The following is a 71,608-nucleotide window of genomic DNA, read 5'->3' as shown; positions in this document are numbered from 1 at the left end:
CTGAGGTTTGTTTTGGGAAAATAAATTGTGTTTCTCAAAACCGACAAGCGAGAAACTTTCCGCTCGTCACATCATCGAATCCCTACGGCTGTAAAAACTAAAAAAATTCAAATCACCACATCGGGCCTAAACATCACTTTGAGCTGATGGCACGGTGAGCAGGCGTTGGTTCTGTGTATTGCGTTGTGAATACGAAGTGGGATATCATTTCAATCTGTAGAGACTCACACAGAGAGAGAAACGGCAGTTAGACAATTTTATTGGACTGAGAATTTGGCGCTCGGACACCGGCGGAAGACGTGCGTGCTGAGAATCGCAGCGAGCTTGAATGATCGGCTCGAATGAAGCTCAGGTAGGTCTTCCCCCGGGCCTGGAGGCGTCTGTGAGGCTGGTGGTGGGTTGAAACACAGCTGAAGCGGGTGGATCCGTGGTGCTTCGCCTTTTTGAAGGAGCTCTTGCCAGTTGATTGGATCGAGGTAGAGAGGTGGTGCGTCCTGATTGGCTGGGGTGAAGGCGTGGTGATAGGTGATGCCGGAAGAGTCTTACAGGTTGAATTTTCGCCTAGGGCTTCATTTCGCCATGTTCTCAGATGAGGGGGAGATTCTTCTTCTACGGGGTCGAGTGAATCTTTCCGATAACTGGCATCCACTGAATCACGGTTACTACGGCTGTGTCAGGTTTTGACCCAAACGCAGCCGTGAACTTAGAACTGGACAGAAACTTGGGTTTGAACGGAGAAAACAGAACGTGAAGCATGAGCAGAGCAGCAAAGAACTGTAGCCCAGTGATAAACTGAGGTTATGGTAGTTACTATTTGTTAAGGTTAATTTTACATAGTTCAAAATAAGATACAAGTATATTAAAAGTAAATTATTGTTTATTCAAACATACATTGGTGAACAACTAAGTGTTTAGTATTCTTCTTTCTGAAAGAAATACATTGGTATTTTCCTTCACCTTAATAGTTGAATAATATAAAGGTCACTATTGAGTAATTACCTTATTTGATGATTAAAACTATTGTTTGTTAGTGAGCTATTGTGTAAATATTGTAACTGAAAGAAGCAGTGTGACGTAAGCTGCACTGCGCATTCTCTGATCTCACCATTTTCATTGGCAGTGGGGACAGTTTGTCCGGTGCGGGACTGGGGATTGGTGGAGAGGAGGAGAAGGCGGGAGCAAGGGGGAGAGTGGTAAGGGTGGAGAACGGAGGCGGACGAGGAGAGAAGAAAAGAGGAATAAATAAGAAAGGAAAAAAGACAGACGAAAAGGAGAGACAAAGGGACAACAGGACGAAAGGGCACGGAAGTCGGGAGAAGTTGAAGGAGTTCAGTTGACGCTGGAGGGACGAGCCAAGAGGGGACCGGAGCAAGTGGTCGCGACGGACTTCGGGCTAAGCTAAGTGGGCTAACGCTTTAGCGCCACGATCCTGCGGCAGCCGTTGAGCCCCTGCGAAGTTGAGAGGAGGGAGGCATCTCAGCGTTTCCTATGTTTACCCCGAATTGCACCGCTCTCAAATTGTTTCTTTCCTTCGTCCTCCCTCTGGGATTTCAACACCTACGCCTCGTTGGTCACAGGCCTGCAACGTTGGGTTTTCTCCGGGTTTTTCCCATTTTTCCACCACCATTTGAAGGTCGTGAGTAGAACTGACTGTTCAGGACGATATACTAACTTGGACATTGCTTGTGAACATTAATTGTTTAGTTGGCCTGCCTTATGTGCTGCCTTATGTGAAAAGTATATGTTGTTTTTTGTTTTTTGTTTTGTTTTCCCTAAATCTTAAAAGTGTTCACAGCTTACAGTTCAACTGGTGATTAACAGTGAGGGTTCCCTGTCACCTTAGTTAATAAAGTGAAGCTGAGTAATTTTGCCTGAATTTCCATTTCTCTGGGTCATATTTGTTACAAACCAGGTCAGTGGTACTGCCTACATAATGGTGTACCTCATTGATGTCGAACCCAAGCACCCACCATTTTAGTTTCTGTCTCATAGAGTGGTTAAAGGTGCTACAGAACAATGAAAACCTGTGAGCTTACCTATAAGGTTGAAAGCAGAGAATGACATTGAATGCTGGTGAGTCAGTCATGGGATTGGGAACAGCTGTAGAAGACGACAAACAGGCAAACTGAGGAAAGGTGAATACATTACAGAAACGAAGTTGGAATGGATACAACAAAATTGTAAAAGAGTGACTAAAACTGATAAAAGAGAAATAAATCAAGAGGCATAAAGAGAAAACTAGAAAGGAATACACGTTTCTACTAATAATGAACATAAAAAAATGAAAGGAATACAGCAAGACCTTTGAAGAAATAAAAAACTCGGAAGAGATCAAATGAAAAACAAAACACACAAGGATCATAATAAGTTAATTCCTGGTATGACTGAGGGCCGTCCAGGTACCACCACTGGTTCTTGTACCACTGTTTCAGAACCACAGCCGTAAAGGTTAGAGATAACATTGTTTCTAATTGTTTCCCTGTAAGTATGAATGTGGATCTATGAATTACACTCAACAGACTTTATTTCTGTTTTACGCAGAAAACACAATCACATTTGGTAACTGCTTGCAATGCTGGCAAAATTATGGATTTTCCCCATTTTGAATAGTGAAATTTTACACAACAGTTGCTGTACAGTAGCCCACTGTGTGCAACATATTTAATAGAATACAGAGCCTCAAAGGTACACAGAAAAAATGGTTTGAAGCCAGCATTATGTTTTATTTGCAACGCAGCCTTGCATCGGACCTCTGACTTGTGGAGGGAGAACTCCACCTGTTGCCCACTGACTGCTGGCGAAAGGCACCCGTCAAGGATACGCATGTGGCTCTCGGAGAAAATGGCAGCAATTTCGAAAGATGTTATCAATCTTTTTTCCCCTGGCTTTAATGTAATAATCCAGTGTTTCATCTGAATGCTTATAAGTCTGACCTTGGGGAGAGTTTGTGGGAAAAACAGCTGTCTGTATGTAATGTCTGTCACTTCAGGATACATTTTCCCATAATAGAATGACTCAGGCATTATTTTTAGTTTGCTTTAAAATTCTGTTGTATCCCTATCAAAATTATTAGTCGGCAATTTATTTATTTTTTTAGTTTGCTTTCAGTGCCAACAATTTGCTCAGCATGAATAAAACGTCTAAGACATTAAATTGGGAAAATTTCTGCTTTCTAGACATAAGTACTTTAAATCAAAGCATATTCCTCTTTTAAATTGCTTGCTGTAAATCTAATTGAAAAATGATGGTCAAACTTGAAAACTGCAAGTTCTCCATCCAATTAATTTGCCATTGAGGCGTTTCGCAGAGTAGAACATGCAATAAACTTAGTAAATGAACAAAGTTTGGTGGAGATATTTTCCTTAAGTCTCGCAGCTCTAACTGCAATTAAAGTTAGAGCTGCTTCTACAAAGTATTGATACCAAGTGGGGGCTGAATACAAGTGCATTCCATATTTTGGGGATTTTTATATATAAAGGAAATGAAAACATTGGGTTTTTTTTTATTCAGCTTCGTATTTATGCACTATACTTTGTGATGAACTAACGCACAAAATTTCAACATACATTGCAATTTGTATCTATTAACGAAATCAGACCAATGCTGAGTCTGGTGAAAGATAATTTAATCAATAAAACCAAATATTCGCTCTATCTAGACTCACACAGCAACTAGCTTTTCACCAGTTTTATTCCTCATACTGTTTTAATTCAAATATTAATATGTCTCGTTTCAAAGATGTTGAGTTGTTGCTTCTGCCTGACTAAGTTTCATCCATGAGTCTGTGGATCTTTACATGGATGTTTCCTGGAAGCCCTTTTCAAATGCAATGAAAGCAACGGATTTCATGTTTTCTCATAGCTCTGACTTTTATCTGGCTGCTGCACTTGTCAGTTTGTCTGCAAGCAGAGAGGGGGGGAAAAGGGGCTGAGATGAAACTAATTTTATGGGTTTTGAAACCCGCTGGGGGACCAAGATACCCTGTAAAGATTTATTTATCAGCTGGAAAGCAACCAAAGGAAAGTGGATTCAGAAAAAGGGAAATCTTATGTTTATGAGATTGCACAGAGGAATTTGTGAATATACGGCTTTTAAAAGTTGGTCTGTGGCAGCAGCTGCTGAGAGGCAGAAATACTCCTTTGGAAGATAAGGTAAAAAGCACATCAGTTATCACTGTGAATAGCAGATATGAACTAGAAAATTTCTGAAGAAATTAAACGGGGCCTGCCAAAGTGTGCCCTCCGGTTGGAACCCGGCATTCTGATGCTAAAAATTAGCATCAATGCTAAAGTAAGCTGCAGTGTATTCAATAGCATGTAAAGAGTCACAAGCATGTTGAGTAACATGGACTTACTCCATTCAGTATGTTGAAATTTGTTTACAAGCTAAAATTAAATACTAATGCTAATGTTAGCCTAAATTCTCTCAGTAGCATGTGGGGTATAACTAGCATGTTGTCTTACACTGATTTCCTCCATTCAGTGTGATAAACATGGCTAATAAATTAACAAAACAGCTTAAAAGCATATTTTAGGGAAAAGGATACTGCTAATGTGGGCAGTGCATTGCCCACATTAGCACAGACATTAGCAATGCACTGCTAATGTCTGTCCTAATGTTAATGCACTGCCTTCTGATTTTTACTTTGCAAAAGTAAAAATCAGACGTTTACTTTGTGGCACTTGGTTACCAGAAAACGTGCTCATCTCTTAGCAACAGACTAACAACAAATATTTTTATTGTTACAAAAACATAAGATTTCTTCTGCTCTTTTGAAATACTTCTTATCGTATACTAAAGAACTGTGCAGTTGGTGAATTTTTCAAAGCAGTGAAAAAGTTTGGTTTTTTTTGTCTTCTTATTAATTTTCTCTTAATTTATGTTAAAAAAAATGGATCTGTTTATTCATCAAAAAACAAAATCGGTTTGTTTGAAATCCATCTATCTGTCTGTTCGTCTGTCAGTCAGGTCACAGATGAAGTAGAGAGGCCCAGATTTCCTCCTCCTGATGAAATAATAAAAATATAATAAAACATTGTAGATAACATTGTTATAGCTTCCATATAGCCAAGAATACACTGTTGAAATTAAAGTTACAAAACCTTGTAACATTTGTTACAATGTGGCAACAATGTTGTGATGTAACAACATCACCACCTCACCTTCAGATGAGGGTATTCATCTGACTTTAACACCTGGTAATGAACTGACATTTTGTCCTTTATTATGTTCTGATATATAAAGCTTTCCGACTGAAAAGCGGGAATGTTTACATTTTATTACGACTGTAAACCGTGCACCCTCGCTTTGTTCGGGTGACAGTAAGCCATGGACGTGCTGCAAGGGATACATGCAGACATTAGCATTGTAATGTGATGCATATTTAAAATAAAACAGATTCGCATTCTAACAACCGAGAAATAAATATTAACACAGTCTTTTAAATTCACTGCCTCGAGCTTCCATTCCTGTGTAAGCAGCCTCTGTTGTTGTGTTTAGTTTTTTCTGCCCGATAGATATTTATGCTCCCAGCGCAGGCATAGCTGTCTGTGAATTTCTGTTTTGTCTTTAGGACAAAGAGACAGAAGTTGTGGATAATGTGAATAAAATACATGGTTATGGGTGCCTTGTGTGACACATTGTAGTCTTTGAGAACTTGGCTCAAGGTCCAGCTTTCGTCCACTCATAAACAAAAAAAAAGACGATAGAGTTGGTCTCTTGCATAATTAAAGATTTTAATAATAAAAGATTCTAAAAACCTTTTAGTCTCCTAAACATTTTTTAAAAAAAAAAAGGTGCTCACAGAAGGTAAATGGGTTTGTTAGTATTACAGAGGCATAGCCAGAGCAAAGTAGCGGTTCACCAGCAGTTCGCCTAAGGCTATGCTATGCTATGCCAAGGGGGAAGAATAGCATTCATTGTTTTTAAGACTAAATAGAGGCAATTTACACAGTTTATTTAGTATTTTGATGTCTACAAGGCAAATATGCAGAATTTTCTATGGCCTATGCAAAAAGATTATGCAAAAATGAAGGGATTATGTGACATTTGGCAACTGCAAATGCTTGTATTGATACTTAAATTCATGAAATTAGCACCTTTATGTTGATTTAGAATATTTATTCAACCAGGTAGGTCTAAATAAGATCCAATGTCTCTTTTACGAGGGAAACCAACATACATGCACTTCAGTTGAGATCATATTAAGAGTGAATTATTGAAAGCGCCATAGCATGAAAGTAGACATTACCTGAAACTGAATTTGCTTTTTTTATTTGTTTTAAAACCATTAACTGTTTCTACTCATGCTGCTCATATCTTGCTCTTGCTGACCACATTGATGAAGTGCTAGGCAAATATTAGCATGTTCGTTATCTGTTTTGATGATGCATTGATTTTAAGGCCTTATCATTTAGAAGTTATATATACAGAAAACATCGTTTTGAGGGCATTTTCTACTTTGAGCATATTTCTGAGCAGGTTGCATGAACTGAACAAAGGAGCTGCAGCAGCAAGAATAGTTTCCACTTCCGTGTGACTGTAACGGTTAAAAGCGACATTACATTTTGTCAAAGAAATACCCAGATTCATTAGATTAGCAAAACACACACACACACACAGCTTTATGGTGCAGAAGCCTCATACATGCTAATAGGAACTGGCCTTTAAAATGTTTAGTGTTAAATGTGGCTACATGTTTCATGTGGACTACAAGAAGAACAGCAGAGCTGCAACTTTTGTGTGGATATCCAGGGGTTTTGATGGGCTAAGTATTAAGAAAAAAAGAGGGATGTTCCTTATTGTACCAATTTATTTATTTATTTTATTTTTTTTTGAAAAAACAGAACATAAGTTTTTGCTAAGACTTTGTCATGAAAACAACTGAACAACATGGATTGTCAATGTTGCGTAGTTTACTTTACCACTAATTCCATTTCTAATGTGTAGGTTTTGTTAATTTGCTCTCTATCGCTGGAAGTCAGTCATCTGTAAAGTGATATGAACAGTCCAAATACCACTGAGTCAAAATGTTTTCCCTATGGTAAGTAAGATTTAACCGGGCAGCTTGTGAGAAAGACAGGAAAAGCTTGAGTGTCACTCCTAAAGAGAGAGTTGATAACTCTAGAGTTTGAATTTAGTAATTTGTGCATCCATAGAAGTATATGAAAAAATAATAATTAACTAAAAAATACCTGCCATATTATAGTTGCACTTTTTCTCCTGAGAGTGGAATTTAGTCAACAAATGCAAGCTCGAATCAAAGAACAAAACGGAGAACATTTTCCTTGATTTTTTTTTTTTTTTTTTTTTTTTTGGATAGCCATAAAATGCGCCTAAATGTTAAGCGTAATGACATGCGACGTTTCGGTGCAATAAATCTGTCTACCGATTTTAGCTCCAGCCCGATAGCTGTCACATTAACGATTCAGCATTTGAGATGGATGACATTTGAACCGCCTTGTCTTCAGGGTGGTCCTGCTCGGCTGAGGTAACACCACCTCAGTGGGCCTTTTATTATGGCTTCTCTCAGCAGACTGGATACGTTCGCCACAGTGCGGTGCAGACAACATTAAACAGAAGCGGTGACTCTTTGAACGATGCCGGTGCCTCCTACACACTTGCTACTGTCATTATCTTTAACAGTACACCTGCCTCATCCCCTGCAGCTGTCATTCACAACTTCTCCAGTTCATAGTTTGTTTGTTTTTTTGCTTCCAACTTTAGTCATTCGTAACTTTTACGAGTTCACTGTCTCAGCCTCTGCTCTCTGGCACTCATATTTACTTTTGTTTTAATATGGAAGTGCATGACTACACCTATAATCCCCCCTGATTATGTTTCTCAACAAACAAGGAATTTGTTTGCAGGAGGCTCAACCTTGCATCCACCTCTATTATCTGGAATCCACAGTCAAATTAAGAGTCCACCAACCTGCCTGCCTGCTTGGCCCTATGATTCGCATCTTTGTTCATCCACTAAACACTTCAGGTCCCAAGTTACACACGAGATTAAGCACTTTACTGCACTGTTTGAAAAAGCTCAAACCTGGCTGCAGAGCCTCTCTGCTGCAGGTTTGTTTGAATAGTTTGTTGCAGATGAAACAGAAAAGTGACACGTTGAACTTGTTCTGCAAAGAACAGTCTTTTTAGTGCAGGAGAGGGGTGTTTGGGTTTTCCTCTCTGAGCTTTTACCACAGATAAGTTGAAAACAATGTAATTGATGTGTCCAAGCAGTGATTTACAAGTCTTACCACACCACAGATTCACAGTTAAATTTATGTGTTAACTTTGACTAGACCATTCTGACACATGGATTTGCTTTTTATCTAAGCCAGGTCACTCTTGTGGGTCTTTCAAAGAAAGTTTAAGAAAATAAATAAAACATGTTTTGTTTTTTTTCCAATAAACACATGGTCAGTTGCTCTGGTTGAATGACTGACTGTAATGTAAATTGCTTTGAAGTCCTCAGACTTGATAAAGTCATTTGTATTTTAGCTATGGTTGCAGACGTTTTAGTTTTATTGTCATGTCACTGTGACATGTTACTTGGTGTTGTTCTATTATATAAAGTCAATATAAAAACATGAAAAAGTGTTGCTGAAAAACATGTGAGGAAGTTCAACGGGTATAAATAGCTGAACTGGAGAGTACTTTAAGAGGAAACCTGAGACGTTTCCACCTTTGAGGAAAATAAATGTGTGAGTGAAAGAACTCCCCTTCTCTCTGGTGGATACTTTCCACATCAAAACCATTTAGTCGATTGCTTTTAGACCAAGCTGGAGCAGTCGTTTTGCAAGTATGTTTGTAGAGAGGGAGCGAGATAAAGCCATCGGCACGGTAAATAATATCACAGCGAGTGGCACCAGGCAGCATGAGAGACAGCCTGAAGAGCAGGATATTTAGGAGTGAATCATGTCTGGGAGAGAAACAGAGACACAGTGAAAGGAGAATAAAGACAAGGCCAGAGCAGCCGAAGCTGTTTGACAGACAGGCAGTGATTTACTGCCTTCCCGCTGACTCCTATGTTGTTGTCTCTGTCGCTAATTGACAGTCAATTATCTCTTGATGTCAGCACCATCCAGTGGCGAGTCAGTCTGCGTGAAGACTTTGTTGACATCCCCTGGGAACGGACAAGTTTACAAGACTCTGGTGACGAAACAATCACGCTTGTTGACATCCTTCCTTTCTCCTCTGAGAACCTGGAGGGGGGTGGGGGGGGGATGCCTATTGTGCAAAGAAACTCAGCTCATTCTGCGAGGAGGAAGAAATAGATCTCAACAATGAGTCAGAGGAACAGCAAAGTAAGGGATCCGACTTATTTAGCATTTTAAAAGGGAATGAATAATCAGACTGACATGGAGGAAAAGAACAGATCCAGGCTAAAAAATGTTATCTCTTCCTAAAGCAGACGGCAAACCCTGCAGCCAGCTCAAGTTACAAAGAGTTCTTTATTCGTCTGAAACTAGAATCTGGATCACACAAGCAACTTGACTCTGTTCAAGGTGTCATTGTTTATCTGTCCTATTGGAGAGGCCTTCTGTTTTGCACACATTTTAGCCGAAACGCTACAGAAAGTTGTATTTTCGTTTTCAGGGACATAATGCCGTTCCAAATGTCGATTATTCCTGCATGAAATCCACATTGACGTTTTCTAAGAATCCAAAGTCAAATGATTATATAGAGAAAAAAATTTGAGTTTAAAATGTTGATTATTTTGTTGACGATAGCTTTCAAATAAAATGTGATTAATTTTGAGAAATTACTTTAATTTCATGCACTTAACTTGATTAAACCTTTTTGTAAAAAAATAAAATAAAATAAAACTATGAAAAATGAAAGTATTTTATAGCATGGGGTTTTGTGCAAACGACAACACAGCTAGCTGTGCTCAAGGTTGCCAATCCTGCAGTTTTTTTGTTTTTTATATATATATATATATATATATATATATATATATATATATATATATATATATATATATATATATATATATATATATATATATATATATATATACACGATGCAGACCTATTGACTGCTAATCAATTATTAATGATGTTTTGGGCAAAAGAATCCACCTGCAAGGCTTTAGTGCAGAAAAAACCCTTGTTGCAGGTCAAAAGGGTGGCTTTGCGTGGAGGCAGCGAAATCAATGTATTGTCATTACTGGAGTGGCAACAGCATCGCAGCACTGTGAAGCACGAGGATTTACTGGGAAAAAAAAAAAAAAAAAACTCTGAAGCGTTGAAACATATTGAAAGCTTGCGTGTTGGGGGTTGTGCAGCTCCCCTCTCTGCACGTGTTTTTTCAGGTCCCCCAAGGGTTCCGCTCATCCACAGCTGTTGTTGTAGATGGCTCCTTTTTTTATATGCAAGGTCTCATTTCCCATGCTTTTGACGGATGCAGAGAGATAAGGGTGTTTACTTGGCTCGGTAATGATACGATGTGCTGCGAGGCGAAGCGAGTGGTTGCGATCACCCGGCAACACCTGTCCAATCAGCCCTCAAGACGCCTTAAATGTTTTCAATCAGCGCTGCTGGTGTTTGGATGCTCCGAGCTCACGGGGAAGCGTTGGTAATTGGCTTCTGTTTGTCCTGCTCTTATCGGTGTGTTGCTCTCATGGATAACTCGGAACTAATTAATCGGCGTATGAAGGGAGGGCTGGGATTTGCCTTTTCTGTTTCGCTCCATTTCATTTTCTTTACAACAACAAGGTTTCCAGCGGTGTTCAGTGATCCCTTTTGTAACAGTGTGAATGCTGATATGAACCTTAGAAAGTTTTTGGAGATAATTGCCTTTTTCTTGTATTTAAGAGGCTTTGTATACACTTTTCTTAATCTCTCTCTCTCTCTCTCTCTCTCTCTCTCTCTCTCTCTCTCTCCCTCCCTCTCCAGTTTTGCTTTAATGTTTACGGCATGTTTCTGCCAGGAGCCCCGCAGCATCACGCACTTACATAAATGGGAAATAACGAGATTTCGTTCTAAAGAAATCGTGCTGTTTTCAAATAATTGCTTTGATATAATCCAAGGATTTCATCTGTTAAAGCCCCAGGAAGTTCTTTAATGGAGTCTTATTGAACAATTCTGCTGGATATTCGCTCTCAGAATCACTTTATTACACATAATAAAGGAACCACAGTGGAACATCAATATGCATGGCCTTTCCTTAAAAGACTCGTGATGCTGCTTTTTTTTTTTTTAATTACACACAAGTCTAAGAAAGCAGTATCACTCTTGTTTCCGGAAAGTTGTCTGTACGTTTTTGAAACAGGCTTTCAGGAAAATGTCCCACGTTTGTTGTGTTCTTCTTGTGCCTATGTTTTTTTGATTTTTTTGTGCCTCCTATTAGAGTGTGTGCTAATAAATATTAACGATCAACGAAAGAGAATTTTAATTTAACCACAGATCAATGCCTTCAGTCCAGGGAGAGCCGTTAAATAACAATGAACGTTTTAAAGGGCAAGAAAAAAGCAACATCAGGGGGTTACTGCTACTAAAAACAAATGAAAAATTTGCCATACTCTCTGCAGGATGAGATTATTTAACACAGTCCCCCCACGTCGCTCTATGGAGCCTTCACATAGCCAACTGTCGGTTCTATAGTTTGTTGCCAAGTTCCCCCGAGACACTGGGTTTATGCAGTTTGCACAGAAGATGTGTAGTTTTTAACTACAGTCTGAGTCAAAATGGTGAATTAGAAGGGCCTTAATGTGCCATATATGAATTAATCAGATGGCAACCAATCACAATGACAAAGTGTGCTGTTTTTTATTAAATATTGTTTAACCTTCTTGTCATATACTCATGTTAATAACTTCAGACAACAAAATTGTTTCATTTAGATTGTTAGACATTATGAGGTTTTCATTATTGCTGTTTTTATTTTATAATTTTCAATGCACTCGGGTTGGAAAAACAAAAGCTGTGACAATTTATGACCATACTCTCCACCAGATATGGAGTTTGGAGTTTCAGTCTTTGTCTGGCCTTTCAAACTGCATGGTGAAGACCTCATCTCTTGTCTATCAATCCTATAATATGCAGTTGAAACCAAATGTTTGTTTAGAAAAAGTAACATAACCCTTTATTTACTTTCTGACATTAATTAGACTAAACCTTTCCTGTTTTATGTGAGTCAGAGTCACTTGAATTTGTCATGGCTGGTTAGTTTGTGCATGGACTGAAATGCGCAAAGGAGCTGGGAGCATGGATCGTGTTGAATGTTAAATTTAATGAAAAGCAAAAACTTGCAACAAAAAGAACACAAGGAGCCATGAGCAGGACAAAAATAACAGGAATGACGAACAACAGGGAGGTAACATGATTAAACAGGAGGAACTAGAAAGGAGAAAGCTTTAAATCTTGTGAGGGTGAAACTGATAACCCAACCCTTTTTTGATAATCAGCCACATCTTGGTTGAGTCGAGTGAACACAACAATCCAGATTGGATGGTTCTTAGCCCAGCACTCTTTAGTCAGCAGGATTATTTGTTCACCTCATATAACAAATAATCTGACATAATTAATGAATTGTCGTATGTCGGAAACAAAATGTTATGCCTGTTAATCTGGAACAATTAGCTCTTCACGAAATGTTGGACGTGAGTTTCCCAGCACATTTTATTTTTAGCCACTGGTATATTAGCTTCTGTAGTGGAGCAAGCTAATTAAAATGAAACCCACTCTATCTTGGTCTTATTATCCTCTTTTTATTTCTTTCTTTCTTTTTTCTTCTTTTACTTTTTTCCAATAAATACAAGACATTGTATTAATTAACAGATCCTCCAATAAAAGCAAGTCAAAGTAGAATCTTAGCAGGAAAACAATATTTTTTCTTCTCCAAACACGGGTCTAAAAGTTTCCAGTCATGCAAAACTGTTTATTTGCTTTCTTGTTTGTTTATTTTGTTTCGCTTAGCTATAAGTTAAAACTAAAACTACATTTCTGGCATGTCACAGACATACCCAAAAGCATCTGGTGGTTTTTCCATCTACAGGCCTGTATACATAACACAACAACCTAATCTGTGAGATCAAATGTCCTGGATTAGTTTTACTGATCAGGAGAGGAAGTGGGAAATGAGCAGCCGTGAAGAGGGTGTGGGCTGATAATATCTTGAGAATTTCAAGAGGTTTATGCTCATTTTCCAACTTCAATTATACAAATGCTTCTGCATCTACTTCAGACGAAGTAGGGAGCAATTTGACAATCTGTTGGCAAGTCACACTCTAACTGCTAAAAGTAAAAAGAAAAAAAAAAAGCTAAACCAAAAAAACAAACAAAAAATGCAATTAGGATGCCAGTCACAGAGTCTCGGAGTGATTGGTTCTCAGTGATCTGTGTACACTTCAGTTTCTTTGTGCCTGTTTGCAATTTCCTGTGATTGGATGCATTGAGGTCTTGTCACAGACTGCTGCACTCCAGTTAAAATCCACTTGGCACAGCAGAGATCTGTTCTGTTGTTTGGAATCGAAGCGCTGGTCACACAGGTTCCCACATAAGAACAGCTTTGCAGATGCATTGTGTCTCTAAATTCAAAAATCCCCATTTTGTCTCGAGTTCATGCAAATAACCAGTGTTCAATGAGAGCAATAATCATATTAGGACGACACATTTGATGGATGTTTCCCCAACGTTGAGCGAGACTACGGCGGAGAGGTTTGTAGATGTAATTCCAAAATGCATGAAAACCACCGAGACTGTTGTCGTTCAGGAACATCCCATGCTACCCTGGCGTAATAAAATCTTTTGTCTCGTTTTAGTAATTGTTTTGTTCTACATCTCACTTAGCCACGTCTACAGGCAGCTTATGATTTGGAGGTAAGTATTGAATTTATTCCTGCTTAATCCCACCTTTTTGCTAATTCAGTACTTTGCTAAACGAAAGACATTTGACAGGAGAGAGGACAAAACGACCCTGTAAGTTGAAGAACTCTGAAACTCCAGCAGAACCTGGCTCAGGACCAGCAGTCATCTGCCACCACCGACTGGGGATTTGAAAACGGCAGAGCGGACAGACAAAAAAGAAACAGAAGAACTGATGTAGAAGTACTTTCTAAGCTAAACAAAAGTGAAAAGTTAATAGCAGGAGAGGGAAAAAGTTTAGCTGTTGGCAGCCTTAGCTGAGCCGACGCTCTCCTCCAGGACGGCACCACAGCCAAACAGAAAGCCAGACCAGATGTAGCTTTTAAGGAGATAAAAAAAAAACTGAAAGAAAATGAAAAGTTAATAGCTGAAATAACTGCAGAAAAATATAAATTGGAGGGTAGGAGAAGAAGAAAGTAGTAAAGTGGGGAAAAGTGGTCAGTTTATTCTCCAGTAGAGCCCATAGCAGTGTAACTACAGAGATAGATCAGAGAAGGAGACTCAATTTGGATCACCTGAAGGCCTTAAACTGCATTTTATGGACTTCCTGGTGGAAAACAACTACAGTAGTCCAGCCTCGAACTAGCAAACGTATGCTGAAGTCTCATTCCTGATCCTCAGAGATCTGTTCATTCCTCCCCTGGTCGAGTTGGCTTCTTCCTCCTGTGAAACTCTCCTTGAGCCTCCTTGCTGCTTCTCCGACAGACTTCCTGGAAGACACAACCCAAAGCCATCACCAGCTCCTTACTCCATTCACTCACATGCCTGTGCAGCCTCCAATACCTTCTACACCTTCATACCAACAGTCGGGTTTGGCGGTGGTAGTGTGACGGTCTGGCCTTCCTTGCTGAAATCGACTGAACCATAAATTCTACAAATTCACGAAGGGAAACGTCAATCCATCAGGACCTCACGCACAAACACACAAGGATTATGCAAAATGACAAAGATCCAAAACTCATCAGCAATTCCACCTCTGAATAGCGGAAGGTTTTGAAGTGGCATCATCAAAGTCCGCAGTAAAATCCAAATGAGACGCTGTGGCACAACGCTAAGCAGGACCCTTTTAGGCTCAAACCCACCAGGAGGGCAGAACTGAAAAGAATTATGTAAATAAAAATGGGAAAAACTGCAAAAAGCATTTGCCAGTTACTACCAAACCTTTACTCCAGTGGGTGGCAGACACTTCTTCACACAAAACAGCCGTCTTAGTGACACACACATGCAGTGTTTAGTATTCATTTATTTTTATTTAACTTTTCTTTAAAGAGGTGAGTTATTACAAAGAAATTCTTATTTACAGTGATGGCTTAGTTGGAAGGGAGGACAGAGTTAGAGTCATCACTAGACAGTTGATGCAAAGAATGGTTGAACAAGCGTTTAAATGTGTGACCGATTTGACTAGCAAAAGAAAATATAATAATAATCTGTCAGGAGAAAAAAAAAACTGAGATAATTCTTATTGGATGCCTTTTCCATGAGACCACTTAGAACCATTTAAAACATTTGTTCACAACACCGAGCCGACTAATGCCTTTTAGATGGATGGCTTATTAGACGTCATCATGCTGCTCACGACTGTATATCTGATCTTATTTCCATGCAACTGGGTTTGATTATTTATCAAAGCTCAGATATTAAGACGGAGTGTAAACCTTAAGTGGCCTACTGTCATTAAGTGAACAGCACGAGAATCTATCTGGGGATATAAAACACTTTGGCACCTCTCTTTGGTGTGAAATATATCCTCGTGCTTGTGCCTAGAATGAAGCACTCGCAGCACTCTCTCTACAAATCTATCATTTCAGCAGCAGCCCATGGGAAATCCATCTTGTCATTTTTCTCTCTCTCCCCTTCCTCCCTCCCCCCCCCCACCTTCTCGCCTCAGCCTGAGAGTGTGGGAGGAGTGCAGAGGAACCTTGCATTAATGCCTCTTGCTTTTCAAACGGGAGCCCATCGACTGGGGATATGTGTTCATTTCATTTGCTTTATATCTAACTCAGAAGGAGGATATGGGGAGTGCAGGGATTAGCAGACAGACACACGCTGTAAGGATGTCTGTCTGACTCTGTTGACTCTGTGGGATCCCAGTAGACTCTATGCACACTTGTACGAGGGCAGAAAGGGGAGAAACGAGGCAGCGGAAGATTTTTTTTTTTTTTTTTTTAAACACATAGTCTTATTCTCACCTGAATATACATTAAACATGCTTGTACCTGTGGTAATGCCTGCACACTTAAGCTCCCGACACAATAAATCCACATGATTTAAGAGGAAGCACAATGTGATAGTTTTCATCGCTGCCTTAATATTAAAGGGATTATAAAGAAGGCTTCAGAAAATTAGATGAAAATGCTGAGTAAAAAAAATTAAAAAATTCAAACTTCCAGGTAAAGCTGGAAATTCGGTCGTAAGACAAAGAGAAATATATCAAAATGTAACAGCAAGATGTTTATAGGTCAGCGTGTTCAGTTCAGTTCTCTGGTTCTGATCATTTTTGTGTTTTGCTTGCTCGCAAATGCACTTTGCATGACGGTGGTACAGATGTTTTCCATGCATAATTCAGTACATAAACACTAGTTTCAGGTAATCAGCGCAACAAAACAAGCAAAACAAAACAAAAAAAAATAATGAATGCAGAAAGGAAGACATTATGCAAAAATATGCAAAAAATATGCTTGCACCAAGATACATGGGTACACTCGGCTCTTTTTGGAGCCGAATGTACCCACGTTGTGCATAATGGCATGTTTCTATTAACGTGTAAGTGCAGGCTTTTTTTAAGTGAGATTTTGCAGAAACATGTAATTTCTCACTTTTGGTATAAGTGTCTTTACATCTTCATTTAGTGTAAGTCTAGGTTAGCTGGCTCTGTAAGTGAAAGCCACCAACTAGCTGAAGCAGAGCCAAGACCAAAGCGCTCTTGCATTTTCTTAAAACATTTCCGATCTCAAAAAAACATAACAGTTTGAATATATGATTTACAAATTGTTCCTGCACCTATCAAGAATAAACAGAGTGTTCTAAATGTTGCCTAAACATAGATTAATTAAGTATGTACTGAGCACTGACTCTAGCATCGGCCTTCTGCATCAACGTGGATTTATAATAGCAGAACATTTCAAAGAAAGTGTCTTACTGGAGATAAAAATGTGTTCAAATTTCTATACACTCGACTTTGTTTCACGTGTGTAAGTCTTGAATTTGAATGAGTGTGCGGAGCGCAGCTGTTCTGTCAGAGATCCATGTGGGTGCAGGTGGCAGATTCTGGACAGATTTTCCTCTGATATCCGTGAGGCTGAGCTCAGCTGCGATGCAGCAATGCACTCAGCGAAGGGTTCAGCTCGGCCTATTCATACATCACTCTCACAGTTGGACGATCCAGTCATTTGTAAGGATGCGCTCCGGTAACTAGCTCGTCTCCAGAGCCACTCCAGTGCCTTGTACGCCACTCGGCGCAACAACATCAATACGACGCCGGCGGGACTCGTTGGAGTCAAAAGTGGTGTGACAGTCTTCAGCAGCACCTTTTCGTGTATTTTTATCTCTGTAATTGGGTTTTATTTGCGCATTCATCTATCTTTTGAGCACGTGTGCGCGCATCGTGTGTTCGGGTGCGTGATGGTGTGAGTGTCTGTGCAGTCCGCGGTTGTGTGGGTGGGCTTTCGGGGGCTGAGATTAAAAGCTTTGGGATGAGAAGTACAAGCCCTCCTTTCTTTTTTTTCTTTTTCTTTTTTTTATTTTCTCTCAGAGATTTAGGTGCAATCTTCTGCTGGGGCTCAGCAGGACCTGGAAACGGAAGCCGGTAATCTCAACTATCGATTTGGGGCCTGAATCGAAAGGTCAACAACCTCTCTCCCAACATCTGATGAAGACCCCGAACCACCATTTTTTTTTTCAGGAAAGAGCCAGAGCATCTGGATATTGACAAGTGAGCTCTGATTTTGTTGCCTAATACAGTAAAATATAATGCAATCAAATGTCATCATTAATTTACACGCAAGCCTACAGCACTTATTATATACAAGTGAAAAGGGAGCAGAAAGGGAAGAAATAATAAAAATAGAAAATAAAATAACATTATTTTTGTCATTGTTATTATCATTATTATACAAACCTGCCTCTTTCTCAATAATTACAAAATAAATGTTCAGGACCACATGCTATACATTAACTATAAACCGTTCTCCTCATTACTAACTCAAGAGTTAACTTTTTTTTTGTAGTTTGTTGCATTGATTTACAATAGAGCATTTTTATCCAACTCCTCATTCAAACTTCCATAATTTCACTTCATGCACCAAAAAACACATTTGTTTTAAAGTATTACGCACAGTTTTTACTTTTGAAATCGTTCTTCCTTCTGTTGCTTCTGTCACTTGAGGTTAGCACAACTTTTTAAAATTTGTTGGCAATGGTCTCTTTATGGCAGGGGTCCCCAAACTACGCCCCGCGGGCCGGATCCGGCCCGCCACGTCATTTGGTCCGGCCCCCTGAACAATGCCGGATCTGGCCCGCCTCCTCATACCAGAGAGCATTCAGTGTTTTTTTTTTCATATATTGTATTTTCCGGTTTATATGTGGATTTTTCTTCAACCACCAGGGGGCTTTTGAGCAGATGTGAAACTAACTTTCCCTCAATGGAATACATACTAGTCAGTCCCAGTCACCGTTTCACTCACGGTTTTTTCCATTTGCATTCTGGGTAAAAATCTATCTAAAAGCGCGAATGTGTCGTCGCGTTCTCCCCCCCCCCCCCGCTCGACAGTTTCAAAGACAGAACAGCCTCCTACCCCGTAGACAAGAATTTTCTAAGGTTTCTTTCTACAAAACCTGAGACCGGCCCCCGACTAGAGAAAGGAACAGCTATGTGGCCCTCGCAGGAAAAAGTTTGGGGAACCCTGCTTTATGGCTTTAAACATTTCTAACAGCTTTTTAACCCCCTTACTTTCAAGACATCTGACTGAATAAACAGTTTATTAGTATGTTCTCTAGCATTCGCTTTATATGAAATTATCTATTTTGTGTTACAAAGGTTTAGTGTTGGTCTTACGAGACAACAAATGAATGGCATAATATCTGGAGTGTTGGTAAAAAAAAATGATTTAGAAGTCCAACACTTTTTGCGCGGTAAGCAGCAGCTTTTAATACAGCCATCTTTCACAAAGCAGCTCCTTTTCAGGGAGTCAACTTTGGGTGTGCAGCTGCTCTGTGCTGGACCCACCACAAAACTCCACATGCCATACATAAAACATTCTCCTTCAATATAGGCGGTCTGGTGAAGCTCCAAAATTCCTCCCCCGCTCTGCTTATCTATGCTGCCGCTGCTGCTACCTGCTCTGCATACTGCACACTCCTCCTCATCCACCCCAGCATCCACCCCGTACGGCTTCAAGGCCGGGATTTCTCAGCACTTCTTGCAAACTTGGAAAACATTTCAGCAGGAGTGAGGGGATAATACTTTTAAACACCCTAATAATGATTCTTATTTAACCGTAAAAGCAGAAATAACCAACAAGCTCAGGATGTGGCCCAACCTGAAGACACTGACAGTCCATCATGAGGTGAAGTCAACATATAAGTGGCTTAATCCTCATTATTGCCCACTGTGGTGGTTATTTTTCTATCTGGACTCAGAACTGAACTGTAGAGTTCCTTCAGTGACAGACTGCTGCATCGCACAAAAGATTTTGCAGATATTTCCTCCCAGCAGCTGTTAGACTCTATAACCGTCACAGGCTGGAGCAGCAGTATTTGCACAGTTTTTCTCATTTCAAGAAACATTTCTGCTGGTATTTGCAAAGCTCTGGTGTTTGCACAGTTTTTTTTATTATTGTTATTGTTATTTTACATTTTGCACATTTCTGAAATTATCCTACTCAGCTGCACATTCCTATTGTTATTTTTGCCCCTACTCTACAGCATATTATTCTTAATTCTTTTCTAGTATATCTAATATTTGTCTTTCTGCTTCGATTGCCTTGCTGCTTTTGCACCTAAATGTCCCCTCTGAGGGACAACAAGGGCGGTTTCTATTCTCCTATTCTATTTATGTTCCATAAGCTCCAAAATACTTGAGATTGCAACACAATTTCACCATCCAGCAGGTTGGTGGTACAAAAAGGTCTTGAAGTTGTGCCGGTTTTGATCATATTGTCCTGGGTAAGACCTGACCAAACTCCAATTCAGAATCTGTGGCAAGACTTCAAAATTGCTTTTCACTGATGCTTTCCACGCAGCGTGACTTAGCTTGAGCTATTTTGCAAAGAAGAATGGATATCAGTGATGTGCGGTAAGTCGTAAGTCAGTGCCTCACCAGCAATGAACCTCACCGCTCGTCACTGATGGATATACAGCTGAATACAAATGCATTCCACTCCATTCATACTTGTGTGTTTTGTTTTTTTTTTGTTTTTTAAGTTTTAAACCATTAACACTATTCATTCCATTCCACAATTTGGCCCTACTTTGTCTTAGTCTATCCCATAAAATCTAATTAAAAGAAAGAAGCCAAAGCCAGACAGAGTTATGTGAGTCTTGTAAACATCCAAACCATTTAAAAAATGCCCATTTTACCTTAATAACCCATACAAGTCATTTCTTGTTTAGGTTCCTTTAAAATGACCACTGATCCTCCTCAGACATATTGAGCAATTGCAATTTTTTTTTTCTCAAACAGACAAGTTTCATTTTGTGTTTAACTGCATTCAATTCGACTCAAACGTATTTAGTAATCCCAGAGGAAAAGTAAACGCTTCTTCAAGTAGTAATACTCAAGTTTCTTTAAAGAGATGTTGTAGATCGTGATGGCAGTGAGCGGCAAGGATCTCTTCTGTCGTACGACGGAGAATCCCAGCCTTGTTTATCAGCAAGTCCCCAGCTCTGATATTGCTACCCAAGCAGATGATGGCAGAAAAGATTGGACTTTCCACAACCGATTAATAGACGATGTTGATAACAGATATATAGAGGCATTTTGCTGCAAACATTTCAGAACCTGAGCTTCTTACAGTCTGGCAGTAGTAACATGCTGAAGGTTTGCTTTTCTTTGCAGAAACAGGGCAGCTGGTAAGAGTTGGTCGGAGTATAGATGGGACTAAATACAACACAAAAGACCGGAGCACAGGTCCCTTTCCAGCAAGTCTATGTTTGACAATAGCTCAAAGTCCAGATCTAAATCCAATTGAGAATCTATGAGAAAACTTGAAAATCGATGTCAACAAATACTCTTCGTTGAATCTGGCTGAGGTTCAGCTATTCTGAAACAAGGAATCGGAGGAAATGCCTTTATTTTTCTGAGCTGAGTTGCCATATTTTGCTGGTTCATTCTCTCATCCTTCACACAATAACAAACTGACGGTCAGTGCATCAGCGCAGACGTAAAATCGCTTGAAAGCGTTTAGGTTTCCTGCTTTACGGTTTATTAAGTACTTTTCCTGTCACTGAAGCACAAGTGGCAGTCTTTTTATTTTTTATTTTTTAAGTCTCCAGTTGTATACTTTTAGCTCTCCTCTACAGTTGTCCAGCTGTGAATGATGAGCTTAAAATACGTTCTTTGAGAAGACGATTTATCCAAGAGTGAGGTAGTTTTTTTTGGTTTTTTTGTCTCACTTTACCATGAGTTTTAGGCAGTTTCGTGAAAGCTTGGTTTTAACATCAGATATTGCAGCGTTAGTGGTGGATCTTTAGTGCACATACGGTGCTTTTTCCAGTTCTTGTGCAACCCTCCTGGACATGCCATGCTGGGCAAGGCCCCTATCAACAACGATCACCATTGCAGAATGTAAACGATCACTGTTTCACAAAAAGTGCCTTTGTTGGACGCATGGCATTGAAATTTTTCTCTTCCCTGAGCCGTCCACATCATTAATACCTCCAGGGACAAGAAGCTGTTTACAAGAAGACCCAATGTTGTTATATCCATAAGCCACGCTCTAAATGTTTCATTACTGCAAGTTTTACAACGCTTTTCTTGAGATCAGATGATTTTTGTCTTCCTGACCTCAATTATGCACGCCTTCAAGACCTTTTCGTAGCAGTGTTTTGACAGCAATTTCTTTAATTATTTCTTTAAAAAAATATATTGAATCACAGATGCAGCAATTTGTAGATGTCTGGACAGCAGCCGTATGAAAGTGGAAAAACACGTGGTGACGAGGTGTAAGGAGGGTGAAGATTGTGTGGTTCATGTGCTAAAACTTCACGCCGCTGCCTCTTACTTGCCTTATTGACCCTGATAAAAATACACTGTACACCTTGGAACGGATGGCAGCTCCCAATGAAGCCATTTAGTGATAAGAAGTATTTGTATTCCACTCTCGTTCAGATTTTGTTTTTTCCCCTTTGCTTTTACACACGCACAAAAAAGAAGCAACGTCCAACACGTCGATATATCAGTGACAGTCTTTTTGCAGTTCAGTTTTTGTGATTATTATTTTAACTCAAATTCAAGCCGCACTGTGTAATAGAAATTTCAGATGGGGGTTTAGCTGAACACTAACGACTTAACCTTGCAGTCCAAACCGTGTCTTACTCGCTAAAAGCCTGGCAACGGCTGCCTTTGTGGACAAAAGTGATAATTGCATGATTCTGCTACCCCCTCCGCCCCCATTTTAACAGTGAAGAGTGCAGCATCGCCTTCATCAGCTGTCCAAGCAATAAATACAAAATCACCAGGTTCAAGCCAGTAATTTTTCTGTCTGTAACACTATAAAATTCTGCGTTACAGGAGCTTTGGCCAAGAGAAAAATGTATAAGCCAATGTTTTTATTCGCTTTGTTAACACTCGACTGCTTATTTTCAGATAGAATGGCTTGTTTTATCATTCAATAGATGTGAGGAAAGATAATAAGGGAAATGTACTTGCAGCAAGGGTAGAACTATACATTTTACTCAACAAAATGCATTAAAAGGTCCGTTTCTAGCGGAGGCGTTGACAAAAGTATTATTCTTCTGATTCAGGAAGGAGAAAAATTACAATAATCATTTTCACCTGTCTTCCCTCATGGTGTAGTCCCAAACAAACAACATCTGATTGAAATGGGAATAGATTCAGCACAGGTTCAAAAAATAAAAAGAAAGCAGTCTAAGAAAATATGTGGCCTTGGGGATAAATCGCTCCAGTGTTGCCTTGCTGCCTTTGATGTGAATTACAACTTTTGTTTCCTGTTGCTCAACAATTTAAAAACTGAACTTTTGAACAGCGTTCTGCTGAGGGACGAGAACATTCTTCTCTCGCGCACGTGGGTCTGCTGTAGGGAGATTTTTGGATCCATACCCTGACTTATACTTTTCAATAACCTTTTCTCTGATTTTCTTTGGAAATTTTCTTTTGTCTTTACTCTGTAATGGTAGCCAGGAATACTTATTACCCAATACTTGGTACTACAATCACTGGAGACACACTCGCTGCACTCACATGATTTCCGTTCCACTCAGTGTGAGTACTCTCAGTACCAATTGGCTGGACCTCGGATGAATTAAAGTGGGTGAATATCTATGCAATCACTTTTTTTTTTTTGTCATTATTTTTGTAAAAATCAGTTTTCATGTTGGGTTTATATATATATATATATATATATATATATATATATATATATATATATATATATATATATATATATATATATTGGTTTTCATTGTAAAAGCAATAAAGGGGTCAAACATCTAAGGGGGTAAATACATTTAACAGGCACTGTGGTGATGATGAATGGTCGTGTGCTTCACGAAATAAAGATACTCTAACTGAATTTGACCAGACAGAAGAATATAATATTAATCATTCTTTTGCAGCTTTGAGTGACGACTAACAGAAATAAATGATGGAACTAGAGTCATTCCTTCCTGCCATATCACACAAGATGAAATGCCCCAATCACTGTCAAAAGCACATTTTCCAAGAGGCCTCAGTCATTCCATGAAGTTACCTATCCGTGTGGAAGAATAACAAGGCAAATGGAAAAGTAAACAGCCGAAGGTGTCGAGAGCTTTAGGGGGGTGGATTATACAGATAGCTGGTCCCATATGCATCAATACCTGTCTGGCTTCAGTGCAGAAGCGGCGTGCTCCTCCTAAGCCCTCCTTCTGGGGTTCCCCACTCCGTTCCAAATGTGCTGAGCTCCTATTTTGCACCTTTTAAATATGAGTGGGTTAGATATGTGTGCACTTGTGGGAGTGTATATCAAATTTTATTATATGTTCCTAAAGGGAAAATACACATCAGCTGATTAGGGAAGGCTTGAGAAATATGCGGTTGGAATTTGCTTTAATCAAACTTTTGGCAGCTTTCGATCGCTTGTGATTCCATGCGTGAAATGTAAAAATGCCACATAGTAATCTTGATTCCTGCACAGAATGCAGGAGTGTATCTGAAAACCGGATGGCACAACAGGCCTGGTACGCTTTGGTGAATTTTAATAACCCTCCACTATTGCGCAGTGGAGTTATTGACCGTTTCCATCAAAACTGAAACAGCAGGAAAAAGACAATACTTTTCAAAGTCTTCTGCATGTGTAAATTGATTGCCAGTTAGGAAAGCACCCAGCCGTCTCTTGGTCCAGGCTTAGGGACCCACATTGATGCCTCGGGCCTTTGTGCACAGTTTTTTTTTTTTTTTTTTTTTTTTTTTTCTTTTTATAGAGGTGTATTTGTGGTAATTTGTAGGCAAAGAAATGAAACATTCTGTTATTTGTACTCTTGTGTTCTCTCACAGTGAGCCGCTTTGTGAATGTTAAGCAGCACTGCTGTATCCAGGTTGAATAGACACCCCAGAGCAACAGAGGACTTTTCCATCAAATCTGGGATCAATTTACCTCTGCTCTCCTCCCAACATTTCACCATCTGAAATTGAAAATAGCAGACATAAATTCAGTCGAGGATCTAGATGGTGGGCAACACTTGTCCAGACTTGAGGATATCAATCTATCTATCTATCTATCTATCTATCTATCTATCTATCTATCTATCTATCTATCTATCTATCTATCTATCTATCTATCTATCTATCTATCTATCTATCTATCTATCTATCTATCTATCTATCTATCTATCTATCTATCTATCCATCCATCCATCCATCCATCCATCCATCCATCCATCCATCCATCCATCCATCCATCCATCCATCCATCCATCCATCCATCCTTCCTTCCTTCCTTCCTTCCTTCCTTCCTTCCTTCCTTCCTTCCTTCCTTCCTTCCATCCTTATGGGCTAAATGCCATAATAATAAAAGAAAAATATGTCAGAGGTTTACTTGTTAATATCTTCAAAAACAGACGTTGCTGCTGGAAATGCCCAGATGATGATGTCGACACGCCTATGAGTGTGTTTTACAAACCAACACCTTAAACACAGTGCTTTCTTCTTTGACACAATGGGGAAGTGAAAAGAAATCGGCAAATATCTCATCAAAAGAGTTGCAGAGTCCAAGTCTGAACAATTTCTAGATGGTTGAAGGTTCATCCGTTCAAACAGTTATGCACAGGTGCAGATATTCTGCTCTGAAAGGAAATGGGTTTTGATCCAAAATGTGCAAATTGGCAAAACTCTTGTAAAGATGCTGCTTAAAGCTGGAAAGACAGTGTCATCATCCAGAGGGAAATGTGTTCTGCTGCAATGTGGGCTGAACGCCGCTCTGAGGAAGAAACCATTACTCCAAAAGAAGCATGAGAAAGTCAGATTAAAATGTGAAAATGCAAGTGCAAAGACATTCATCATTTCGATTGTGGAGATGGCAGATAAAGACGGAGAGAACGGGAGACTCTCTAAAAACCTTGTAGTAAACCCTAATCGTTTTTTTATTGTTGTTTTTTTTGTCGATTGTGTAGCGTGTAAATTTGCCAAACAATAAATGATGTTCCGCAAACAAAGTCAATCTGAGTCTTTTTATGCTCAAATGACAACATCTGCATGTAGACTGATGAACATCTTTGTTTCTGTCCCCTGCAGTTCCATGCCAAGACCGGATGAATAAAGCTTTCTTCATTCCTGGGATAAGATTTTGCCTCAAGCAGAGCAATTTTTTATTTTTTATTTTTTGGGGGGTTCGGGAGATGGATTGATGGATCTGGGCTTCATCTGCAGTAAAATAGATATTGTGAGTTTCTTTCTTAAGGTGGTGAGACTCACAGTGGTGGTTCTTATCAGCATGCCTCATGGATACCTTCCTTTCTATAACGGTTCAGATCTGGACTATAAAAAGACGGAATGCAAATAAAAACCGATTCAGATTCTGATTTTAGGGCTTGTGTGGCATTATGCCTAATTGTGTTTTCCTGCTTCGTTGCTCATAAGCAGATCATGATTTCTCTGTAGATACAAATGCGTCTGACAGGCATCTGAAATGGAACAACAAGCAGGAATCTTTACCCTGTTTTTATTTTGAAATTCCTAAGAGCGCTTCATGGCATTTTTCCCAGACTCACTTTGATTGTCTGTGTGGTTCAGCAGGTGAAAGACGAGACAAGTCGAGATGAATGTTCACCGATTCCTGCTGGGAAATCAGGTTATAGATACAGACAGCAGATGCATTGCATTTTGGCTCGTTTTTATTGGCTGACCAAAGGCAATTTAGTAACAGAACAGAACTCTGAGAAAATAGAAAAAAAATTGTAGGAAATAAGAGGGGGAAAAAAACATTTTGCAATGTGTTTTTCATTGTCTTAAATATAGAGTCTATGACACGCATTAAAACATGACAATTTTCACTAAATGGGAGTTTAAATAAGTTGAATTTGTGCCCAGAAGTTAAAGTCCTACACAAATTTTAGAGAGTAGCAATAAAAAGGAGGAGAAATTTGAAATCTCTTAACTGCTTTCGATCCAGCCCGCCTGGATCACTTAATTGGCTGCCTCTGTGACTCCTCGCTTCGTATTTATCACCAGTATCGATACAAAAGGAAGTTTTCTTCAGGAAAACTGACTCACAATTACAATTGAGGTAAGAACCAGAATCAAAACCTTTGACAGCTTTGCATAAAATTAGACAAATAATACACAGGGTGTGATGCAAACAAAACAGCACATTACAAACTTTTGCAAACAAGAGTCAGTCAGAGGTAGATCTCGGTTCTACGTCATGCTACACAAGCAAAAAAAAAACTAAAAAAAGAAGCTCTTGCAAGTCTAAAGTCAAATCGGATGATTATGTGCACTACATATGGAGATTTTGACTCAGTCGGGTTGATGTTATTTTATTTATCTCCGTAGGATAAACCCAAACGCCCTGATGGGTTACAGCGTAGTAAATTAAAAAGCTACAAAGCTACACAGTGACAGATATTGAGGCAGGTGGGAAACGCATGAGAGAAGAAAAAAGAAAAGCATCATCGGCTACTGAAGAGTCTTTTATTTATTTTTAGCCACTCTTCCTCTTAGAAAACTATCTCACTTATTGTGTGCCTACCAGCACAGGGACGTGTTGCTTATTTTGAGTAATGCAGTCAATATTTTCCGGACAGATAAGGCTTGTTCAGATTGTGCGAGTGGTGAGCCAGCACAGCTGAACCCGTTCGTTTCAGATGAAGGATCGGACCCCGGGGATCGGTTGGTCATCTGTTTCGCTCCTCCCCGAGTTTGTTTCCCAGGGCTAATAAATCAAGACAGATTGAAGCTCCAATCCGCTGGGAAAATGCCATTTAATTCAGAGCAAATGAAAATAAAGAGACTGTTTTTCCTCCTCAACATTCCCTCCTGTTCACTTGGAGGTAAATTTCTTTTAGGGGTCTTCTTCTTCAGTCTTAACACTGAGTGTTAGTATTGTTTTTAATGAAATGATGAATGGAACAATCTGCAACAATTACGTAATAGCAAAAATGAAGAAAAAGTGCATCTTTGTTCATCTGCTCAATAGAAAACTGACCGGCTTTGCTCAACGTGTATAAAGGCTTCATCTAGAAGTTCAGAATAGCTCTATGAGCTACACAAAACATGTTCATTGAATTATTTTTGCACGTCATTGTTCGATGTTATTACTCAAAATCTTATTATCATAATGAGATTTTAGTTTGCTCAGTTCTCTCTATTTTTAGCTCCTTGCAGGAGTTTGGGGGCGTTTTGTCACTTTAAATCCAAATAAGCTGCTGCTTGCCACGTCCCCCAAACTCTACGTTTACTCTCGCACGTGAAAATGGCCGCAAACGAATGCGCAAATATACAACCATACGCTCAGTGAGAATGCAAGAAACTGAATTCTGGATTGTAAGTCAACAATTAAACACTTGTCTTTTCCAGGAGCCATTGTACAACACATACAGCAGTAAAACCAGCTGAGCAAACGTGACCTGGCGGATTATAAGCCCTTGATATGGGCTGTTAGGTTCAGCGCATCACACGCTTTCAGTTCTAATTTACTTTCTTTGTATCACATTAAACGTGATACATACACAATTGATCGGTGTCTGTATTAACGAGAACCTAATGTGTTCAGTCAGTCAAGAGTCACAGTCTTAAAAAATATATTTTAGTTTTGGCTACTTGCTCAAACATCTCCATTCAAATAAGATTTATAATATATTTCTACCTTTTTTATACATAAAAAAGGCTTGAATAGTTTGGTTTTTTTTCTCTCCTTTGATATGAAGAAAGATTGAGACTCGTCTTTTTGGAGGAAGGCGAGAGAACAAATGATCTCAGACGAAGGGGTTTAGAAATTTTGTGTCATTTTGTGAAATATTACACACCTGATTAAAAGTGACAAAGCTATCATTCAGCATGGCAAGACGACACATTCCTTTTCGTGCACACACACAGGGACCATATGTGCATTTGGATCGTGGCGCTCATTTTCCCCCCGTTTTGTACAGTAAATCTTTACACGGGCACAACTAACGGAATTAAATCAGACGTAATTGGACTGCCTGTTGGGAAGATAATCAGGACTAATACGGTATCCAAATATTTTCTTGAAACCACAGTGAACAAGTTTGCAGTTTTTAAATCACGGTAGATTAATTAGACAGTTGGGAATGTTTTTTTTTTTTATGCGGATTCCATGTCCTGCAATGCTGGTGTTTTACAACAAACTAAAACCTAATCATGTAATTATAATATAACATCTTAGTAAATAAATATTGTACTTACATTTTATATTTATAAATCATAACCTAATATGGGTGAAAACTATAAAAGAAATCTTTGAGTTTAACCAGACTGAGTTTTCCTTTTCAAGGTCTGATCCTCTCACAGGAACGGATTTAAAGGCTTAGCGTTTTGGGTGAAATGTGTTTGCTTTAGCATACATCTAAGATCTTAACATCGGAAATTTCTTTAATTATTACAGTCTTAACCTCAAAGCAGTCTGGGTAAAACTTGAGAAGCAAAACTGGGCCTCTACCGAAGGAGCAGAAATAATTCAAGCAAAAGAGTTAAACTGACGCGGGGGATTACATGATTCCCACAGCTGCTGCAGGACTTGGAAAGAATTCGCATTTATTACAGTGTCGGGTTTTTTTTTTTTAAACTTTATTCCATCCTTAGAACTGGGCTTGATATCGTTTGCCTGTAAAGGTGTTTTTCTTTTTTTTTTGTGAGATTAAAAATCTTCACATTCATGAAAATATGTAAGGCATATGTGGAGATTCAGGGTCATTCTGAGAAAAACTGAATCTGATTTTAACTAAAATGAACACAATATTGGTGTAAAAACTCACTTATGAGCCAAACGAAGGATAGACTGCACTCCAGTTTTTTTATTTTAACTTCCCTTCCAACCACAACACGTGTAGTGTCCACATCCTTACTCTTCTGACACCTTGGATGCTCAGTTCCTTTCCTATATTGTACACTTATCCAAGGATAATGAGGGTAACTATCACAATTTACAGCCTAAAACATTTCTGAAAAGGAAAACTTTCTGGAGAGGAAATTATATTTCCCATCTGATAAGGTCACTTTATTGTAAATTGTTGGAGTGTGAGTTGCTACAGTGCCAACAAAACGTCATTTTTAAGTTGAAACATCTTTTTTTTTTTGCCCTTTCCCTAATTTTTTAAATAAAACATCATTAATTTTCCATTCACAAATACAGCTACGTGTGCCATTAAAATAGAAACGGTGTCATTACAAAAGCAAAACGTCTCGTTTCAGGTATTTGTTCTGAGTTATTGACGCTGACACCCAGTTATTAACTGCTGCCTTAATTTCCTGTCTCCACTCCAAAGTTACTCCCCTGGACGCCAGCCGCCTTTTCTTGTATGAAACAAAAATCTGGCAATTAGCTCTTATCTCCTTCTTGTGCAGACAATAGCTGGCATTGAAATGAGTTCATGGTTCACGGCCGCACGGCTTTTAATCACAACCCTGAACGTTGGCCATTGGGATGGAAAAGGAGGGAGAGGGAAGGGGACCGGCAGCTGTGCTTAAACTCACCCGGTTCATAATAGTGCCACACATGGTCATTATATGACGTTCATCTTGTGGGGCTGCGGTTGCTAACAAGGCGCTCTTATTAACAACAGGGATCAAAAGAGAGCATTAGCAGCGGACAGCTTTCCCATCGCGTTGATGAGCGGGGTTATCAAGCCTTCAGGGCTGCATCAACGCTCAAACACTGAATCCTGCGGGACATTAAATGAACGTATGCGTCACATGTTCTTAGTGATACTCTGATAACAGTGACATAATTATCTCTTCAGTTCGCCTACTGTTTTTTTTTCTCTTTCTTATTTCTGTTATCTGTTTGGGGTCACTACAAGAAGTGTTCTTCTTCTTCCTGTCATTTGTCACAGTTCAAGCCCACAGGAAGAAGAGGGGACTATAATTAGCAACACAGACTGCTGCAGCTTCCTCCTTGAAATCTGCTTGTTTCCAAATGTGTTCGCATAGAAACAGTCCCCTGCTAAGAGATTGCACTGTATTCTTTTTTTTTATTTTGTAAGGATTAGTGGGTAACATATGTTTGCAACAGTTTTTTTTTTTTTAGTAATTCTGTGCTTGGCAATAGCAAACTGACTGAACTATTAACGGAAATTCAGGTACGTAGGTTGCATGTCGCATTTAACAATCACAAATTTACCTTTAATTCAACTCAGTTCAACTTAATCCATCCTCCAGGGACAATTACAAAGGTGCAGAGAGCAGCAGTGGTACGTACAAAAGTAGACATATAACCAAATAAAAACTTCTTTAAAAAATACAGAAACTTGGGGTTCCTCAAGGCTCCATTGTGGGGCCACAATTCAATACCTGAATATTTTAGAATTAGCTCTTAAATATTACTAAAGATTAGGTGTGTCTTAGAACTATTAGCTTTGGTCTTGGGGTGATCCTGAAATAAAGATGTATGCTTATGGATAGCGGGACTAAATCCCTCTGTAGCAAAAACAAAAACCTTACTATACTTAGAATCCTGCTCTTCAAAGAAATGCTTGTTTTTTACAGTGCAGACAGAATTGAAACAAATCCTATTTTAGTGTTTTTTTAATAAAGCTAAGTTTTCTCATTTCTGATCTGTATTTGCAGTTCCTTTGTAAAAGAAAAAAAAAGGTTATATTTCAAGAGAAGTATTGACAGTGCCAAACTCAAACAGGAAAAGCAAATAAAGACCGTTCAACCTGCTGCTTTCCCTCCTTATTCCCAGAACTTCAAACCTGCAGATGGATCTGACATGGATGGCTGGACGCGCATGAAGCAGATAAATCCTTTCCTGCAACTATATCTCTTTGGAGCCAACTTAACTGAACGTGGGATGTCCACACAATTCAGAAGTTGCATCGACCCATCGGCTTATGTCGAAGTGTTAAAACTGGATGAGTGATAGAAGACCACAGGGCGAACATACAGGATTATTTGACCACCAAACAATTATTATCCGCCATCACGTGGGCTGCTGTAACACCAGAAACTGGGATTAAAGTTCCAGCACCTGCAGATGACACAGTTCTTCACAACAACACTGTGCCCTCCTGACTGTTCAACATTTACAAAAAGCACCACAGAACAAATGATTCCTTGCAGACAAAGAGTGAAATAGCTTGAAGGAGGACTTAGCTTTCGCAAATCTATTCTCTGCAGCTGAAGTATATTTCTTAAGAAATGAAACGGGAGGTGGTAAATGCACCCGCCGCTCTGAAGTGCATCACAATAATAATTGTGAAGGAAATAATTACACCCGTCACACGCGGCAGCACTAAATAAATAATATTCTGACTGAATTAACTAATGTTTTCCTTCCCCTCTTCGCATTAACAAAATCTTGCACGCCGTGCCCTCAGGAAGTGAACGTGCTCTGGAACAACGTTATTGCATAATTAAGCATGAAAATACACATTACTCATGGAAAATTTACAAAAGAGCTCCTTGTCTCTTCAGCTGAGTCCTAAATTTCACAAACACCCTCACAGAAATGAATTCACCTCATTTTCTTTTTGAGCTGTTAGTAAAACCTTCTGGGTTTTAATTAAACTTTGTGGCTTTCTCTAACATTAATCTGCTGAATATGGTTTGTTATATTCAGCTAAATCACATTAAATGATATGCAGTTTATCAGAGGCTGTATGCATTAAATACAAGCATGAATGTTACACTGATGCTGGGCTGTTAATGATTCATTAGAGCCACCCTTTTACATTGTGGAATGATTTTACAGCATTCAGACTCAATGCTTTTTAAAAACAACAGTTTAAATTTATTGAGGAATCATTCATCTAATGCTTGCAGAAAATTAAACATGCAGGCTTAGGTGTATACAACTCACGTTATTTGTTCAAATGTCCATTAGCAAGATGCACCAAAACCAACTTCTGTCTGAATATTTGACCAGTTTCAACCAGAAGTGATAGTCTTAAATATAGTTTAATTAGATTTTAGTGCAAGCTTCCCTGCTTAATTCAAACATGCTAAACCTAAACTGGTTTGCATGTGTGTTTGGGATCATTCTGCCGAAGACATTGGAAATAGTTCTCCATATTGGTGATTCCATCTGCACGGGTTCCACCTGCAACAAAACAGACTCCCAGTGTCTTCAAGGTAATGATAGACTTGAGTTTTAGCAGTTCCCTAGCAATTTCTTTTCCTCTGAAGAGGGTCACAGTGTACAAGCTATATTCTTATTCCTATTGAATTTGTATTCCCCCGGAAGAAAATGTCCAAACGTATCTTTAAAAAGCTAATAGCTGCCTTGTTCACGCCAGTTCATGGGTGCAAGTATAATATTTGCAATCGCTTTTTTTTTTTTTTTTAATTGTGAATTTTGGTCCATGTTTTCTATAAAAAGTTCAGATTTCATGCCCCGGCTCTTCCCATGAGAATTTGAAGTCGCAGCTTCTCCACTTCATCCATATGGAGGCGTGTTTGGGGAAGGAGCCGAACCCCCATTTTTCCCCCCAGGTGCGCCAACGCTGTCTTGAAAATGTGAATGAGTGCCGTGCAACTCAACTAGCTAAACTAGTAAACTAGTAAACAAGACTCACAGGTAGTAAAATGTGTGTGTACTGTTTTACCTTCTGTTATCACAACCAGAAAAATAAGACGCACATAATTTTTAAAAGTGTTTGAATCCTCAAATTTCAGATCTCTCAAAAATTGAGAGTATCTAGAAGGATTTATCCAAATCCATAATATATTTGATGTTGCTGATTGGACCCTGTCTAGCGATGAGTGGCTCAAGTAAACATTAATTTAAGAATAGTCAGATTGGTTTCCCAAACTCAGAATCATCTCCCTGAAACTGAAAAAAGAGGATCTGTACAAAGAATAAACTGTACTGACCCAAAGGGTGAGTCACCTAAAGGTTGAGAGAGTTTTTGTGTTGTTTCATCTGTTTGTCACAGCTGAAATGTTTTACCCATTAAACATTTTTGCTGCTACATATTTGTAGCATGCATCTTTGTGAGAAGTAAGGCTTTTACCGCCGCAACGGTTGTATTGCATCGTACCTCTGTAACAAAAACTGGAGGGATTTAGGGCAAATATCATTAGATTTTATGGCATATCTCGAAATTAAATGTGTAATAAAGAAAGATTATAAATGAATCCATCCACTGCTGTTCTTATTGCTTTTTTTTTCTTCATTGTGTCCCAGTCACAATCTGTCTTTTGTATTATCTGACAGCGGCGTTCAATTAGTTTTTATTAATAAAGCTATCACAAAAGTAATCAGCACAGCTCACCATGAGGTCTGCAGCAACAGGATCATTTAAGATTTGTGAACAGAGGAGGGAGGAAAACAAAACAGCTTGAGAACCATTTAAGGAAAACCACTGCCACCCGGTGGATGACTTGCTGAAATGCGTGTTTTTGCAGCCTCCTGATTGTACAAAATTTAAAATTGAAGGCAATGATTGACACATTTTATTAGGCCTTCTTTGAGTTAATTTGTCGACGCCTGACTTTTTTTTTTGGACGGCATTTTCAATCTTTGGAATGAAAAATCAAGCTTTTCCATCTTCCTGTCTTTCTGTGTCATACGTGACAACATTTAGACGGCTCCCAGGTCCTTTGGCGGCTCCTGTCAGAGGTTAATTGGCAGCTAACCGAAAGCCCTAAGAGTTGCTCAGGTGTGTTTGGCTTAGTGGGGAAACCTGGCAACCATTAGATGCCTTCCTTCCTTTATCGCTCTGACTTCTTCTTGAAGGCAATATGCTAATCCATGAACACTTCAGCTTCCACCTGCCTACCCTCATTATTTTCATGCTATTTTAGTAATGGAAAGTGTAAGGCAGCTCACTGCCAATGTAGTGCTTTTTTTATACATATCACAATTACAGAGATGAACTCGCAGACCGGTTCAAAATCCAATCCAAGAAATCAGACAAGGACTTTTGGATTTTCTTGCGTCAACGTTAGTTTCCCCAACGACAAACGATGATGAAACTGCTGTTTCATGGCACAGGAAAATTCTGATTGCGGCGTTATTATGTAAAAGATTTCTCTGAATTTGATCCAGAAGTTTCGGTTTATGATTGGGAAATGAGTAAAAGATCAGAACAGAGCACCCACACTGAACCTACAGTTGCATCTCATTAATTTAAAATATATTTGAAGAGATTATGTATATGTAATACATACAGTAAAAAAAAAAACTGAAACTGGTATGTAAATCGATTAAACTCTGGGGGATATATTTGTTAATTTTGATGATTATAGGTCACAGCTGGTAATAAAAAAGTTCAATCCAGTTTTAGAATATTACATTATTTAAAAATGAGTTTTACTATAGGAATTTTAGTCTGCTAAACAACATGTCCATGCGCTGCACATGCACTAAGTCCTTGTTTGTGGCTCCTTTAGCATGAATTACTGCATCGTTGCAGCATGGCATGGAGAAGATCTGCCTCAGGCTGTGCACAGGTTGCTTTAGTAGCAACTCCATTGTTAGCTCAGGCATTTCTTGTCCTCTTGTTGATTATATTTTTTTGCTTCTCTCTGGGTTTTACTGTGGGTCTGGTCAGATTGCTGCTGAAGGAAGTTTTGGTACTTTTGCCCATTTGGGCAGATGCCAACCCCTGCTGGGAAATGAAGCTGGCATCTCACTAACGCTTGTTAGCAGGAGGAGGCATACACTGCTCCGAGCATTTCCTGGCAAATCGCTGTTCTGACTTTAGAGCTTACAAAACACAGTGGACTAACATCAGCAGATGACATGACTCTCCTTCTGTGACAGTAGGAACTGTAACACTGGACTGATACTCTTCCTCCAGACTCTGGGACCTTAATTTCAAAGCGAAATGCACATTTGCTCGCATACGAAAAGAGGAAGCTTGAGCACTAAATAACATTCCAGCCTTTTGTCCCAACACCTCTGCTGTTGGTGCCTCAGAGGAGCGGTCCAGTGCAAGGATCTAATCAGTATTTCATTAATGTCCCCGAAACTCCACATGAGTTTTGCTTCAAGTTTGCAGTCATCCCTGCTGCTTCTGCATTTCCGTCTACACTTTTTCCTTCTACTCAATTTTCCATAAACATTCTTCATCTGCCAACTTCTTAAGTTAAGCCTATATTTAAACATAGCACTATGTGTCGTGAACTTATTAAATCTGAATTTGTCATTTTCAATGACTGTAACAGTTTTATTTGGTAACACTTTATTTGAAGGGATGTGCATGAGACTGACATGACGCTGTCATAAACATGACATAACACCTGTCATGAACATAAAGGAGTCTTTATGAATGTTTATAACTGTTGTCATGAAGTGTCATTCGGTAAATAATGACACTTTTAATGCAAAGTTGCTCTAAAAGTTGCATTAAAAGTCCATTAAAAATGCCAACTTTGCAGTAAATTATAATTTAAAAAATCATGCAAAAAAAACTAAAAAGCTACTTAAAAAAAAAAAAATCCAAAGAACAAAAGTCACATTCTAGAGAATCGAAGAAAAACAACTTCATCGAAAAGAAAAAAAGAAAACCAAAACGACTAAACGAGCTGGTGTGCATTGGGAGGTCGAAGTTTATTTCAGTCTCGCTGCATTATTTGTGAACTGTTAATAGAAGTTTCTATGCAACACCTTCCACTAAATTACCCCAGTACTTCTAACAGAGTTAAGACAAAAAGACACACACAGCCCCAGCCCCCTTTTCTGCTCTGTATACCTCAAGTCCCCTCCCTCCACCTCCAAAACTCTTGGATGTTCTTGGCCTTATCTCACTTCAAACTCCATGCATACATACAATTAGCCCCTCCTCCCTTTTCCCTACAGGCTCCTGGACATTTACATAATCACAATAGTTCAACGGAGAGGAGATGGTGAGAAGAACACAAAAGCCCCCACAGCTATTCTGATGCCAGTGGCTTCATTTGACCTGCTTTGGCCGAGGCTACCACGGGATTTTGATCTTTTCAGTTATGCTTCACATTTTGTTTTCCAGTTATGATTTTCCAGTTGTTGGGGGGTTTTTCTGCATCGCTCTACTTTATTTGTCAAAATAAATCAAATATACTGAACCTGTGCAACTGAAACCCTCAGCTTCAATACTTCAAAAATATAACCTCTTGCATAAAGACGTAAATAAAAAATAATAATACAAAAGATTCAATTATGTTAATGCATGCTGACTGTTTATTGACAAACAGCTGAAGATTACATAACTACTCACCCAGCCCTCAAAAATTAATGTCAGTGGTTTGGACATGCAATGAGCACAAAAAAATAAAAACACCAGCACAAAAATTTAGCTTATACAGAAAAATCCTTCACCCTTCAAGTGAAATAGGTAGTTTTAAAACGCTACAGATTAGAAAAAAAGAATAAAACAAAACATCAACTATAGTCAGATTCAAGTTTCTTCCACCTCAAAAAACAGACTCAACCCACTTAACAAGCTTGTGCATAATTGGTTAATATTATACATTCAGTACTGTGATTGGTATCATTTCAGTGCAAATCTAGTGTGACAAAACCAAGTGAGGATTTCCTGAAAAACAGGCATTCAAACACCAAAAACTTAAGAGAAAGGCGTTAACAGTGGAAATCTTTGCATTCTGCATCTTAAAGATAAAAATGGGGCTCAGACGTTTGAACAAAGAGGAGCAATTTGCATAAGCAAATACCTGCTGCTTTTTAGCTGTGAAGAAACAAACAAAAATTTTCAAACTGCAACTGATGCCGTCAGTTCAGAGATTACATGCAAACACACAACAATAAAAAGCTACTTAAAAAAAAAAATCCAAAGTACGAAAGTCACATTCTAGAGAATCGAAGAAAAACAGCTTCATAGAAAAAAAAAAAAAAAAAAAAAAAAAAAAGAAAACCAAAACGACTAAACGACGGGCCTGGACTGCCTTTTGCCTTTAGTGGAAAAATGTGTTTCAACAGACCCGCAACTTGATTTCTTTTCACACGTGCAAATGTTCAGGAGGTAGAAATGATCCAAAGGCAAGGCTAAGCCAATTTACTTAATGTGGATTTAACACTGCAGGTAGTTTAGATTACTTCAAGCTTACACTGATTTACCCATGGACCAGTGACACGCCGTGGTACAGAGCTCGCTTCCACATGTAGTATGTCGAGCGCGCAGTGAACGGGAAGTAGGATCGAAATTCTTTGAACGTGGGGAAGGACTTCTCCTCGAAACGCTGCTGAAGGAACAGCTTGGCTTTGGCCTTGAAGTTGGCGAGAGCTACGACATCCACTGAAAACATCTGCCCCTCTGGGGGCACCCTGCTGGGGAAGGGATGCTTTATCTGCGGGACATCAAAAGAAGGCATGGCGGGACATTCCAGGTACTGGGGGATTTGGGCAAATGGGAGCCCATCCTGCTTCACCGTTGTCTTGTTGACGTTACTTTCTGTGCTCTGTAGTACATTGCCCTCTGCACCCTGGGTGGTCGTCACCTTCTTTGTCTTGTGGTTTTGGCAGCTGCGCCACAACCAGTAGAAGCACGAGGAGATGGAGGGGAACTTGAGCTTGAATTTTGTCAAGGACCAGTTAGATTTCTGAACATGCAACTTTGCAGCTTCTCTTAACTGTTTGCTACTCAGATAAGCCAGCGTGAATCTCCTGTGCTTGTGTCCCCAGATCCTCATCTTCGGCACGGTGTGTTGAGGAAAGCCAGGCAGCATCAGCAGCTGACCTTTTGGGCTCTCGCTCTTGTCGGCATCTGAGCTGTCTTCGCTGCTGCCGACGGTGCCTTTGTACGCCCGACTGAATAGCAGGGCTTCTCTTCTCCAGTTGTAGTAGGTTGATCGTGAAATTCCTGGGAAGTTTCTCTTGAATATCCTGAAAGGGAAGGAAGTGTTCATGGCAATGCAATTCTGCAGGCAGCGTTTCGCTTCCTGCATGTGTGCTACATTCTGAGCCCTCTCCGCATCCATCTTGCCCAGGTTAAGACCAAACATGCTGGCCAAGCTGTCGTGGTGGTCCGGCTCGTCTTGCTTGGTTTCAGGTGAGGACCACATCTCCTGCTCCGTGCTCTCTCCGGGACTGACCTCTCCAGTCGAGGAGGATGTGGAGAAGTGTCCTCCAGTTTTCAGGAGCTCATGCTTCCAGTTGTAGTACGATGACCTTGAGATATCGGGGAACAATTCCTTAAACTGATGCAGGGGAATGAGCTTGCCCTCCAAGAAGCAGGCCTGGAGGAAGTATTTTGCCTCATACCTCGCTGTGGACTTTTTGCAGTTCTCCTGCGTCTGCCTTTTCCAGCGGTAGAAGGTCCTTTTGGTGATGTTGTACTTATCCTTGAGACTTGGGTAGGAGAACTGCGACTTCTGGTTCAGCTGGTCTTCGCTCCTGTGCGGAGATACCATCTCCTCACTTTCAGGGCTTCCACACATGAGAAAATCCTCCTGAACCAGAGAGACAAAATATTTGGGCCTGAACAAGGACTCGGACTGCATGTCCCCAGACCACATTATGTGAATGGTTTGTGGCTCCGAGTCTTCAGGCCAGGTTCTTGGGCGTATCAGTCGATTGAAATAGGGTCTGATCTTGAGGTTGAACATGGGGTAGATGGAATAGATGTTGAGCCGGAGTACAGATGACAGGGCGTAAATATGCCACATGTTGGCATAGGAACCAGGGAAGCAGGACGCTTTCACATCTGCATCAAAGATGGCCTCCAGGACAGCTACAGGCAGGTTCAGCATGTCTTCAGACTCTTCTGCACTAAGACTGAATCGGACAGCTTGGAGCATCATCTTAGAATCGATCATCCCTGATAAGTAGTATCTTTTCCACAGCGCCATTTCCACCACAGTCCTCACCTGGGAGGGAGAATATCATTAAATCTGATCTTACAAAGCTACAAAATCTCAACACAGCAGGTTAAATCATACACATGTAGTTCTGCCCACTAACCTGCAGCTCCAAGCTGAGTCCGGTGTTGCCCACAAGCAGTGTACTTATAGCATCAAACAGCAAGTTGCCTTCTCCATTACAGCTCAGAGGCAGGAGTCTCCTGGGTGCATCGGCAGGGTACAAAGCACGGGCTGCTTTGTCCACATGCGTCCATTCTGCAAAATCCTGACAGGGGGCCGTAGGGGGTTGAAAAGGAGGGAGGGCCCGCTCTGCACCCACAGCCACTCTGATCACAGCATCCAGGCCGGGGCTCTCTGTGGCCTCCTGGAGCTCTCGCAGGACAGACAGCACAACCTCATTCCTTTGGATCATACCTGTAGGTTTGAGGAGAGCTGCAAGGAGAAAGGAGACAGCGTTTCATTGTCGACATGACAATTTAAGCACCAAACTGCAGCACTTTTTATCACTTATCAATGGATTTGAGACGGTCAATTATGTATAATGAAGGATTATTTTTCCTTACCATTTTTGTGTCTCTCACAACTAACATTGGAGGCATTGTCTGAAATAAGAAGGTGCAGTTGACCACCACATTTTACTAAATAAACTCATATTCAACATATGATTGAACAACTTCTATGAACATGGAAAGCACACTCAAAACACTGCAAGAAAGATATGCTTCTATGAAATCCCGACTTCATGACATATAAACAATGCTGCTGTGATAGATGGTGTAAATTTTTTAAAGCTATGACACCCAGAGGACCAACAAGTGGCAGAGGATTTTATTCAGCTTATCAGGACAAAACTAAAGTTTTAATAATTAGTAATGACCTTCACAGATGAAAAACTTAAAAACTAATCCAGAACTCTTCCTGTCAAATTGAAAACCTGGGTTTAATAATAAATTAAGTTTTGCTTTCCTATCACATCTAAACAATGTAACTAAAAGCACATTTTATTACCAGGAGAGCAAATCCAGAGCTTCTCTTTCAGTCCAGACTTTAATGAATGTGTCCAACCCTGAACATATAGAGTGCTGTAAAGCTTTGCTTTCTGGTCTTTGTAAAAAATAAAATAAAATAAATAAATAAATAAAGCATCTCTACAACTACGCCAACATCCATCTGCTTGAATGCTAATCAAGCATTCAAGCTTGATTAGACATAATCAAGACCTCAAAGAGAGAACATGTAACTCTTATTATCAAAACATTTCCACCTGTGTATTTTAGAAATTATTGTAAGGTGCTCTTAATTAATTTTAAAGGTCATAGTCCTGTATATTCATCTGATCAACATTTAAAAAAAAAAAAAAAAACCCACCCAGGATCCCTAATGTCTTCTAAACTAGCGTTTTGATCATATTTAAAGCAAAAACAAAAATCCATGATGAGGCATCATTTTCTTGGTAAGGCCTTGAAGAGTCTTCTTAGAGGTCTGAGGGAGACTTTTAAAATTTTCAAGTTAAATATATCTGGGGTTTTTTTGTGTTTTTAACTTCATATTGATCAATATAATATATTCTTTATGTTATTGATAACCTATATAACCATCAAATAACTTGCTGTAACTAAAAGTTTAACTTGAAGTGATTATTATATTTATTTTAACATCCGTATCCAGGCTACATCATCATCGTCGTCATCATCATTAGAACAACTGAGTTAAGTCCTTCAATTTTTATTTACATGCTTGGCCTTTAACTCTTTTTTGTTTGTTTGTCTGCCTTGTTGAATTTCTTCTCTTTATTTCCTTTTGTTCCGATATAAAGCCGTCTGTCTTGCCCTTTGTACATGGAAAGTGCTGTGTAAATAAACTCATCGATAACTTTGCGTGGGGTAATTATGCTTATCCAATTCTACAGCAATGCAATCATCATCGTTATCATTGCAAGGGCTGCCTACATTTTGGTTGTTCCATCCGAATCAGTCGACGTTAAGTTAACAGGTTAAAACAAAAGAAAAATAATTTCATCATTTCTTACCTGGGCGTCCTGAGACCAACATGAGTCTCAAACAAAGTCACAATCAATCACGGCGGAAGGTTACACCGTTCGCGTCGTGGTGATCTGACACTATGAGCTAGTCCGTCGCTTGCATGTAGCTCCTGTCCGATTTGGGGGGCTGATAGGCGGAACCTCACATCAGGAAATTGTCAATCGCCGAATCGCATTTTCTATCCCACTTTTTTCAGCCCTCTCTCTCTTTCTACCTTTGTATGTGAAACGCCTCCCTCCGCCCTCTTCCTCGTGCTCTTCCTTCTCCTTCCCGTCTCTTCACGTTGAGCCAGGGTCAATTTCAATGTGAAGTGTTAACAAAAGCCAATGTGTTAGGTGCCATAAGAATAAGAGGAGGGGTTCCGGGGTAGTTGAGTATCGGTGCTTTTAGGATTTTATTAACTCACTTTTGTTTTTGTTCTGCTTCAGAGCTGTCAGCAGGTCACTTCCAAGGTTATTTGCCAAGTCCTCAGCAACACTCACTGCTCTCACTTGTGTTCAGTGGCGATTCCAGCCCTGGACACCATATGAGGTGGACTTGTCTCTTTCATCAACAAAACAGCAAAGTAGTAATTTATTTATTTCATTTTATTTTTAATGAAATAGGTTCTGAATTTACAGAGACTGTGATACCTGTAACCTTCCTAAACTCGAGGCCTGACCAATCTAAATATACACAGTTTTGAAGCTTATCTCAATGAATGTTGGTTTTTAAAGCTTCAAATTAGCTGTAAAAAAAAAAATGCAATTTTATGTGTTTCTACAAATGTTTATAAATGTCATATTCGATGGCGCTTCCAGAACGTTTGTAAAAGCATGGGCCACTTAAAATCTCCCGAGTAGGAGGAGACCAAAACCAAGAGCCATAATAGCTTTTTAGGAGTGTTATTATGCTGTTAGGATAGCAAGGTAGCCCGCAGCTTAATAGAGGTGACCACTGCCAAATCTGTCAGTTTTTTTTTTTTTTTTTTTTTTTTCTAAATTGTGCACCCTGGGTGGTAAGCCGTATCTCTCATTAAAAACAGACTCTGCTTCTGTATAACATAAACCGTTATTATGACAATTAAAGCTAACATTACCGCAAATATTAATAAAAATAATAATTAAAAAAACCTCTTAAAATTGCTGTAATGCTAGTATTTCTTTTAAACAGTCTCTAGTTTGTTCTCGGTAGGCTGCATGAGAGCCGGTTTGTTGATTAGAAGAACGAATGTGCAGACGGGGTGTGGGCACGAGCTTCATGAGAGCGAGAGGAAGGCACCTGAGCTCCAGCTCAGAGGGTTTCTGCTCTACTGTATCACTTTTGACACCTCCTCTCCTGCCTTTTTTTGCAGGATTTCTCTAATCAGCGCCTTTTGTTCCACACACGCACAACAATCCCGGCGACTCCTTCCCCAGCCCCCCACCGTGGACTCTTCTCACACACACATTTACACTCTAAGGGACAGCAGCATTTGGCCCCCACTGATCGGTCCTCTCCGAGGCCTTGGCAGACAAAGTGGTGCCTGAGTTCACTGGGGTTCAAGGCTTTTTGCCCCTTGCCTGTCTTTGTTTGGGCTTGATGAAAAACCTATAATTTCACATCTTTCACTTGTGAGCGCTGGATGAAGGTTTGTCTTTTGGGGATAATGATGATATTGTTTTGTTTTTTTTTTGAATGATGATGTCGTTTTCTTTATCTTCCCTAAGGAAGATAAGTTTGTGAGATTTGATTAAACACAGTTCCTACTCTCAAACTTGAAAAGGTGACAATTATTTTGTAAGCCTTATCTTGCAAATGTACTCATTTTACATTCTATGTGTTTTATAATTAGCATAAACACATCACTAGCACGTTTGATAGTTAGCTTGTAGAACCATGTCTTACACACATAACAAGTTTAAGTGTATTAAAGCATACCAGGCTGACATTTTTGCCTATTTTTTCTTTGCAAAATATTTACAGCTCAGTCAAGGAACATCAATTTTCAACCCTGCCACAGTTTCTTAATTGTGTTTAGGTTCTAACTTTGACTGGGCCATTTTAATGTGCTTCAATACAAACCACTATTGATGCTATATATTTTGAGCTGTTGACATGCATACTTGAAGGTGAATGTCAAGCCTCAGTCTCAAGTCCTTCCAACATGCATACTTTTCTAATTACCACCTTCCCACTTGTAACCAGCTGCTGAACAAAATCCTTCCCACATCATGACACTGCCACCACCGTGCTTCACCATGAGGATGGTGTTCTCAGAATGATGTGGAGTGTTGGTATTCTGAGGCACATAGCGTACGCATGTGGGCCAAAAAGTTTAATTATGGTCTCATCATATCTGAGAATCTTCTTTAGTATGATCCCCCCTTGTATGTGGGGTTGCAAATGAAACTTCATCAGACTTCCTTTCAACAATGGCTGTTGTCTTGACAGTCTTACATGAACATACGGCATTGCGGGGTGTCCAGCTAATAGTCATCTTGACAACAGGATTCTCCCACGTGAATCTTGGATCTCTGTAGCTCCTCCAGAGTTGCCGCGGGACCCTTAGCTGCTTCTGAGATTACTCCCTCTTGGATTACTGCCTGGCCTTACAGTTTAACTCGGCAGATTTGCAGTTGTGCCACACTTTTCCTGTTTTTATATCATGGATTGAACAGAGCTCTGTGTTTAAAAGTTTAAAGGTATGCTCTTTTAATAATCTAACCCTGCTTCAAACTTCTCCATCACCTGATTTCTGGCACGCTTAAGAGCAAGTGTTCTTTATCCTGCCTGATCCCTAATGTTTCCTAGCAAACCTAAACACGAGGCCTTCACGTATTAAATCAGGGATTTATTTACTTTTATTTTAACTTGAAAGGGCAACTGTTTTACACTGTGTTTTATTTCTGGGCATCAAAATATCGAGGGCTGTTCGTAAAACCTTTTGAAAACCATGAATCTTTCGTTCTCCACTTCCCTTCACAATTACGCATCAGTTTGTGTAAGATGACCAGTGCAGTTTCAGGTGGCGAGCTTGAATGTAAATAGGTTTAAATGATACGAATGCTTTGTCAAGGCTAAGAAAGTAACGCAATTCGAGTATATTCATATGGAAAAGCTCCTTGTCTTCACACCATTGATAATCTTAAGAATACTTCAGAGATATCCAGTGGAGACTTTTCTGCTGTTCTGAACACTGGCTTCTCGGTGTGTTTCTGTTAAACAACAAGCTCAGTCTGTGTCGATTCCTCATGGCTGTTTTCCAAAAAGTTTACGTTCCAGTTATTAATCAGAATCTGCTTCCACATGAACTCATCCAGGCATATATCTTCTGTACTGTTAATCCCCTGTTTCTGTCCGAGTCAGCTCCATCGCCTCAACCCCCCGCAGACTCCTATCTTTAGCCAATCACGCACCTTAGGTGTGTAGATTAGCTGTGCTGCGCTGCACTGTGAACACAGTAGTGGGCTTGCTGGAAGCATTTAAAATGCAAATAGGGCAACACCGGGACCGGCTCCGGCAGTCTCTTACCTGCTGTGGCTGTGTGTGGCTCTGTGCTTGTGTGCATACGCAGGTGTGTGTGTGTGTGTGTGTGTGTGCGTGTGTGTGCGTGTGTTTGTGTGTGTGTGTTTGTGCAGGGGGGCAGGGAGAGCAAACAGATGTGAGGACAGGAGCCAACTTCATGTTTAAAGTTAGTTGGGCATGTTTGCTAAAGTGGTTTGTGTTTACCACCGAATGACACTTGAGCCAAACAGACTGGCAAACAAATGCCTTGCTCCTGATTCCTGGCAGCACAACGGTGATGGTGAAAACTGTGATTAAAGACCCATCTCTCAGCAGAGCTCTCTGTGAAATCAGCCCAGTGCTTTTCAGTTTGTCTGGTTTTACAACAATGCTGCAATCTTTAACCCCGCCCCCACCCCCCATCGCCCTCTGCCCGCTTTGTAAATGCTTGAACAACAAGGTTGCTGTCGGACCAGATTGGTCAGACACTCAAATTTGTTCAGCCTCAAGTGGCCTGAATGCAGGCGAAACCTGATGTCATTAGTTTATTGCGTTTCTTTTTTTTTGCCCTCATCCTCTATGATGGAGTGGTTCAGCACTACAACATGATCTCTGTGTTTCAGACCGGGCGATATTCTGCCTCCTCTAATGCTTGTGAATCAGACACTCAGTATGGAAGGTGCATTCTGTTGGCTTTTATAGATACTGTTTGATAAAATAAGTACTCATCAATATTCATCAAAGCAGATAAATTAAATTAAATCAGATTAGATTGATGGATGTTAATAAATATTGAACACACGATGAAAACAATGTTCAAAAAGTGTAGGGAGTCACTAAAGCAGCAGAAATCCTATAATAAATGCCTATTGGTGTTCATTTAAAGAGATAATATTCGTTGAGCATGTTGACATGTAATCACTTATATGAGAGAGAAGTGGAAAGAAGGGAATACGTGTTTTTCACTTGTTTTAACTCTGAAAACAAATAAAATCATGACGTCCAAGGAACACAGGAAAAGTGCAATATGTAAAATGCGATTAATATCTTAGACTGTATGTGTTTTCTTCTATTTGCAAACCTTCAAAAGTGTATGTAGCGGAAAGAAAAACAACGAAGGTTAAAAAAAAGTAATCATTTCAATTTCTCTGAATGCTCTCTTATCTATCTTTTTCTAAGAATTTGCAAACAATATCTACAGGACCATGTTTTTTTTATTCGCAAATAAGTAAACGCTCTCTGAGCCACACTCTGAACAACCTTCAACTGTGCTGATCAGCATTCAGCTGTTCTCTCAGGATGACAGCCAAATGCTTTCAAAAGAGATGTTTACATCTGAGAGGGCTTCTTCTTTCTTCTGTCTCGAGAGGTTGACCTTCGGATACAAAACAGGATGATATGGAGGCTTACATAACCCGGGAGAGGACTCTGGGGGAGCGTTTCCTGCAATCAAAAGATGTTTTGTTGGTGATGATGTGGCTTTGCAAAAAAGATACATCTGATGACGGCTTTTAATTGAACTTTGTCTTTTATTGAAAGACACTGTGTGCAAGGATTTTGGTCCCAGAAAAATAACATCTCTTTCAATTCAGACATAGAAGAGCAATAGATTTAATGTGCAATTAAAGAAGCTCAAAGAAAATGAAAATCCCTTTTAAAAGGTCCCAGACGACATTTTCAGAATTTATATATATATAATTGAAGTTAAAACTTCAGTCGACTTTCTTTTAGATTTAGTACAAATCAAAATGACCAAATGTAAAAATTATTACATACATATTTAAATTGTACACTTATGTTACCTTTGCCTACATTTACAATGCAAATAGCGTTACATTTTAGTTTTTCATTTTAGTATTTGAAAGTGGTTTTTCAATTCCCATCTTTTATCACTAGAGGGCGTTCAAGATTCGCATATTGTATAAAAAATATTTGCATGAAAATCTGTTTAAAGTTTCACTTTATCTAATGAGATTTTGTTTTAAGATTTGTTTCCATTTAGCTGTAAAAAAAAAAAAAAGAAAAAGAAAATCAAGCTGCTGTTCACTTTTTCACGGTTTCGTTTATTCAGCTGCAACAATGAACCCGTTTCAAAGCAAAATTTGAAACTCTTGTTCAGAGCAAAGTGAAAACGGCACCAATATGTTCTGCTAATTAGTGCTGGTAACTGAAAATATATATATATATATATATATATTTTATTTAGTATGAAATGAATGTTGAAATAAAAGGCACAAAAATCTGGTTAATTGTTTTTATTCCCTCTCAGACACAAACAGGCTCTGCGTGACAAAAATATGTCATTAAAACATCTACAAGAGGAAGCTCAAACTGACCAAAATCATTCATGGAAAATTATACGCCGTACTTGAAAATAAGTCTCATATTTTTACTATTTAATCCTGTACATATTGCTTCTCTCACGTCGGCTTATGTCATCATTGTGACAACAATCACACAGTATTGTCACAGAGCTGGAAATAGGAAGAAACTGCTTTCTTCATTGTCCTTTAACACAATGAGCTGGGATTATAATCAAGCATTTCAGCAGCATTTAAGACAGTTTTTTTTTTTTTTAACATGGAGGTCAGAAATCCCAAAATAATGTAAAAAAAAATATATCTCCATCTCCATCCAGGACCAGCTGTATGTGAATAAACCATGCGACTTCAAACAGCCTTTCAGCAAGCAGTGTCCAGCAGTCACATTGGCCTGCCGCTTGAAAGGAAAATGTGTTTATTTTAAATACAAAACAATAATATATGCAATAGGCACACACACACACACACACACACAGAAAGAAGTCAGTTGACATCCTTCAATGAAACTTTCAGATGCTTGTTACAGATAAAAGCTGCAGTGTGATTTAATCTCCGATATAAAGTGCAGCAGTTTTGTATAGCTGAAAATTCAAACTTCAAGTATTTTTTATTTAATTTTTTTGAGTTGGCATTCCCTCGCTTTGCAGATTATGTCATGACCCAAAACAGAACCACATTTAAGCCAACAGGAATGACTTTTAGCACACATTTGCATGTCTTATTTCTTATTTGTCTCTCAGAATCAAACTCTAACAACATCCTCTCTTTTGTCTTACGTGCAAAATGCGATGCATAGCAGGAAATTAACACTGTGCTTCACCTTGAACACACCACAGCAGCGGCAACATGCTGTGTGGAGATAACAGGGAACGGAAGAGCAACAACAACAAAAAAATGCAACACTTTTCAAAGTTAAAAAGGTAAGAGGTCTTAAAACTAGTGCATTTATTATTTGGCCCTGATGAAGAGGTGTGAAAATCCTTAAAATAAAGAAACTTTATTTTCTAATGGCGCCCAAACCATCCTCTTAAGACGAATGATTTACAAAGCTAGTCTGGAACGTTCAGTGAGTAATTGTGACTTCCTTGTATCTCCAGGGTATAAATATGAGATACAGAAGGGAAGACAGAATAACATGCAACTCAAGTAACATGCATGCATGTTGATCTGCAGGTCAGGAAAACCGTGCAAGAAAATAAATCATAAATCATTCATTTAAAAAAAAAAAAAAAAAAAAAAAGAACAACCAGAACTGTGATAATCAAAACTGAGCCTCCTTTTCTTTACCACGGTTACCAACAACAAATAAATACATAAATACGTGTGCAACTTTTAAACTGTAAACTTACTGAACAAAATGAAAAAATAAATAAATAAGGACAGTGCATTGTTCCACATTTCACACCTGGACCTTCGGTACAGCAGCTGAATTACAGTAAGAAATCTTCACATTTTCTGGTAGAACAAAACATAAAACGTGACAAACACCAAACATCTACAGAAATCAAAGCAAATTCTGGAGGTTGGCTCATACCAGATGGGACATTGTCTGCAGTGGATACTACTGTAGAGCCAACAGAGACGGAGTGATGATGACGATTCTACAGCTGTGACGTTGTTCTGGTTAGATAAACGTAGATCCGCACATTTATTATTTGCTACAGTTTCTCAAAGCTCATGTAAAACTCGAGCGACGCCTTGGGCCAGATAAAAACATTCAATAAGGCAGGAAAATGTTTCCAAAAATAAAAACACACACACACAAAAAAAATAAAAATAAAATAATAAAATTATTGGTAAACAGACACATTGCAAAACACACATCTCAAAATATGCTAAATATATAAGGGACTTCAAATTGTACAAACGACCTGGAAACTATCAAATGTGCGTTTTTTTTAATGTTTATAAGAATATAAGCTACACATCTATTAGATATATATCTCTAATCTCATCAGAGGCGATTTCATCCTGTTTGTTTCTTAATATCTGGAGTTACAAACAGGAATATAAGTTAACAAAAATAAAATACATCTCACTGTCCCTTCTTCAGAAAGAGTGCTTATTTATACGAGACATTCCGAGACTCGCAGCTGGGAACGGCTGATCTACGGTACCGGAGTCAGAGCATTAATGAGGTCTTCACTCGTCAATTTCATGCGTTTTTAAAGTGCCGAAGCCAAGGCTCAGACCTCTCGCAGCTACAGGCGAGAATCGTACTCGTGCCGGTCGGGATGACGCGGCTCACACTCGGGGCCCTCCTCCTCACCGCGGGCGTACGTCAGCACCAGCGTGACGGTGGCGAAGGTGGCTGCGTTCACTGGGAAGGCTCGTATCACCGTGGAGGTGAGGCCTCGCGTGAACACCATGTAACCCTCCTTCCTCACGCTCTGCCGCACGCAATCTGCAATGCTGCTGTACTGGTTGACTCCGCCCACCCCGTCCGCCTGCAGCCGAGATTTGATCACATCTGCGGGATAGGTGACGATCCACGAGGCGATGCCGGCCATGCCGCCGGAAAACAGCAGTTTGGGGATCATGTAGCTGTCATTGGGCTCACAACCCAGGCTCTGCGTCAGCACGGCGTAAGACCAGAAGTACACGCCGAAGCCAGGCGCTTCACGGACGAGCGTGGTGACCATTCCTCTGTTGATGCCCCGCAGGCCCTCTCGTCTGTAGATGTGCCACAAACAGTCCAGGGAGTTCTTGTACAGCTTCTTAGAAGACGACTTCTTCTGCCCGGTGCCCTGCATTTGCATACGGGTTTTAGCTAGCTCCATGGGGCAGCAGATGACGGACTGTAAGATTCCTGCGGCGGCACCGGCCAGAAACTGGTGTGTGGGAGTGTCCTCTCCAAGCATACGCATGGCGTTGCCCTGGACACCAAACACTATCGCATTGATGAATGTCAGGCCCATCATGGGAGATCCAATGCCTTTATATAAACCAAACACCTGCAGAAAACATCAGCAGTGACATCAGGGGCTAATCTTGGATCTTATTTTCATCCATATTCTGTTCCTTGAACTTAAAGAACCAAATAATTCAATTTGCGAACACTCCCTATCCTGAACCAGTGAATTCAACTAATCTGAAAACGTCGACAGTATGGACATAAAACCTCTATAACACGTGTGGTTCTTATCATAGCCATGATTGCTTTTCAGTGTTTTTCATGAGAACTTGAGAAATAAAGTGAAATGAACTGACTTACCGACTCCTGTCTTATGATGGACTGGAAACAGTGAAACGTTCCACGATAAAGCGGCTTATCGACGCTCTGGACCTGCAGCCTGACCTGGATGAGAAGATTTGTTTTACTTTAAAGTTAACAAAAGTACAAAATGCGATATTACGATGGATTTATTTAAAATGTAAAGAAATTAGGTTTATTGAGATGTTTTGTTTTTTGTTTTGTTTTTTTCTGAAATATATGTAAGGAATAGGGCTGTTGTAAACGAATATTTTAGTAATCGAGTAATCTATCGATTATTCTTACGATTAATCGAGTAATCGGATTAAAAAAAAATAATAAAATGAAATATTGGTAAATCTGGCATAATACCGGTGTTACTATCAGATATCAATATCAGTCCAATGTTTCATATTTGAGCTTCCCTAACAGTTGCTTTTTTGTAGTTTAGAAAACTAACCTGTAACAATAATAGCTCACTTTCTAAGTTAACCAGAAGAAAAGTTATAGAAAAATCTGAAATTATATTGAATTTAATAACAAAGAGGCAGGCTCACAAATATGCTTATAAAAATGTCTACAATCCAGCTTTTAGTTTATGTATTCATCTTCAGTGAGTTTAATAGATTAATTAAACTCACCTTGCCACCTAACCTGTCACGCTTTGGGTTTGAAAATACGGGAAATGCCGCCTGGAGTGGGAGGAGAGGGCGAATGAACGAACGTAAGATGGGGTGGAGGGAGGAAATAGACCAGCGGACTGACGAACCGTTAGACCGGGGGACGAACACGGGGGGAAGCAATACGGGATATTTACGACACCTTCACTGGTCACACTCAGAAACTCATCTACCAGCCATGTACGATGCGCTCCGCCACCCGTTTCTTCAGACCGGGATATGAAATTTATTGTGCGGTTCGTCGGTAAAGCTACATTTACACGGTAAGCATCAGCTACTCAGCCGCCCGCCCTGTTCAGGCTATCCGCTCACCTCAGCGCTCTTCCCGCCGTTCGCTTTCAACCAGCAGCCCCGGAGGAGAAATGCTGCCGTACTCCAGGCATTCCCCCAGTCATGTTAAGGATGCTTATTGGTTCCCCAAAAACGATAAAAAGTCGGGCATTATCATCAATCAATAAAATCCCCACGGGCCAAACTTGAAGATTGGACTTTATGCCGCTGAGACTTAGCTTTTGTCAACAACTCAGAGGCGGAAGTGAGAGCTCCGCGCAACGCAAATGAAGTCCCGGCCGGAACACGGTGCGCTAACTAATAAAACATAAATTAACGAAGCTTCGAGGCAGGTAAATTTTCCTCGAGGAATTTTAGTAATCGAGGTACTCGAATCATTCGAGGAATCGTTTCAGCCCTAGTAAGGAATATGCTGCACTTCTTACCTTCACTGTGTCAAACGGGTGTCCGACCAAGACTCCAACAACACCTAAGGACAACATGTCAAGCAATTAGCGATTTGGAGCATCTGATTCTTTCTGTCAGGACGAAATCCTGTAAGAGAGAAAAACACTAAAAAATGTTTTCACTTCGCCTTACTTTATATGTCAGAAAATATTCAGATAAACTTTTTAGATGTTCACAGAGTGGAAAAATTATGAAGAAGTTTAAACGGGTATGAATACTTTTACAAACTATTGTTCATGCATAGATAAGAAGACAGTGCTGGCCACCGATGGTCCTGACTTCACTCTCAGAGTTGATCTTTTGTAATATTTTTGGCCAGCTACTCATAAACTTTACACGCTCTCTTTAGCCTAGTCAAACAATCTGTAAGAGGCAAAACATTTAGTGTGGTTTTATTTTTAGAGTAACACCTCGTCCTCCAGGAACAACATACTGAGCCCACTGCCAACTCACTGGCCTTCAAAACTTTGTACATTTCTTTTGCATGGCTTCTAATGTTACTTAACACACCTGTGCACCACATGAGGATGGCGTATAACAAGTTTGTGGGTGTTTTTTTTTTTTTTTTTTTTTTTTCAATTTTCACATATATGAAATAAAAATTCATTTACTTTCCCTTTAAAAATATTGTAAAGCTAAATGAAAGGCTTGAAGCTACAGAAAACTGTACTCATGCAGCATGTACTTTTATACAGTACCATTAGTGACAAATTATATCAAACATGAATATGGAAAATATGAAACAAGAAGTAGTAGCTGTTTATACATCTATATAATGCCTTAAATTATTAGAATCAAATATTAAATACTCCAGTACACAATCTAAACTATGGTCTCCTAATTGTCATTTTTTTGTGCATTATTTTCTGTTTACATGCACAACAACTCTTTGGCAGACTCACTCATGACTCACACTGTAAATAAACACTAGTTAATCCTACATTATCACCTGTTTGTCACATGATGCATTTATAGAGGAAAGCCTGTCTCTACAGTAAACTGGGAACAGGACACACAAGTTTCTTTCATTTGGACACACTGATGAATGGACATTGACCTGAACTTGGTGAAGAGCTGAGAAAACAAAGAGAAGGATGGTGCTTTGTCTGTCACTTTAAGAAAAATGTCCACCGAGTGCATTTATCCAACAGTTTCATTTCATTTTTGACCATTAAAATAGCAAATAATTATCAATCCATGGATATAAAGCACTTCATGAGACAGATTGCAGTCATATAAAACAAAATTTACTCGATCCCGAAACTTTATTGTTAACTTAATGAATATAATCAGTGGTTTCAACCCGCTTTTCCATCAGGAGCAGCTGACAGCCTATAAGATGGATCCCAGCTGTAGTAACTTACCTCCTATGCATCCAGCCACGAAGTCCATCATCTTTATGCAGCTTGTTGAGGACGTTATTGTCTGTTGTTGCTAATGACACAAACTATCAAAAACCTTTAAATATAATGCTTTAATCAAACACTGACAACTATTCTGTCCACCTTACTGTAATGATATCTGGATGTTTATTAAAGCTAATGAACCAACGTTAGCAGACACCGCCAGTTAGCCAACAGAACCGGCGAGCTGGTTAAGGGTTCACTTTAATGGCTTACGGACGCAAAAATAGCTACGTTTTCTGATCTCTTATCCTCTGTTTCTTTCAGATAAAGCCCACTAGATGACATGTACGGCCTCTAAAAACAGCTGTGCTGCTGGTAGCCAATGCGAATCGTTTCAGTTACAGAGATTTTGTTACAGGAAGCGGTAACTACAGAGGGGCGGATCTTCTAACACGGGCTAAAGTTTCTGTCCAATCAGAGCGAAGAGAAAACGCCGACACCTCGCTCGAGGTGTATTACTTGTCATCTATTGGCTCACACGTCTAAACTAAGGGACGTGGTCTAGTTATGTTCAATATGGTTTGCGGTGACTAATAAATTTAGAACACTTGATTTATTTTACAAATCTCTAGCACGAATGACAAAGATTGTGAAACATTTATATGGAGAGAAAAATAAGGTTCATGGTGTTGTATCGTAGTAAGTTGTAATGTGAAAATATGTTTCCGCACCGGTTGCTGTCACATCATTGCGCTTCTACAAGGTGTTTTATGGAAACGTGCCACCATAAAGTACCTTATAGAATACCATATGGTGCATTCACATACGGAAGTATTATGAAATACTTCTAAGATTTTCTATTTCATAGACAGACTTAACCGAAACACTTATTCTTTCTGAAAATGTCAACAAATATGGCAATCATGTTTATGAGAGAAATATATGACGTTAATCAAAATGTCATTTTATTCAACTGAATTCAAAATGCCTGAACAAGTGTATCCATATTTTTAGGGCTGTGTTAAAATTTGTGGGCCTGGTGAGTTTGAATCATTTAAGAAAAACAATTTACAATCTGAAATGGTCAGTTACCTCAATTTAAATAGCAGTTTATTCGATTTTGGGGTTATTTCAATTTGGATATAAAATGTACGAGCTAACTTGAATGCACCATCAAAGCCTAACCGTAACATACCATTGAGTAGTGCAAATGGTTTAGAAACATCTTGACGCTAGATAGTAGCACAGATAGACAGAACCTATGGAAGCCCATTTCCGCCATGAAAGAAAAATAAAAGACCAACAGGAAGTCATAATTTCGACTTTCAAAGTCACAATTATGAGATTCAGTCATAATTTCGATTTTAAAAGTCATAATTATTATAAATATAATTATTATGGCTCATAATTATAATTATAATTATGAGCCATAATTATGAATTATGAGTCATAATTATGACAGGGGAAAGAGGTTTTTCAGATAGTTTGGTTCGTTTGACACAGTGCAGCTGAAAATGTAACAAATGTTGCAGTTCTGGTCCCCAGTGAACCTATCAGGTGTGAAAAAACCCAGTGTTGGTAAAAACATTGGTAAAGGATTAATAGAGGAGCAATGTTGTGATGACTTCCTGTAGGCGGAGTTTCAGAGAGACAGAGGCCCAATTTTAAGCCACTGAATTACAAAGTAAAATTTATTTTGAGTCACATTTGATATGGAGAGTATTTTTATAACAGCTTTGCTATTTTATTGCATAACGGCTCAATGGGGCCTTTAGCCCTTGTGTTTAAAAATGGGGTCCAACCGACCCCACACCCATATCATTTGTATCAGCTGCCTGAGTCCTCGCACGCACAAGGGTTAACCGGCTGAGGGTTAGACCTCTACAATTACACCCTGGAAGTGTACGTGTGCCGGTCGGGATGAGCCAGTTCAGTCTTTCGGGCCCTCCTCCTCACCGCGGGCGTACGTCAGCACCAGCGTGACAGTGGCGAAGATGGCTGCGTTCACGGGGAAGGCTCGCATCACCGTGGAGGTGAGGCCTCGCGTGAACACCATGTAACCCTCCTTCCTCACGCTGTGTCGTACGCAATCTGCGATGCCGTTGTACTGGTTGACTCCGCCCACCCCGTCCGCCTGCAGCCGAGATTTGATCACATCTGCGGGATAGGTGACGATCCACGAGGTGATACCGGCCATGCCGCCGGAAAACAGCAGTTTGGGGATCACGTAGCTGTCATTGGGCTCACAACCCAGGCTCTGTGTCAATACAGCGTAGGTCCAGAAATACATGCCAAAGCCAGGCGCTTCACGGACGAGCGTGGTGACCATTCCTCTGTTGATGCCCCGCAGGCCCTCTTGTCTATAGATGTGCAACAAACAGTCCAGGGAGTTCTTGTACAGCTTCTTAGAAGACGACTTCTTCTGCCCGGTGCCCTGCATTTGCATACGGGTCTTAGCTAGCTCCATGGGGCAGCAGATGATGCACTGCATGGTACCTGCAGCAGCACCAGTGATAAACTGGTGTGTAGGGATGTCCTCTCCAAGCAGACGCATGGCGTTGCCCTGGACACCAAACACGATTCCATTGATGAATGTCAGGCCCATCATGGGAGATCCAATGCCTTTATATAAACCAGCCACCTGCAGAAAACATCAGCAGTGACATCAGGGGCTAAACTTGGACCTTACTTTTATCCATATTCTGTTCCTTGAACTTAAAGAGCCAGTGCAGTCAAGTCGAGACGAGTTTCTTTGTACAGCACATCAGCAGCAAGTCAGTTCAAGGTGCTTCACATAATAAAAACTGAAAATGACCAAGTTGTAAAGAAGACACCATCAACGATTGAACAGAGATTATATTTTGATGTCTATGGCTAAATAATACCTCTCCATGTTTGGTTCTTGTCCTGGTGATGCAGAGCAGAACCAGAAGACCAGAGAGGTGTGGAAGGTTGATACAACAACACCAAAGCGAAGTCATTCAGTGATTTATAAACTGTCTATTAAAGTCTATTCTGTGAGCCACGGGGAGCCGGTGTAGGGGCTGGTTTTAGTGAGAACACAAGCAGCAGCCTCCTGGATCAGCTGCAGCTGTCTGACTGATTTTTTACACTGATTACTGCAACTGATTACCGCTGTTGCAGTAATCAGCGTGACTAAAGATGAACGCATGGATGAGTTTCTCTAGATCTCGCTGAGACTTCAGTCCTCTAATCTGTTCTTCTGGCGATAGAAGGCAGACTTTGTAACTGTCTTTATGTGATTCTGACCAATGAATTCAGCTAATTTTGAGACTTTGGATTGAACAGAGATTATATTAAAAATCTATATTTAAAAACTCTGAAACACTTGCATAAAAAAGCAATCATAGCCATGATTAATTGTCAGCTTTTTTCTTTCTTTTTTTTTTAATGAGACGCTAAAGAACTTGACAAGTAAAGTGAACTGGATTGACTTACCGACTCCTGTCTTATGATGGACTGGAAACAGTGAAATGTTCCACGATAAAGCGGCTTATCGAACCTCTGGACCTGCAGCCTGACCTGGATGAGAAGATTTTTACTTTTACGTCCTAGCTGATCAAAATAAACATAAGTTAACAAACGTACAAAATCTGATCAAGGAGCATGTCATAACCATTTTACTTTTGGTATCTAGATATTACAAAGGATTTGTTTTAAATGTGAAGGAATTAAGTTTATTGGGATATACATGGTTTTTTTAAATGTATGTAAAGAATATGATGCACTTCTTACCTTTACTGTGTCAAATGGGTGTCCGACCAAGACTCCAGCAGCACCTGAGGACAACATGTCAAGCAATTAAAGGATTGGGAGATTCTGGTTCTAAAGCCATTTCTGTTAGGAAATGAGAAAAACGCTAAAACCCTTTTATTTCCACATTGAAATTATGCATTACCTTACCATCGTATATCAAATAATATAAAATAAACTATTTAGTCGTTCACAGAGTGACAAAATATGACTCTATGCAAACCATCATTCATGTATAGATCGCTCTCAGAGCTCATCTTTTGAAATCTCAAGACATTTTTGCTCCACTTGCAGCGTGCCAGGCAGTGTGGCTGGTCAAACAGGATTTGTGGCTCGCACTGACTTGTGCCCGTGTTAAGAAAAAAAAAAAAAACATATAAAAAAATTTATTTGTGTGGCCACAACATCCCTCTATCCCCTTCTGCCTGCTTGGTAATCTAGAAGAACTGAACATGAACTCCAGACAAACCCAAACCCAACTGCATGTGGCCCTGACTATCACCAAGAAAACAATTCTGCTTAACTGGAAAAATAGAAAAAAAGAAAAATCAGTACTTCACAATAGATCTTCACACACAACAGATATCAATGGAGCAACAACCAGCAATATATACAAATCAATTTGAATGTTTGAATATAGCATGCTCCAAATTTCTTGATGCCATTTCATCACCGGTAAAATAAATAAGATTTTTGTTTGGTTTTTTTAAGTTATCCTTTATTTATTCTTTGTTCTGGCATATACTCTTATTTATTTTTCTATTTGTTTCCTTTCTCTTTCTCCATCTCTTTTCCACTTCCTCTCAAAAATATCGGTGACTCTAACGGTTTAATCGATTAGAGGAGTGAAAAATAACTCAAATTAGAAAACTGAAACAGTATTCCCTCATCCAGATGTTAATTTAATTTTTGCTGTGATACCAATTGATTATGTTCTCTTTTGTTTTTGTTTTGAATGTATTCATTTTAGTATATGTTTGCCTGTATTTTTGTTTGGTTGGTTATGTTATTATTTTTAATGTTGTTACTTGTTCTATTATCTGATTAACTCTTTTGTACATCAGTACCCCTTCTTGCTTTTTGTCACTTTGTAATGTTTGTTACATACACAAACAATTGGTGAATTAAAAAATAAATAAATGTAATAGGTTTAGCTTCAAATCTACAGGGCCTAGTGGAGCCAAAAATACTAGAACAGGATTTTTATATTTTGAAGCAAATCGGTGAACCATACTGAATAATCTGTGAAGTGCAGCAGTATAGTTTTGTGTCTGTGACTGTTAATATTCACCATTTTGTTTTGTTTTTCTGACACAGGTATGCAGCTTTGTTTTGCACCATTTGGGGCAAAAATGCAAGTATAAGATTTTTATTTTTATTTTTTTAAAGTGTGACTCAAGACATACAATTTGTGCCATGTACTTAAGAATTTGAAATAAGCGTTTTTACCTTGCTCGTCCATCAGGAGCAGCTGACACCCCATAGGATGGATCCCAGCTGTAGTAACTTACCTCCTATGCATCCAGCCACAAAGTCCATCATCTTTCTGCAGCTTCTTGGTGTTATTGTTGTGATTGCTAATGGCAGAGACTACCAAAAGCCTTTAAATATAATGCTTTATCAAGCACTGACAATCACGCTGTTAATCTCTGTCCTGCTGGTAGTCCGTGTGAATCATTTAACTTTTTGCTACAGGAACTGGTAACTCCAGAGGGGCGGATCTGTTTGCAAGTTTCTCCCCAGTAAGAGCGAAGAGAAAACGCCGACACCTCGATCGAGGCGTATCACTTGTCATTTGTTGGCTCACATGCGGTAAACTGAGGAATGTGGTTATAGAAATTAACCAGAATTAGCTTCTGTATACACATAAGAAGTTAAACATACTACAAATGTTTTCATTTGTTTATATGAGGACTTTTCACTCGTCTTTGTGCAAGGTTTTATTATAATATGGTTTCATGTGTTTATGGAACCTAATTCAGATTAATGTCCATGGTGGCACCCTATAGCTCCCCATGTGGTGCATTGAAGAATGGTGGTATTTTGAAATAACTAAGATTTGAATGTGATCTGAAGTCTTTATTTGTACTACAGCACATTTCAAAGTTGTATTCTTCATTTCACCCTGGAAACACCGTTCAACTTTCAGTTTGCAGATTCTTCCATGCTCTGTTTAGAAGTGAAGACGATTTACAAATATCTTTTACGTTTGTTCCACAACTTGATCTATGGTCATGTTAACTCTTCCATATAATCTAGTCCACACACCATCTCTCTCTCTCTATCACTCTCTCTTATCTGCGCTTTCACTTTGCTTGAGGTATATCTGTGAATGGCGGGACAATCGAAAACAAGAGACGGCCCTGATATGCATTTTGAACATATTTCCAATACTTCTTACACTTCCTGAATGGACCGGTTATTTGTGTCAAAGTGGCTGGCTCAGAAAGATCAAATTATTTGTGCCAATTGACAGATCGTCATTAATTACCATAGCGACAGAACGCTCTACCCAAGTCTTTCCAGCTTGGCAGGAAAACACTGCCAAAAGGCAAGGTGGCAGAAGACCAAAGGAAGAAGGTTCCATGTGACTCGTGAGACTTGGATAGTCTAACTGACAACTGGATTTTCAAAATAAGACCTACAAATACCCTACAAATTAAAGGGCATAAGACATAGGCTCCCATGCTTGAGATAGCACACGCTCTAGTGGTAGCACCACATAACAGAAGGTCAACATGCTAGTGACAAACACACATACTAATGGTAGCATTTAAGCTGATGTTGCCATTTTAGCTATTTTTTTAATATAAATGTTAGCTTTACTTACTAAATAAAGTAACTCAATATTAGTCAATGCGCCTGTGATAAGCCACATCCTATTAGCAGCATCTTAGCTCATTTTAGCTTACATGCTAATGTTTGCATACTGTGTAGCGTAAGTCACTGGTGAAATCAGAATTTCTTTATTGTCAAATTTTAAAAAAACACCAACTCTCCAAGGCGCTGCAAATAAATACATAAGTATTTATAAATGTAAAATATAGTGGAAACAAACCAACACAACCTCCTTGAGGATAAGAGTTTGAGGAGGTGGTGACCCAATGTGAAGGGTCCTGGTTGTGCTGTGGGCTTTCTGGGGGCAGCAGGTCCCTTACATCTCCTCCAGAGATGGAGGAGGGCAGCCGGTCAGTCTCTTTGCAGTGTCGATGATCCTCTGGAGCAGCTTCCCTTCTGCCACAGTGCCGCTGGAGAACCACAGTGAGAAGCCATGGCTGAACACCGACTCCATAGAGCAGCGATTCGGTGCACCAAGAGCTCAGTACTCAGGTTGTTCTTCCTGAGAAACACTACGAAGTACAGTTTCTACTGCGCCCTGTTCAGGATGGAAGTCGTCAGGTCAGGTCTTCAGAAAACTTGATATCAATAATGTAAAGTCTACAAAATGCTATTTATTCCTTCTTAGTATCAAGTTAATAAAAATGAATTTTTTTTATTCAATTCAGTTGTTTAAATCTTTGCATCTGGCAGCAACAAAACAAACTGAATTCAAAATGCCTGAACAATTGTATCCACATTTCTAGGCATGTTTTGAAATTTACTGACCTGGTCAGATTTAATTTGTCCAGGTTAAAAAAAAACTATTTACATTTTGGCCAGTGATATCAATTTAAATAGTAGTTTATTTGATATTAAGTCCTGCGATTTGAGATTGGATTGTAAAACGTACGAGTTAACTTGAATGCACCATGGCGTTTAAAAAAAAAAAAAAAAGTAACCGTAAAATACCGCGTAGAAGCGGCGCAAATGGTTTCGGAAACATCTCGACGCTTGACGCGACACAAACACCGGCTGTCACGTAACAGCAAAGCAGTCAAGGTTACCGGTCGAGTTTCAGTGCACACATGGCTTGACCTCTCGACAAGATGCATATAGTGGACTTCGTATCCGGATCTGTTGCAGGTAACGGGTAAAACTAATCTCGCCACGCTGGTTTGTTAGCGTTTGGTGCTGTTGCTAAATGGCTAGCCGCTGTCAGTGTGTGATATAACGACACATGCAAAGATCAGATTAGTTATGACACGACGGCTTTTTTTTTTTTTTTTTTTTTACAATTTCTTTTTTCGTGTTTCAGCTAGTTTTAAACCTGTGCAGGTTTGGCTTTGCTACCTAAAGGCAGACATAACAATGCAGACATAGTCAGTCAACATTTGGTTTCTGTTAAGCTGAATTAATAACAGCTTGATTCCAACCATACACGGACTATGTTCCTTTGCATCCTTATCTGTTCCGTATGATTGCGATGTTTGGCAAACTACAAATAAAAACGAGACCTTGCTCATATATCTGTGTGCTGTCCTTGGTCCGAACCAACAGGGGCATGTGGAGTCACCGTGGGCTTCCCTCTGGACACTGTGAAGGTACAGTGAGGCTCAGATACGGTCTCTGATGGCACATGCATGACTTCTAGATCACAGCTAATACATTTTCGTGTTATTCTTAACCTTTTTAGGTCAGAATCCAAACTCAGAAACAGTTCACAGGCGTGTATCAGTGTGTACTGGAGACCATATCAAAAGAAGGGGTGAGTATATTATTTCCAGGACATTCTCACACAAATTGATTAGGTTGGCGTAAATCTAAGTAGCCCTGATAATGACATGGATTTGAAGGTTCTCTGTAGGCCGTTGTGAGATTTTCACTTTGAGTACAAAATATCGTTATTTCACCGTATAGCAATATTTACACAAAAATCCTACATAAATCCATCAGCAGCACAAATTATTTCTTTAAAACCGACAAGAAATAATTGTTGCTTAAGAAAAGAAGCGACAATTATTTTCTTAATTGTAGATATTGATTATAACAGTTACATTTGCAAGATCTTAGAGTTAAAACTAAAAGCTGCAAATTTGGTAAAGTGTTGAGGTGTTTTAATTGAACTACTTGCACAAGAACCTGCACATTTAAGGAACACTAGCAACTAAAACGAGACTATAATTACAAGGATTTTGTTTTTCAAGTTCAACATTAAATCCTGGAGACTCAAAGTTTTTTATTTTGTAAATCCTTTTTGAAAAGCACACATTTGCACATCGTGTGTGCTTTAAGTAGGACGCCTTGTGGATTCTGTTTTATGAAGTGTTGACTCAGGGACACATTCAAGAATGAAGAGTGTGCCATCTTTTTAGAAAACTTACAGTGAAACGGTTGCAAAAAACCATTTGACCAAAGTCGTGTGATTTTAAAATGCATTCCTACCAAAATACCAAAGACGTGCATGTCAACCTCTGAGCTTTAATCGCAAGCGGAGTAAATCGCTGCGACGCCGATGGAGCGAAATTGCAAAGCAGCGCAATCATCGGAACAAACAAAATGAAGTAAAATATATATATATATTTTTTGTCTTTCTTTCCCCTCCGTTGTTCGCTCAGGTGCACGGCTTCTTCAAAGGCATGTCGTTTCCCCTGACCACGGTCTCGCTGACGTCCTCTGTGGTGTTTGGCACCTACAGGAACTGCCTGCAGTGCATGAAGCAGGCGAGGGGAGCTGAGTGGAGTCCAAGCACCAAACTGGAAATCTTCTTGGCTGGGATGGTGGGAGGTGTAGCTCAGGTAAAAGAAAAACAAAAAAAAAACCCAGGTTCACAACCTACCTTGTGTCTTATTAATCTTACTCGTAAACATTAGTCCTTACACAAACTGAACAACTTTAACTTCATTTGGGTGTTTTAAGCTTGTGCCTCCGATCTGTTTCCGACAGACGTCGGTCATGTCTCCAGGCGACATAGTGAAAGTGCGTCTGCAGTGTCAGACAGAGTCGGCGCGGGAAGGAGCCAACAAGCTCCGACTAAAGTACCGCGGCCCGGTTCACTGCCTGCTGAGCATCGTCAAAGAGGAGGGGCTCAGGGGGCTCTACAGAGGAGCTCTGCCGCTCATGCTGAGAGACGGCCCGTCGTACGCCACCTACTTTTTGACTTATGCGACCGTCTCTGAGTGGATGTCAGGCGGCAGCAATGAGAAATTACGTGAGTAAAAAAAGGGGGCAGCTTCTTCCAACCTTGTCAGGCTTTTCCAGTCCGAGAATCCCATCCAAATGCGGGATGTAGGATGTGATGATGTTATTTTGTGTCCCTAAGACTGGAGCGGTGTGATGCTGGCTGGAGGAGTGGCAGGAATGGCGGGATGGTTCGTCGGAACGCCCATGGATGTGATAAAAGCCCGTCTGCAGATGGACGGCGTGCGAGGGCCGAAGCGGTACAGGGGCTTTTTCCACTGCGTCGCGGAGACGGCGAGAGCCGAGGGAGCTGCGGTTTTCTTCAAGAGCCTGGGCATCAACTGCCTGCGCGCATTCCCAGTGAACATGGTGGTGTTTTTCACGTACGAGGTTCTCACCGGTTTCCTTCGGACTGGACCGGAAGGCGTTGACTCACCTCACGTAAGGCTGGAATAGGAAAATCTCCGTTTGACCCAGTGCTAAATATTTGGTTTCCCAGGAGCGACTGTCTCCACGATGATCACTAAAACTGTTGCATATCATGCTTTCAAAAACAAAAACATCAGTTTTGTGTTTTTGGGAAATTCCATCAGTCAAGTGTTACTGTATGTGACTCCGTCTGGCCACTAGATGGCATCCTTGACCTGATCCACAACTTGAGACATTTTTAACTTAATTCACAACCATTAAGTGACTTGAATCAGCCGTCCTTGTTTGGACAGCATTGGACATTCGTCCCTAAACAGGCCACATGCTTCACTTTACTTCCACTGCTTTTTTGCAAACAAAATGTTACAAGTGACTCAAACATATTGAAACTGGCTGTTACAAGTTGAACTACATTAAAAAAAAATAGGAGCGCAGATTCTACTTTAACAGCAAATGTTTCCTCTTTTTTAAGCCTAGTAAAGAGGAAACCTGCCGTCTAATCAATGGATTAAACTCGTGTATTAATATTTTCATTTTAATATCGGGGTAATATATTATTTGGTGTAAGGGAACGGACTCTGTTACAAAGGCAGAGGCAAGCCAGGGTTCTTTAAATGTTGGAAATGTGTAACTTATTTATTTTTTATTACTACAATGAATGTTTATTATGTCTTGTGCAATAAAGCTTGACAATACTTCGCGGACCTCTTTGACAATGCATTGGAAGAATGCATTGAAGTTTTACACTTCGTTCAAGATGTCAACAAGCAGAAGTCGGAATATTTGGCTGGGAAACACTTAGTTTGTCTGCAGTTATGAATATCAAATATGTTGCAGTCAGAAGGTAAAAGGAGAAGCAGCTGAGCCATGACAACGCACATTAGTAGCCTTGATGGAAAGAAAAGCGACTGAAGTGCATTTTTCCAGAGTGCACGCTTTCATTTTATTCCACAGCATAACTGATACGTTTATGAAGGATTTTTACTCTGTTAATTGCACATCAAACTAGTGATCTCTATTCTTATGCCGCAGGTCTAACAAGCCTTCCTCCGATCTCCAGATATGGATTAACTTGATCCGGCTTTTTGAATAACATAGTTCGTACAAACACTAATGAACAGCGCTACATCGGTTGTCTACTGCTGTGTTTTTTAAATTAATAATGCAGCAATTTCTCACAGGTACTAACTCCAATTAATCCTTGGAAAAGACAATGGTTTCCTCACCTCACAATGGCTTTTTGAGGGTTTTTGTCTGCCTCAAAAAAAAAAAAAGTTGCACTCGCATTCAACGCTGGCGTTCCACAGTGAGAGGTTGGTTGAGCTACTATCATTTCAAACCAGCCAGCCTAATAAATAAATACTTGTTTTACATCAGGTTTAAGTTAAATATTTAGATTTGCAGCTGCAGCTCATCTCTCAGACTGAGCAGAGACGGGACGTCGACATGACGTCTTGCCACAAATTTCCAGTTTGATTTTGGTCTAGACTTTGAATACATGATCTCAACTGTCCCATCGCATCTCTTGGTCGTTGTCCTGGTGGAAGGTGACCCTACAACCCCAGTCTACAGTCTTTGGCAGCATCTGACACGTTATCTCAAATAATCTCCTTTTTTGGTTTAGGTCCATCCATTCCGCCTTTTTCCCTGCACCTGCTGAAGAAAAGCCTCCCTATAACAAGATGCTGCCGCCGCCATGGTGTGTTCAGAGGGGCAACGTCGACACTCTTTTGTAAAACACAGATTTAATCGCCGTCCTTTCAAACTTTTGTCCGACCTGAACAGTGGATCTCTGCAGCTCACTCAGAGTTACCACGGGCCTCTTAAGCTGCTGCTTTGAATAAAGCTCTCCTTGCCTCTTCTCCAGGTTTAGGTGGACACCCAGGTCTTGGTGAGTTTGCATCTTTGCCATTTTACTCATGATGAGTTGAACAGGCCTCTGTGAGATGCTCTTCCCATGATCTCTGTACTTGGGCACAATTGTTTAAACAGATGAATGAATTGCCTTCATCCAGATGATTGAATCTGGATGTTGCTCCCATCCAGACTCCAGTCTCTTCCTGATACTGTGACTGTTTGCTTTTGATTTTCTCATCCTGAAAGTCAAGAAAGTTCCCAGAGTCATGCCATCATTATCTTTGCTTCCCCTCATTGTTTAAAGAGACAGCAGTCATTCTGTATGTAAACTTCCGATTATGATGTTAATACATAAATCCTATTATGCTTTTTTTTTTTAAATTATTTAATGTAAATAAACTTCTGGCTTCAACTGTAAAAGTCTATGGTTATTTCGTGAGAAAGTGTAGCCAAATACTTTTTTTGCAAGGGATTTTTAATCAGATCAGGAAAAGCCTGCAAAGATATGCCTATATCTGCAGTCAGAGCAAAAGAGGTTTGAAACGACTGAACAAACGAGGCTGGACATGGAGCCATGTTAATTTTGCACAGTGAGGATGATGAAATTATGAGATAATGCTGCTGCAACGGGATGGGAATCTACTTTAACCCTCCTGTTGTGTTTTAAAGTTTAAAAATCTTTTACAAATAGAAATATATATATTTTTTTTTTGCATGAAACTTTTTCTATTTGTCTTAATAGGTGCACTGTACATATGAATTGAAAAATGGTTCATTTTACACATTTTGCAAACCTCCCCTGCGTCTACATTTTACATAGATACTGTTTGGGTCAATTTGACCCGGCAGTCAAGTTGAAGGGTAAAAACAATAAAAAAAATGTCCAATTCTATATGTTTCCTTGCAGCTATGAGCCATATTTCACCACACACACACGCACACACACACACACACACAAGCCCACTTTCTCACTACTCTCTTTTTACTTCACTAGGAAACTGTGAGAAAACAGGTGTTTATGCAACTTTTGACGGGAACCTTTTCTGTTCCCGTGGGCAAACTCCACCCACACTGAGTGGACACTCAGCAGAAGTGGGGGGCGGGGGGGAAACATAAATACTCTCTGCATGACTCATTTGTCTTGATTTTAATCAGCGGGTCAATTTGACCCAGAACAGTATACGTGTCTCAAGCTCAATTATAAAGATCACACCTTGAAAAAAAATAATATATATCTAAATGTAACATAAAATTTTTACGAAAGATCAATTTCAAGGAAATTATTGCTTTTTTGTGTGTAGGTTTTTTTTCAGTGGACATAAAAAATTTAAATTCCAGTTTTATGTCCAAATGAGTAAATTGTCGTCATTGATCCTTTATTTGTGAGAAATGAAAAAAAAAAACAAAAAAAAAACATCATTGCACAAATATTGATTGAAATAGTTAGTATTGGACTTATTGGACAAACATGTTTTGGAGGATTTATTTTATTTTTTCTGTTTCTGACACTACTGTGTGATTAAACTCTTATTATTGCTGCACCTCACAAACGAACACAACAGGAGGGTTAAGGCTCCCTTACGTCCTAACCAAGAGAACAACACATGTGCGGGGCGGAGGGGTGTCGAGCTGAGGTTTCAAGTTATCTTAGGACTTCACAGTTGGGAAAATATCACATCAGTTTCAGCTTTTCCCAAAACCATCCGTCATCTTTTCAAGTTTCTCCCGAACTGAGACGGAGAGACAAACAACCCTGTTATTTACTGAACTCAAACACACTGTAGCATGAGCAAACATCAATGGGAATCCTGGAAACATTTTTAAGAGCTGATTTAATGAAACCGCCATCACTCTGAGCGGCCCACAAACATTATTACTGCAACAAAAACTTCATCTGTCTTTTTTTTTTTTTTTTTTTTTTTTTTTTTCTTTCCTCCGAGAACCCGTGAGAACAGACGTCTCCTGAAATATGTGTTAAAGTGAGGAGTTCATCTGTTTTACATCTGTAATTGGCTCATGGTTTATCCCACCCTGGGAGCACTAAAGATCTATTGTAAAGAAGTCAACTGTAACGATTTAATTGAACGACAGATTTACCAAATGGATGAGGTGGGGTCATGTCAGGAGAGAGCCCAGGAGTTTTAGCTCTGGGGCGTCTTTTTTGGGTTAAATGCTGTTAAAAAAAAACAACAACAACAACAACATAGTGTCTTTTATGGTTTGATACTGTGCATATTCAAATTCCTTTTTGCACACGTAAAACTCATTAGCCCGACTGTAAACACAACTTCAAGACGTAGCTCACAACGAAGGAAGATAATGGTTGCCATCAGTTAATTAGAAGTGACCTAACAGAGTAATTATAGGAGGTTATGTGTGGTTCACAGGCTTTCATGTGCAACGGGTTAATAGTTTGGCCATACATAAAGCGGAACGGGGTCTGCTGAGCTGCGCGCCTTTATTGCAGCTCCAAATCAGCGCTGGGATCCACAAACCAGGCTTCTCCACAATGGGAGACTCGCTGGGATTCTAGGAACAGCACTGCGTACAGTGGAACGGGAAAAACTCTTCAATGTTGTCTTTGTTAGCTGCTTTTAATTAAACCCTCCATGTCTTTTCTCGGGATCCAAAACAGCCCACAATTATACAAGCATCCAGAGATCTCATTCAATAAAGCTTCAGGCTCACTGCTTGTGAAATGACCAGAACTGAGAGAGACACCTCATTGCTGTTGTTGTTTTTTTTAAATAGATTTCTGGTTGACTTCGATTCCAGGGAATCCGGGAATGAAAAAAATAAATAAAGTGATTCTAGACAGGCGACGCTCATGTGTTTAGATTTTATGGCTGTGACCTTTCTGATTACTGCCATGAGATTACCAGAATGTTTTATTTTATTATTTTTTTTTTAATAAGACTGTCTCTTGCTTGGGAATTCAAGATGAAATCAAATAAATAAATTTGGTCGATATGAAATGACAAATATGCAATAACTTTTGGACTATTTTTTTACAAGCATTTCTGGTTTCTCCTTGGGTTTAAAGAAAGGATTCACAACCCAACGCTGAGTTAGGGGATCTAGATGTAGATTTTAACAATGAAGAAACGATGAAGGATCCAAAGGAGGAATATCTTTGTGTGCAAAATGTCATCTTCTAAAAAAAACAAAAAACAAATAGGATCAGTCATAGTTAATTGGCTCTTTGACAGATATTGAGAAACATCTAAACAAGCAGCTTTTGATTTTGGCAGGAAAATCTTAAAAACCTTCACATCTTAACATCGTCTGAAGTTATGATGAGAGTTTTCTAAAAAAAAAAAAAAATTCAGTGTAGGTACCTTCACAACTCTAAAAGATTAGATGTGAGGAGTTTAAACTATTTATGGGATGGTTCACTGACAGAAACAGAATTTCTCCTCCACCTTTTAATGCTAAAAGCAGTCGTGTCAGTCATTCTTCCAATATTTGTTTCCATTTTTTTAGTGAATACAGTTGCACATTTTATTTTTGCACATGCCTGTTTTTGTTACTTGTGTAATTATCTAATATTTTGAGCTGCATCCTACTTTTGTGGTGTTAAATCTGCTCAGGTTTGTCCCAGATGACCATTTTGCTTTATTCTAATTGCCGTAAACCATATATTATTAGGCCAAGGTTTCCATTTGCTCACGGTGCCAATAATTGAACAATCTGTGCATGTGGTAACTCGCAAAAAAAAAAGAAAAAGAAAAATGTAAAGACAACACATCTTTATCTAAATGTTACTTCTAAATAAAGTCTTTAATATGTCTTGCGGCTGCCTAGAGTGCGGTTGAAACACACAATGAATCAATTGAACCATTGCAATAGTCTTGACAAATTCCTGGAAGGCTTCGCTTTGTTATCGGAATCGGTCCTCGGTAACTACCACTTGGACCCTGTTTTACCAATTGCTGTTATGGGCTATTTTGGGAGCTCTACGCTCCCCTTCCAGTGACGTGTGCTGCTGGGTAAATCTGCAGCTTCGATAGCCTGGGCCTGCAACCTCAGATGGCATCAACATGGGGAGGAGGAGGAGGAGGAGGAGGAAAGTGAAAGAAAAATAACAGCGGACATGATGGATGGAGAGAAACATATATATGATTACATTTTAATGTAATTAATAAGTCAATTCCTGTGTAAAATATACATAATGTTGAATGAAAATATGTGTAGAGTGACGTTAAAGCAGAGCAGCACAATGCCACTTATTTCACAGATTTTATTGGTAGAAATAAAAAAAGCAGTAATAAATTAATTAATACAAAATAAATGCACAGATATACAATGATGAACACATTTCTACTGCAGGATTTCACAACGTCCAAAGTTCTTAAAAGCTCACTGAGGAAACAATTAAATCAGTTTTGTTTACTTAGGTTGATGACATCACAAGAGGCCCAGCAATTAAGCCAATCAGCTGGTATTTGTAAACTATGTGGTGGTTGGGTGACTTCTGACGCATTCAGACACAGATTGTGAAACTTTCAAGTTGTTGTGACGCCGGTGCTACACCTAAGAAATGAACAGTGACAAATCTGATTTGCCCCTGGCCATACTCGCATCACGCACAAAAACATATTGAAATAGTTACTTGTGTTAAAATAGTTATAAGTTTACCAGTACAGTGGTCTAACCCTCTTTTCACCTGAATGCTGCTAACGGCATAGGCTGCATGTGAAGCCATACGGACTATAAATAAATGCTTTTGAAACAGAAATTTGGTTCAAATATATTAGGAAAAAAATGGACATATTGAAAGGAACTGTGTGATGTGAGCAGACCACGTTCAGGTGGAGTTTGTTTCTCAGGACGGCAGAGTTCACCTTCATTAATCAAACCATAAATGAGCATGACAAATAGAAAAAAGTGACTCTGACTGCATCGATGTTAAGTTGGGTTTATTTCGCAGAAAAGCATGGGTGCTTCACTTTAATTATAAACCGAGTCTGGATGTTAAGATCACTGATAATGAACCGCAACAACCCAGAGTGTGGCTGAAGCGTAATTTGGACCAGATCTTATGGGCTTGTTAAGTCGACGACCACGACAACATTTCTTAAAGAACAAAATGTCCTTGGTGGCTGATTCAAATAGTTCAGTCACTTAAAATCAGAGCAGCACCGCCTTTCTTTGTCCTTGTCCTTTGTCCAGAAACAGGCACCCTGAACACATCATCCGGTTTTTTTTAGCAGATAAATGTTCCCAAAGATGTCAAAAACACATAATGAGAATTTATTATGTACATCATTCTCACATCACTACATTTCGATGGCTGTGTCTTGGAACGTGTGTTCTCCTGCTGTTCGTTTGGGTTTTTCCAGGTACCGCTGCATTCTTACTCAGATATGAATACCAACGTTAGGGTCAACTGAACGATCCACCAAAGTAACCTGTTTTGCTTTGTTTATGTTAAACCGGCAGACTGTCCAAAGTTTACTCCTCCCTCTAACCCGTTCACCTTTGGAAAGGCCTGAACCACCTAAACGACCCTGAACTGAGTTAAAGTGCTACAGAAAACGAGCGAGTGGCTGAATTTGGAAGCTAAGCACAAAATAAAAACATAAAAAAAATATACATCTACGACTTTTTATTTATTTATCTTTCATATGTATCAACAAAAAAAAATCACTGAGTTCTGGTGTTTGAATTTAGCAAATTAATCTGTGACTATGAAGTTTAAAAGATCTCACAACAACCAGCGCCAGTTAATTAAATTGTGAAACTAGTGTATTTAAAGAAAACACAAACGTACCTTCATTTACATTTCACCGGTGCCAACAAGTCCTTTCTAAAATATTCTTTATGGACCTGCCAATTAATCAATCTGATTATTGTTTTAGTGACATTAGAGGGCTAAAAGACGTGCTTCCTAAATGCCAGAACATATCAGATAACATTTATCCAAACCAAAGGCATCACAGAGATGATATTTCTTATTCAGTGAAAACAATTACAAGTTAGAAACATGCTGAATATGAGACCACTTCCAGACATAAAATAATACTTTGTCTACAAGGGTAGTTTGTGCGTCTATGTTCGCTCTGAGTTTAAGGAATGTGGTAAACAAACGATGGCCACCATTTTTCTTCTCGACTTACGACCACAATGCGGCCGCGCGGTTCTCTGAAGTCCACTTCTGATTGGCTGATCAGCACCTTGTGACGCCAGGTTCCCCAGAAGAGATTCAGGAGATTCAAGAAGACTAAGACACGCCATTCAGTTTTTTTTGTTTTTTTGTTTTTTTGTAT

At 39.5% G+C, this 71,608-nt stretch overlaps 4 protein-coding genes across 5 annotated transcripts; 1 reads left to right on the top strand and 3 right to left on the bottom strand.

The window, feature by feature from the left end:
- Positions 1–36,838: 36,838 nt before the first annotated feature.
- vrtn (vertebrae development associated) lies at positions 36,839–39,924 on the bottom strand. The gene is made up of 2 exons (XM_014984598.2): positions 39,598–39,924; positions 36,839–39,503 (listed from the first exon to the last, which is right to left on the bottom strand). The coding sequence occupies exons 1-2, from the start codon at positions 39,907–39,909 to the stop codon at positions 37,752–37,754; spliced, it is 2,064 nt and encodes a 687-aa protein (XP_014840084.2). The 5' UTR covers positions 39,910–39,924; the 3' UTR covers positions 36,839–37,751.
- Positions 39,925–47,244: 7,320 nt separating this feature from the next.
- LOC106916343 (mitochondrial basic amino acids transporter-like) lies at positions 47,245–53,819 on the bottom strand. Of its 2 annotated transcripts, none has more exons than XM_014984600.2 (4): positions 53,301–53,819; positions 51,915–52,023; positions 50,540–50,623; positions 47,245–50,279 (listed from the first exon to the last, which is right to left on the bottom strand). In XM_014984600.2, the coding sequence occupies exons 2-4, from the start codon at positions 51,969–51,971 to the stop codon at positions 49,527–49,529; spliced, it is 894 nt and encodes a 297-aa protein (XP_014840086.2). In that variant the 5' UTR covers positions 51,972–52,023; positions 53,301–53,819; the 3' UTR covers positions 47,245–49,526. The 2 variants fall into 2 exon arrangements, with proteins under 2 accessions (XP_014840086.2, XP_014840085.2); XM_014984599.2 differs by having other exon boundaries at positions 51,915–51,958.
- A 1,136-nt stretch (positions 53,820–54,955) lies between these two features.
- LOC106916345 (mitochondrial basic amino acids transporter-like) lies at positions 54,956–59,196 on the bottom strand. Its single transcript, XM_088002141.1, has 4 exons — positions 58,568–59,196; positions 57,039–57,082; positions 56,742–56,825; positions 54,956–55,923 (listed from the first exon to the last, which is right to left on the bottom strand). The coding sequence occupies exons 1-4, from the start codon at positions 58,596–58,598 to the stop codon at positions 55,213–55,215; spliced, it is 870 nt and encodes a 289-aa protein (XP_087858267.1). The 5' UTR covers positions 58,599–59,196; the 3' UTR covers positions 54,956–55,212.
- Positions 59,197–60,676: 1,480 nt separating this feature from the next.
- Positions 60,677–64,177, top strand: slc25a47a (solute carrier family 25 member 47a). Its single transcript, XM_014984601.2, has 6 exons — positions 60,677–61,019; positions 61,434–61,477; positions 61,570–61,641; positions 62,492–62,671; positions 62,820–63,084; positions 63,196–64,177. The coding sequence occupies exons 1-6, from the start codon at positions 60,983–60,985 to the stop codon at positions 63,507–63,509; spliced, it is 912 nt and encodes a 303-aa protein (XP_014840087.2). The 5' UTR covers positions 60,677–60,982; the 3' UTR covers positions 63,510–64,177.
- The last annotated feature ends 7,431 nt before the right edge of the window (positions 64,178–71,608 follow it).

Source organism: Poecilia mexicana, unplaced genomic scaffold, assembly GCF_051168715.1.
Source record: "Poecilia mexicana isolate PSO_F unplaced genomic scaffold, ASM5116871v1 scaffold_21, whole genome shotgun sequence".
In the NCBI taxonomy this organism is placed as follows: domain Eukaryota; kingdom Metazoa; phylum Chordata; class Actinopteri; order Cyprinodontiformes; family Poeciliidae; genus Poecilia; species Poecilia mexicana.
Note: the sequence above shows the minus strand (reverse complement) of the source record. Positions and strands in the feature narration are given on the sequence as shown.

Excerpts from the sequence above, each read along its gene's own strand:
- vrtn (XM_014984598.2), bottom strand. The coding sequence starts at position 39,909 with ATGATCCAAAGGAATGAGGTTGTGCTGTCTGTCCTGCGAGAGCTCCAG. Across the intron at positions 39,504-39,597 it reads GACTCAGCTTGGAGCTGCAG|GTGAGGACTGTGGTGGAAAT; the intron begins GTTAGTGGGCAG and ends TCTCCCTCCCAG.
- LOC106916343 (XM_014984599.2), bottom strand. The coding sequence starts at position 53,331 with ATGATGGACTTCGTGGCTGGATGCATAGGAG. Across the intron at positions 51,959-53,300 it reads CGTGGCTGGATGCATAGGAG|GTGTTGTTGGAGTCTTGGTC; the intron begins GTAAGTTACTAC and ends TGTTGTCCTTAG. Across the intron at positions 50,280-50,539 it reads CCATCATAAGACAGGAGTCG|GTGTTTGGTTTATATAAAGG; the intron begins GTAAGTCAGTTC and ends TGTTTTCTGCAG.
- LOC106916345 (XM_088002141.1), bottom strand. The coding sequence starts at position 58,598 with ATGATGGACTTTGTGGCTGGATGCATAGGAG. Across the intron at positions 56,826-57,038 it reads ACCCATTTGACACAGTAAAG|GTCAGGCTGCAGGTCCAGAG; the intron begins GTAAGAAGTGCA and ends CTTCTCATCCAG. Across the intron at positions 55,924-56,741 it reads CCATCATAAGACAGGAGTCG|GTGGCTGGTTTATATAAAGG; the intron begins GTAAGTCAATCC and ends TGTTTTCTGCAG.
- slc25a47a (XM_014984601.2), top strand. The coding sequence starts at position 60,983 with ATGCATATAGTGGACTTCGTATCCGGATCTGTTGCAG. Across the intron at positions 61,020-61,433 it reads CGTATCCGGATCTGTTGCAG|GGGCATGTGGAGTCACCGTG; the intron begins GTAACGGGTAAA and ends CCGAACCAACAG. Across the intron at positions 62,672-62,819 it reads TGGTGGGAGGTGTAGCTCAG|ACGTCGGTCATGTCTCCAGG; the intron begins GTAAAAGAAAAA and ends TGTTTCCGACAG.